The 72,089-nt window shown below is 31.9% G+C and overlaps 1 long non-coding RNA gene across 1 annotated transcript; it reads left to right on the forward strand.

The window, feature by feature from the left end:
- Window positions 1–2,138: 2,138 nt before the first annotated feature.
- Window positions 2,139–42,132, forward strand: LOC139521092 (uncharacterized). Its single transcript, XR_011663993.1, has 2 exons — window positions 2,139–2,209; window positions 40,673–42,132. It is a non-coding gene; the product is annotated as an uncharacterized lncRNA (long non-coding RNA).
- Window positions 42,133–72,089: the final 29,957 nt, after the last annotated feature.

Consider the following 72,089-nt stretch of genomic DNA (forward strand, 5'->3'; position numbering starts at 1 on the left):
TTTTGTTACAGATACAGCATCTAGTATATGTTGCCCTCCTCGACAGATGAAGAATGAAGACTCATCAGTATAGGACTGGCCAAATGTAAGTACATTACAGTTTGCTTAAGTTTATGTTTATATTTGATAGGCAATGGAATTAGTTTTTTTCCTCAACAATTTGACAAAAAGATGCTTCATGTTAAAATGGGACTTGTAAATTAAACTCATCATAGATACCTGAATTAAAATTTAATATTTACGCCAGACGCATGTTTCGTCTACAAAAGACTCATCAGTGACGCTCAAATCAAAAAATGTTAAAAGCAGTCCTCTGCAAAGAGCAAGCTTTAGGTTTTAATGTAACGTTGACACGCTAATTCAAAGATTCAATTCTGAAAACTTGAAACAGCAAATAGCCTCTATTTAAAGGTGATATTAATTGATAGTTTTTGTTACAGATACAGCATCTAGTATATGTTGCCCTCCTCGACAGATGAAGAATGAAGACTCATCAGTATAGGACTGGCCACATGTAAGTACATTACAGTTTGCTTAAGTTTATGTTTATATTTGATAGGCAATGGAATTAGTTTTTTTCCTCAACAATTTGACAAAAAGATGCTTCATGTTAAAATGGGACTTGTAAATTAAACTCATCATAGATACCTGAATTAAAATATATTATAAAATTTAATATTTACGCCAGACGCATGTTTCGTCTACAAAAGACTCATTAGTGACGCTCAAATCAAAAAATGTTAAAAGCAGTCCTCTGCAAAGAGCAAGCTTTAGGTTTTAATGTAACGTTGACACGCTAATTCAAAGATTAAATTCTGAAAACTTGAAACAGCAAATAGCCTCTATTTAAAGGTGATATTAATTGATAGTTTTTGTTACAGATACAGCATCTAGTATATGTTGCCCTCCTCGACAGATGAAGAATGAAGACTCATCAGTATAGGACTGGGCACATGTAAGTACATTACAGTTTGTTTATGTTTATATTTGATAGGCAATGGAATTAGTTTTTTTCCTCAACAATTTGACAAAAAGATGCTTCATGTTAAAATGGGACTTGTAAATTAAACTCATCATAGATACCTGAATTAAAATTTAATATTTACTCCAGACGCATGTTTCGTCTACAAAAGACTCATTAGTGACGCTCAAATCAAAAAATGTTAAAAGCAGTCCTCTGCAAAGAGCAAGCTTTAGGTTTTAATGTAACGTTGACACGCTAATTCAAAGATTAAATTCTGAAAACTTGAAACAGCAAATAGCCTCTATTTAAAGGTGATATTAATTGATAGTTTTTGTTACAGATACAGCATCTAGTATATGTTGCTCTACTCCACAGATGAAGAATGAAGACTCATCAGTATAGGACTGGCCACATGTAAGTACATTACAGTTTGCTTAAGTTTATGTTTATATTTGATAGGCAATGGAATTAGTTTTTTTCCTCAACAATTTGACAAAAAGATGCTTCATGTTAAAATGGGACTTGTAAATTAAACTCATCATAGATACCTGAATTAAAATATAATATAAAATTTAATATTTACGCCAGACGCATGTTTCGTCTACAAAAGACTCATTAGTGACGCTCAAATCAAAAAATGTTAAAAGCAGTCCTCTGCAAAGAGCAAGCTTTAGGTTTTAATGTAACGTTGACACGCTAATTCAAAGATTAAATTCTGAAAACTTGAAACAGCAAATAGCCTCTATTTAAAGGTGATATTAATTGATAGTTTTTGTTACAGATACAGCATCTAGTATATGTTGCCCTCCTCGACAGATGAAGAATGAAGACTCATCAGTATAGGACTGGCCACATGTAAGTACATTACAGTTTATTTATGTTTATATTTGATAGGCAATGGAATTAGTTTTTTTCCTCAACAATTTGACAAAAAGATGCTTCATGTTAAAATGGGACTTGTAAATTAAACTCATCATAGATACCTGAATTAAAATATAATATAAAATTTAATATTGACGCCAGACGCATGTTTCGTCTACAAAAGACTCATCAGTGACGCTCAAGCTTTATGTTTTAATGTAACATTGACACGCTAATTCAAAGATTCAATTCTGAAAACTTGAAACAGCAAATAGCCTCTATTTAAAGGTGATATTAATTGATAGTTTTTGTTACAGATACAGCATCTAGTATATGTTGCCCTCCTCGACAGATGAAGACTCATCAGTATAGGACTGGCCACATGTAAGTACATTACAGTTTGTTTATGTTTATATTTGATAGGCAATGGAATTAGTTTTTTTCCTCAACAATTTGACAAAAAGATGCTTCATGTTAAAATGGGACTTGTAAATTAAACTCATCATAGATACCTGAATTAAAATATAATATAAAATTTAATATTTACGCCAGACGCATGTTTCAACCTTTAGGTTTTAATGTAACGTTGACACGCTTATTCAAAGATTCAATTCTGAAAACTTGAAACAGCAAATAGCCTCTATTTAAAGGTGATATTAATTGATAGTTTTTGTTACAGATACAGCATCTAGTATATGTTGCCCTCCTCGACAGATGAAGAATGAAGACTCATCAGTATAGGACTGGCCACATGTAAGTACATTACAGTTTGCTTAAGTTTATGTTTATATTTGATAGGCAATGGAATTAGTTTTTTTCCTCAACAATTTGACAAAAAGATGCTTCATGTTAAAATGGGACTTGTAAATTAAACTCATCATAGATACCTGAATTAAAATATAATATAAAATTTAATATTTACGCCAGACGCATGTTTCTTCTACAAAAGACTCATAAGTGACGCTCAAATCAAAAAATGTTAAAAGTAGTCCTCTGCAAAGAGCAAGCTTTAGGTTTTAATGTAACGTTGACACGCTAATTCAAAGATTAAATTCTGAAAACTTGAAACAGCAAATAGCCTCTATTTAAAGGTGATATTAATTGATAGTTTTTGTTACAGATACAGCATCTAGTATATGTTGCCCTCCTCGACAGATGAAGAATGAAGACTCATCAGTATAGGACTGGCCACATGTAAGTACATTACAGTTTGTTTATGTTTATATTTGATAGGCAATGGAATTAGTTTTTTTCCTCAACAATTTGACAAAAAGATGCTTCATGTTAAAATGGGACTTGTAAATTAAACTCATCATAGATACCTGAATTAAAATATAATATAAAATTTAATATTGACGCCAGACGCATGTTTCGTCTACAAAAGACTCATCAGTGACGCTCAAGCTTTATGTTTTAATGTAACATTGACACGCTAATTCAAAGATTCAATTCTGAAAACTTGAAACAGCAAATAGCCTCTATTTAAAGGTGATATTAATTGATAGTTTTTGTTACAGATACAGCATCTAGTATATGTTGCCCTCCTCGACAGATGAAGAATGAAGACTCATCAGTATAGGACTGGCCACATGTAAGTACATTACAGTTTGCTTAAGTTTATGTTTATATTTGATAGGCAATGGAATTAGTTTTTTTCCTCAACAATTTGACAAAAAGATGCTTCATGTTAAAATGGGACTTGTAAATTAAACTCATCATAGATACCTGAATTAAAATTTAATATTTACGCCAGACGCATGTTTCGTCTACAAAAGACTCATCAGTGACGCTCAAATCAAAAAATGTTAAAAGCAGTCCTCTGCAAAGAGCAAGCTTTAGGTTTTAATGTAACGTTGACACGCTAATTCAAAGATTCAATTCTGAAAACTTGAAACAGCAAATAGCCTCTATTTAAAGGTGATATTAATTGATAGTTTTTGTTACAGATACAGCATCTAGTATATGTTGCCCTCCTCGACAGATGAAGAATGAAGACTCATCAGTATAGGACTGGCCACATGTAAGTACATTACAGTTTGCTTAAGTTTATGTTTATATTTGATAGGCAATGGAATTAGTTTTTTTCCTCAACAATTTGACAAAAAGATGCTTCATGTTAAAATGGGACTTGTAAATTAAACTCATCATAGATACCTGAATTAAAATATAATATAAAATTTAATATTTACGCCAGACGCATGTTTCGTCTACAAAAGACTCATTAGTGACGCTCAAATCAAAAAATGTTAAAAGCAGTCCTCTGCAAAGAGCAAGCTTTAGGTTTTAATGTAACGTTGACACGCTAATTCAAAGATTAAATTCTGAAAACTTGAAACAGCAAATAGCCTCTATTTAAAGGTGATATTAATTGATAGTTTTTGTTACAGATACAGCATCTAGTATATGTTGCCCTCCTCGACAGATGAAGAATGAAGACTCATCAGTATAGGACTGGCCACATGTAAGTACATTACAGTTTGCTTAAGTTTATGTTTATATTTGATGGGCAATGGAATTAGTTTTTTTCCTCAACAATTTGACAAAAAGATGCTTCATGTTAAAATGGGACTTGTAAATTAAACTCATCATAGATACCTGAATTAAAATTTAATATTTACGCCAGACGCATGTTTCGTCTACAAAAGACTCATCAGTGACGCTCAAATCAAAAAATGTTAAAAGCAGTCCTCTGCAAAGAGCAAGCTTTAGGTTTAAATGTAACGTTGACACGCTAATTCAAAGATTCAATTCTGAAAACTTGAAACAGCAAATAGCCTCTATTTAAAGGTGATATTAATTGATAGTTTTTGTTACAGATACAGCATCTAGTATATGTTGCCCTCCTCGACAGATGAAGAATGAAGACTCATCAGTATAGGACTGGCCACATGTAAGTACATTACAGTTTGCTTAAGTTTATGTTTATATTTGATAGGCAATGGAATTAGTTTTTTTCCTCAACAATTTGACAAAAAGATGCTTCATGTTAAAATGGGACTTGTAAATTAAACTCATCATAGATACCTGAATTAAAATTTAATATTTACTCCAGACGCATGTTTCGTCTTCAAAAGACTCGTCAGTGACGCTCAAATCAAAAAATGTTAAAAGCAGTCCTCTGCAAAGAGCAAGCTTTAGGTTTTAATGTAACGTTGACACGCTAATTCAAAGATTAAATTCTGAAAACTTGAAACAGAAAATAGCCTCTATTTAAAAGTGATATTAATTGATAGTTTTTGTTACAGATACAGCATCTAGTATATGTTGCCCTCCTCGACAGATGAAGAATGAAGACTCATCAGTATAGGACTGGCCACATGTAAGTACATTACAGTTTGCTTAAGTTTATGTTTATATTTGATAGGCAATGGAATTAGTTTTTTTCCTCAACAATTTGACAAAAAGATGCTTCATGTTAAAATGGGACTTGTAAATTAAACTGATCATAGATACCTGAATTAAAATTTAATATTTACTCCAGACGCATGTTTCGTCTACAAAAGACTCATCAGTGACGCTCAAGCTTTATGTTTTAATGTAACATTGACACGCTAATTCAAAGATTCAATTCTGAAAACTTGAAACAGCAAATAGCCTCTATTTAAAGGTGATATTAATTGATAGTTTTTGTTACAGATACAGCATCTAGTATATGTTGCCCTCCTCGACAGATGAAGAATGAAGACTCATCAGTATAGGACTGGCCACATGTAAGTACATTACAGTTTGTTTATGTTTATATTTGATAGGCAATGGAATTAGTTTTTTTCCTCAACAATTTGACAAAAAGATGCTTCATGTTAAAATGGGACTTGTAAATTAAACTCATCATAGATACCTGAATTAAAATATAATATAAAATTTAATATTTACGCCAGACGCATGTTTCAACCTTTAGGTTTTAATGTAACGTTGACACGCTTATTCAAAGATTCAATTCTGAAAACTTGAAACAGCAAATAGCCTCTATTTAAAGGTGATATTAATTGATAGTTTTTGTTACAGATACAGCATCTAGTATATGTTGCCCTCCTCGACAGATGAAGAATGAAGACTCATCAGTATAGGACTGGCCACATGTAAGTACATTACAGTTTGCTTAAGTTTATGTTTATATTTGATAGGCAATGGAATTAGTTTTTTTCCTCAACAATTTGACAAAAAGATGCTTCATGTTAAAATGGGACTTGTAAATTAAACTCATCATAGATACCTGAATTAAAATATAATATAAAATTTAATATTTACGCCAGACGCATGTTTCTTCTACAAAAGACTCATAAGTGACGCTCAAATCAAAAAATGTTAAAAGTAGTCCTCTGCAAAGAGCAAGCTTTAGGTTTTAATGTAACGTTGACACGCTAATTCAAAGATTAAATTCTGAAAACTTGAAACAGCAAATAGCCTCTATTTAAAGGTGATATTAATTGATAGTTTTTGTTACAGATACAGCATCTAGTATATGTTGCCCTCCTCGACAGATGAAGAATGAAGACTCATCAGTATAGGACTGGCCACATGTAAGTACATTACAGTTTGTTTATGTTTATATTTGATAGGCAATGGAATTAGTTTTTTTCCTCAACAATTTGACAAAAAGATGCTTCATGTTAAAATGGGACTTGTAAATTAAACTCCTCATAGATACCTGAATTAAAATATAATATAAAATTTAATATTGACGCCAGACGCATGTTTCGTCTACAAAAGACTCATCAGTGACGCTCAAGCTTTATGTTTTAATGTAACATTGACACGCTAATTCAAAGATTCAATTCTGAAAACTTGAAACAGCAAATAGCCTCTATTTAAAGGTGATATTAATTGATAGTTTTTGTTACAGATACAGCATCTAGTATATGTTGCCCTCCTCGACAGATGAAGAATGAAGACTCATCAGTATAGGACTGGCCACATGTAAGTACATTACAGTTTGCTTAAGTTTATGTTTATATTTGATAGGCAATGGAATTAGTTTTTTTCCTCAACAATTTGACAAAAAGATGCTTCATGTTAAAATGGGACTTGTAAATTAAACTCATCATAGATACCTGAATTAAAATTAAATATTTACTCCAGACGCATGTTTCGTCTACAAAAGACTCATCAGTGACGCTCAAGCTTTATGTTTTAATGTAACATTGACACGCTAATTCAAAGATTCAATTCTGAAAACTTGAAACAGCAAATAGCCTCTATTTAAAGGTGATATTAATTGATAGTTTTTGTTACAGATACAGCATCTAGTATATGTTGCCCTCCTCGACAGATGAAGAATGAAGACTCATCAGTATAGGACTGGCCACATGTAAGTACATTACAGTTTGCTTAAGTTTATGTTTATATTTGATAGGCAATGGAATTAGTTTTTTTCCTCAACAATTTGACAAAAAGATGCTTCATGTTAAAATGGGACTTGTAAATTAAACTCATCATAGATACCTGAGTTAAAATTTAATATTTACTCCAGACGCATGTTTCGTCTACAAAAGACTCATCAGTGACGCTCAAATCAAAAAATGTTAAAAGCAGTCCTCTGCAAAGAGCAAGCTTTAGGTTTTAATGTAACGTTGACACGCTAATTCAAAGATTAAATTCTGAAAACTTGAAACAGAAAATAGCCTCTATTTAAAGGTGATATTAATTGATAGTTTTTGTTACAGATACAGCATCTAGTATATGTTGCCCTCCTCGACAGATGAAGAATGAAGACTCATCAGTATAGGACTGGCCACATGTAAGTACATTACAGTTTGCTTAAGTTTATGTTTATATTTGATAGGCAATGGAATTAGTTTTTTTCCTCAACAATTTGACAAAAAGATGCTTCATGTTAAAATGGGACTTGTAAATTAAACTCATCATAGATACCTGAATTAAAATATAATATAAAATTTAATATTTACGCCAGACGCATGTTTCAACCTTTAGGTTTTAATGTAACGTTGACACGCTAATTCAAAGATTCAATTCTGAAAACTTGAAACAGCAAATAGCCTCTATTTAAAGGTGATATTAATTGATAGTTTTTGTTACAGATACAGCATCTAGTATATGTTGCCCTCCTCGACAGATGAAGAATGAAGACTCATCAGTATAGGACTGGCCACATGTAAGTACATTACAGTTTGCTCAAGTTTATGTTTATATTTGATAGGCAATGGAATTAGTTTTTTTCCTCAAAAATTTGACAAAAAGATGCTTCATGTTTAAATGGGACTTGTAAATTAAACTCATCATAGATACCTGAATTAAAATATAATATAAAATTTAATATTTACGCCAGACGCATGTTTCAACCTTTAGGTTTTAATGTAACGTTGACACGCTAATTCAAAGATTCAATTCTGAAAACTTGAAACAGCAAATAGCCTCTATTTAAAGGTGATATTAATTGATAGTTTTTGTTACAGATACAGCATCTAGTATATGTTGCCCTCCTCCACAGATGAAGAATGAAGACTCATCAGTATAGGACTGGCCACATGTAAGTACATTACAGTTTGCTTAAGTTTATGTTTATATTTGATAGGCAATGGAATTAGTTTTTTTCCTCAATAATTTGACAAAAAGATTTTCATGTTAAAATGGGACTTGTAAATTAAACTCATCATAGATACCTGAATTAAAATTTAATATTTACGCCAGACGCATGTTTCGTCTACAAAAGATTCATCAGTGACGCTCAAATCAAAAAATGTTAAAAGCAGTCCTCTGCAAAGAGCAAGCTTTAGGTTTTAATGTAACGTTGACACGCTAATTCAAAGATTCAATTCTGAAAACTTGAAACAGCAAATAGCCTCTATTTAAAGGTGATATTAATTGATAGTTTTTGTTACAGATACAGCATCTAGTATATGTTGCCCTCCTCGACAGATGAAGAATGAAGACTCATCAGTATAGGACTGGCCACATGTAAGTACATTACAGTTTGCTTAAGTTTATGTTTATATTTGATAGGCAATGGAATTAGTTTTTTTCCTCAACAATTTGACAAAAAGATGCTTCATGTTAAAATGGGACTTGTAAATTAAACTCATCATAGATACCTGAATTAAAATTTAATATTTACTCCAGACGCATGTTTCGTCTACAAAAGACTCATCAGTGACGCTCAAGCTTTATGTTTTAATGTAACATTGACACGCTAATTCAAAGATTCAATTCTGAAAACTTGAAACAGCAAATAGCCTCTATTTAAAGGTGATATTAATTGATAGTTTTTGTTACAGATACAGCATCTAGTATATGTTGCCCTCCTCGACAGATGAAGAATGAAGACTCATCAGTATAGGACTGGCCACATGTAAGTACATTACAGTTTGCTTAAGTTTATGTTTATATTTGATAGGCAATGGAATTAGTTTTTTTCCTCAACAATTTGACAAAAAGATGCTTCATGTTAAAATGGGACTTGTAAATTAAACTCATCATAGATACCTGAATTAAAATATAATATAAAATTTAATATTTACGCCAGACGCATGTTTCGTATACAAAAGACTCGTTAGTGACGCTCAAATCAAAAAATGTTAAAAGCAGTCCTCTGCAAAGAGCAAGCTTTATGTTTTAATGTAACGTTGACACGCTAATTCAAAGATTAAATTCTGAAAACTTGAAACAGCAAATAGCCTCTATTTAAAGGTGATATTAATTGATAGTTTTTGTTACAGATACAGCATCTAGTATATGTTGCCCTCCTCGACAGATGAAGAATGAAGACTCATCAGTATAGGACTGGCCACATGTAAGTACATTACAGTTTGCTTAAGTTTATGTTTATATTTGATAGGCAATGGAATTAGTTTTTTTCCTCAACAATTTGACAAAAAGATGCTTCATGTTAAAATGGGACTTGTAAATTAAACTCATCATAGATACCTGAATTAAAATATAATATAAAATTTAATATTGACGCCAGACGCATGTTTCGTCTACAAAAGACTCATCAGTGACGCTCAAGCTTTATGTTTTAATGTAACATTGACACGCTAATTCAAAGATTCAATTCTGAAAACTTGAAACAGCAAATAGCCTCTATTTAAATGTGATATTAATTGATAGTTTTTGTTACAGATACAGCATCTAGTATATGTTGCCCTCCTCGACAGATGAAGAATGAAGACTCATCAGTATAGGACTGGCCACATGTAAGTACATTACAGTTTGCTTAAGTTTATGTTTATATTTGATAGGCAATGGAATTAGTTTTTTTCCTCAACAATTTGACAAAAAGATGCTTCATGTTAAAATGGGACTTGTAAATTAAACTCATCATAGATACCTGAATTAAAATTTAATATTTACTCCAGACGCATGTTTCGTCTACAAAAGACTCATCAGTGACGCTCAAGCTTTATGTTTTAATGTAACATTGACACGCTAATTCAAAGATTCAATTCTGAAAACTTGAAACAGCAAATAGCCTCTATTTAAAGGTGATATTAATTGATAGTTTTTGTTACAGATACAGCATCTAGTATATGTTGCCCTCCTCGACAGATGAAGAATGAAGACTCATCAGTATAGGACTGGCCACATGTAAGTACATTACAGTTTGCTTAAGTTTATGTTTATATTTGATAGGCAATGGAATTAGTTTTTTTCCTCAACAATTTGACAAAAAGATGCTTCATGTTAAAATGGGACTTGTAAATTAAACTCATCATAGATACCTGAATTAAAATATAATATAAAATTTAATATTTACGCCAGACGCATGTTTCGTATACAAAAGACTCGTTAGTGACGCTCAAATCAAAAAATGTTAAAAGCAGTCCTCTGCAAAGAGCAAGCTTTATGTTTTAATGTAACGTTGACACGCTAATTCAAAGATTAAATTCTGAAAACTTGAAACAGCAAATAGCCTCTATTTAAAGGTGATATTAATTGATAGTTTTTGTTACAGATACAGCATCTAGTATATGTTGCCCTCCTCGACAGATGAAGAATGAAGACTCATCAGTATAGGACTGGCCACATGTAAGTACATTACAGTTTGCTTAAGTTTATGTTTATATTTGATAGGCAATGGAATTAGTTTTTTTCCTCAACAATTTGACAAAAAGATGCTTCATGTTAAAATGGGACTTGTAAATTAAACTCATCATAGATACCTGAATTAAAATATAATATAAAATTTAATATTGACGCCAGACGCATGTTTCGTCTACAAAAGACTCATCAGTGACGCTCAAGCTTTATGTTTTAATGTAACATTGACACGCTAATTCAAAGATTCAATTCTGAAAACTTGAAACAGCAAATAGCCTCTATTTAAAGGTGATATTAATTGATAGTTTTTGTTACAGATACAGCATCTAGTATATGTTGCCCTCCTCGACAGATGAAGAATGAAGACTCATCAGTATAGGACTGGCCACATGTAAGTACATTACAGTTTGCTTAAGTTTATGTTTATATTTGATAGGCAATGGAATTAGTTTTTTTCCTCAACAATTTGACAAAAAGATGCTTCATGTTAAAATGGGACTTGTAAATTAAACTCATCATAGATACCTGAATTAAAATATAATATAAAATTTAATATTTACGCCAGACGCATGTTTCGTATACAAAAGACTCGTTAGTGACGCTCAAATCAAAAAATGTTAAAAGCAGTCCTCTGCAAAGAGCAAGCTTTATGTTTTAATGTAACGTTGACACGCTAATTCAAAGATTAAATTCTGAAAACTTGAAACAGCAAATAGCCTCTATTTAAAGGTGATATTAATTGATAGTTTTTGTTACAGATACAGCATCTAGTATATGTTGCCCTCCTCGACAGATGAAGAATGAAGACTCATCAGTATAGGACTGGCCACATGTAAGTACATTACAGTTTGCTTAAGTTTATGTTTATATTTGATAGGCAATGGAATTAGTTTTTTTCCTCAACAATTTGACAAAAAGATGCTTCATGTTAAAATGGGACTTGTAAATTAAACTCATCATAGATACCTGAATTAAAATATAATATAAAATTTAATATTGACGCCAGACGCATGTTTCGTCTACAAAAGACTCATCAGTGACGCTCAAGCTTTATGTTTTAATGTAACATTGACACGCTAATTCAAAGATTCAATTCTGAAAACTTGAAACAGCAAATAGCCTCTATTTAAAGGTGATATTAATTGATAGTTTTTGTTACAGATACAGCATCTAGTATATGTTGCCCTCCTCGACAGATGAAGAATGAAGACTCATCAGTATAGGACTGGCCACATGTAAGTACATTACAGTTTGCTTAAGTTTATGTTTATATTTGATAGGCAATGGAATTAGTTTTTTTCCTCAACAATTTGACAAAAAGATGCTTCATGTTAAAATGGGACTTGTAAATTAAACTCATCATAGATACCTGAATTAAAATTTAATATTTACTCCAGACGCATGTTTCGTCTACAAAAGACTCATCAGTGACGCTCAAGCTTTATGTTTTAATGTAACATTGACACGCTAATTCAAAGATTCAATTCTGAAAACTTGAAACAGCAAATAGCCTCTATTTAAAGGTGATATTAATTGATAGTTTTTGTTACAGATACAGCATCTAGTATATGTTGCCCTCCTCGACAGATGAAGAATGAAGACTCATCAGTATAGGACTGGCCACATGTAAGTACATTACAGTTTGCTTAAGTTTATGTTTATATTTGATAGGCAATGGAATTAGTTTTTTTCCTCAACAATTTGACAAAAAGATGCTTCATGTTAAAATGGGACTTGTAAATTAAACTCATCATAGATACCTGAATTAAAATATAATATAAAATTTAATATTTACGCCAGACGCATGTTTCGTATACAAAAGACTCGTTAGTGACGCTCAAATCAAAAAATGTTAAAAGCAGTCCTCTGCAAAGAGCAAGCTTTATGTTTTAATGTAACGTTGACACGCTAATTCAAAGATTAAATTCTGAAAACTTGAAACAGCAAATAGCCTCTATTTAAAGGTGATATTAATTGATAGTTTTTGTTACAGATACAGCATCTAGTATATGTTGCCCTCCTCGACAGATGAAGAATGAAGACTCATCAGTATAGGACTGGCCACATGTAAGTACATTACAGTTTGCTTAAGTTTATGTTTATATTTGATAGGCAATGGAATTAGTTTTTTTCCTCAACAATTTGACAAAAAGATGCTTCATGTTAAAATGGGACTTGTAAATTAAACTCATCATAGATACCTGAATTAAAATATAATATAAAATTTAATATTTACGCCAGACGCATGTTTCAACCTTTAGGTTTTAATGTAACGTTGACACGCTAATTCAAAGATTAAATTCTGAAAACTTGAAACAGCAAATAGCCTCTATTTAAAGGTGATATTAATTGATAGTTTTTGTTACAGATACAGCATCTAGTATATGTTGCCCTCCTCGACAGATGAAGAATGAAGACTCATCAGTATAGGACTGGCCACATGTAAGTACATTACAGTTTGCTTAAGTTTATGTTTATATTTGATAGGCAATGGAATTAGTTTTTTTCCTCAAAAATTTGACAAAAAGATGCTTCATGTTAAAATGGGACTTGTAAATTAAACTCATCATAGATACCTGAATTAAAATATAATATAAAATTTAATATTTACGCCAGACGCATGTTTCAACCTTTAGGTTTTAATGTAACGTTGACACGCTAATTCAAAGATTCAATTCTGAAAACTTGAAACAGCAAATAGCCTCTATTTAAAGGTGATATTAATTGATAGTTTTTGTTACAGATACAGCATCTAGTATATGTTGCCCTCCTCCACAGATGAAGAATGAAGACTCATCAGTATAGGACTGGCCACATGTAAGTACATTACAGTTTGCTTAAGTTTATGTTTATATTTGATAGGCAATGGAATTAGTTTTTTTCCTCAATAATTTGACAAAAAGATTTTCATGTTAAAATGGGACTTGTAAATTAAACTCATCATAGATACCTGAATTAAAATTTAATGTTTACGCCAGACGCATGTTTCGTCTACAAAAGATTCATCAGTGACGCTCAAATCAAAAAATGTTAAAAGCAGTCCTCTGCAAAGAGCAAGCTTTAGGTTTTAATGTAACGTTGACACGCTAATTCAAAGATTCAATTCTGAAAACTTGAAACAGCAAATAGCCTCTATTTAAAGGTGATATTAATTGATAGTTTTTGTTACAGATACAGCATCTAGTATATGTTGCCCTCCTCGACAGATGAAGAATGAAGACTCATCAGTATAGGACTGGCCACATGTAAGTACATTACAGTTTGCTTAAGTTTATGTTTATATTTGATAGGCAATGGAATTAGTTTTTTTCCTCAACAATTTGACAAAAAGATGCTTCATGTTAAAATGGGACTTGTAAATTAAACTCATCATAGATACCTGAATTAAAATATAATATAAAATTTAATATTTACGCCAGACGCATGTTTCAACCTTTAGGTTTTAATGTAACGTTGACACGCTAATTCAAAGATTAAATTCTGAAAACTTGAAACAGCAAATAGCCTTTATTTAAAGGTGATATTAATTGATAGTTTTTGTTACAGATACAGCATCTAGTATATGTTGCCCTCCTCGACAGATGAAGAATGAAGACTCATCAGTATAGGACTGGCCACATGTAAGTACATTACAGTTTGCTCAAGTTTATGTTTATATTTGATAGGCAATGGAATTAGTTTTTTTCCTCAAAAATTTGACAAAAAGATGCTTCATGTTAAAATGGGACTTGTAAATTAAACTCATCATAGATACCTGAATTAAAATATAATATAAAATTTAATATTTACGCCAGACGCATGTTTCAACCTTTAGGTTTTAATGTAACGTTGACACGCTAATTCAAAGATTCAATTCTGAAAACTTGAAACAGCAAATAGCCTCTATTTAAAGGTGATATTAATTGATAGTTTTTGTTACAGATACAGCATCTAGTATATGTTGCCCTCCTCGACAGATGAAGAATGAAGACTCAACAGTATAGGACTGGCCACATGTAAGTACATTACAGTTTGCTTAAGTTTATGTTTATATTTGATAGGCAATGGAATTAGTTTTTTTCCTCAATAATTTGACAAAAAGATGCTTCATGTTAAAATGGGACTTGTAAATTAAACTCATCATAGATACCTGAGTTAAAATTTAATATTTACTCCAGACGCATGTTTCGTCTACAAAAGACTCATCAGTGACGCTCAAATCAAAAAATGTTAAAAGCAGTCCTCTGCAAAGAGCAAGCTTTAGGTTTTAATGTAACGTTGACACGCTAATTCAAAGATTAAATTCTGAAAACTTGAAACAGCAAATAGCCTCTATTTAAAGGTGATATTAATTGATAGTTTTTGTTACAGATACAGCATCTAGTATATGTTGCCCTCCTCGACAGATGAAGAATGAAGACTCATCAGTATAGGACTGGCCACATGTAAGTACATTACAGTTTGCTTAAGTTTATGTTTATATTTGATAGGCAATGGAATTAGTTTTTTTCCTCAACAATTTGACAAAAAGATGCTTCATGTTAAAATGGGACTTGTAAATTAAACTCATCATAGATACCTGAATTAAAATATAATATAAAATTTAATATTTACGCCAGACGCATGTTTCAACCTTTAGGTTTTAATGTAACGTTGACATGCTAATTCAAAGATTAAATTCTGAAAACTTGAAACAGCAAATAGCCTCTATTTAAAGGTGATATTAATTGATAGTTTTTGTTACAGATACAGCATCTAGTATATGTTGCCCTCCTCGACAGATGAAGAATGAAGACTCATCAGTATAGGACTGGCCACATGTAAGTACATTACAGTTTGCTTAAGTTTATGTTTATATTTGATAGGCAATGGAATTAGTTTTTTTCCTCAAAAATTTGACAAAAAGATGCTTCATGTTAAAATGGGACTTGTAAATTAAACTCATCATAGATACCTGAATTAAAATATAATATAAAATTTAATATTTACGCCAGACGCATGTTTCAACCTTTAGGTTTTAATGTAACGTTGACACGCTAATTCAAAGATTCAATTCTGAAAACTTGAAACAGCAAATAGCCTCTATTTAAAGGTGATATTAATTGATAGTTTTTGTTACAGATACAGCATCTAGTATATGTTGCCCTCCTCCACAGATGAAGAATGAAGACTCATCAGTATAGGACTGGCCACATGTAAGTACATTACAGTTTGCTTAAGTTTATGTTTATATTTGATAGGCAATGGAATTAGTTTTTTTCCTCAATAATTTGACAAAAAGATTTTCATGTTAAAATGGGACTTGTAAATTAAACTCATCATAGATACCTGAATTAAAATTTAATATTTACGCCAGACGCATGTTTCGTCTACAAAAGATTCATCAGTGACGCTCAAATCAAAAAATGTTAAAAGCAGTCCTCTGCAAAGAGCAAGCTTTAGGTTTTAATGTAACGTTGACACGCTAATTCAAAGATTCAATTCTGAAAACTTGAAACAGCAAATAGCCTCTATTTAAAGGTGATATTAATTGATAGTTTTTGTTACAGATACAGCATCTAGTATATGTTGCCCTCCTCGACAGATGAAGAATGAAGACTCATCAGTATAGGACTGGCCACATGTAAGTACATTACAGTTTGCTTAAGTTTATGTTTATATTTGATAGGCAATGGAATTAGTTTTTTTCCTCAACAATTTGACAAAAAGATGCTTCATGTTAAAATGGGACTTGTAAATTAAACTCATCATAGATACCTGAATTAAAATATAATATAAAATTTAATATTTACGCCAGACGCATGTTTCAACCTTTAGGTTTTAATGTAACGTTGACACGCTAATTCAAAGATTAAATTCTGAAAACTTGAAACAGCAAATAGCCTTTATTTAAAGGTGATATTAATTGATAGTTTTTGTTACAGATACAGCATCTAGTATATGTTGCCCTCCTCGACAGATGAAGAATGAAGACTCATCAGTATAGGACTGGCCACATGTAAGTACATTACAGTTTGCTCAAGTTTATGTTTATATTTGATAGGCAATGGAATTAGTTTTTTTCCTCAAAAATTTGACAAAAAGATGCTTCATGTTAAAATGGGACTTGTAAATTAAACTCATCATAGATACCTGAATTAAAATATAATATAAAATTTAATATTTACGCCAGACGCATGTTTCAACCTTTAGGTTTTAATGTAACGTTGACACGCTAATTCAAAGATTCAATTCTGAAAACTTGAAACAGCAAATAGCCTCTATTTAAAGGTGATATTAATTGATAGTTTTTGTTACAGATACAGCATCTAGTATATGTTGCCCTCCTCGACAGATGAAGAATGAAGACTCAACAGTATAGGACTGGCCACATGTAAGTACATTACAGTTTGCTTAAGTTTATGTTTATATTTGATAGGCAATGGAATTAGTTTTTTTCCTCAATAATTTGACAAAAAGATTTTCATGTTAAAATGGGACTTGTAAATTAAACTCATCATAGATACCTGAATTAAAATTTAATATTTACGCCAGACGCATGTTTCGTCTACAAAAGATTCATCAGTGACGCTCAAATCAAAAAATGTTAAAAGCAGTCCTCTGCAAAGAGCAAGCTTTAGGTTTTAATGTAACGTTGACACGCTAATTCAAAGATTCAATTCTGAAAACTTGAAACAGCAAATAGCCTCTATTTAAAGGTGATATTAATTGATAGTTTTTGTTACAGATACAGCATCTAGTATATGTTGCCCTCCTCCACAGATGAAGAATGAAGACTCATCAGTATAGGACTGGCCACATGTAAGTACATTACAGTTTGCTTAAGTTTATGTTTATATTTGATAGGCAATGGAATTAGTTTTTTTCCTCAACAATTTGACAAAAAGATGCTTCATGTTAAAATGGGACTTGTAAATTAAACTCATCATAGATACCTGAATTAAAATATAATATAAAATTTAATATTGACGCCAGACGCATGTTTCGTCTACAAAAGACTCATCAGTGACGCTCAAGCTTTATGTAACATTGACACGCTAATTCAAAGATTCAATTCTGAAAACTTGAAACAGCAAATAGCCTCTATTTAAAGGTGATATTAATTGATAGTTTTTGTTACAGATACAGCATCTAGTATATGTTGCCCTCCTCGACAGATGAAGAATGAAGACTCATCAGTATAGGACTGGCCACATGTAAGTACATTACAGTTTGCTTAAGTTTATGTTTATATTTGATAGGCAATGGAATTAGTTTTTTTCCTCAACAATTTGACAAAAAGATGCTTCATGTTAAAATGGGACTTGTAAATTAAACTCATCATAGATACCTGAATTAAAATTTAATATTTACGCCAGACGCATGTTTCGTCTACAAAAGACTCATCAGTGACGCTCAAATCAAAAAATGTTAAAAGCAGTCCTCTGCAAAGAGCAAGCTTTAGGTTTTAATGTAACGTTGACACGCTAATTCAAAGATTCAATTCTGAAAACTTGAAACAGCAAATAGCCTCTATTTAAAGGTGATATTAATTGATAGTTTTTGTTACAGATACAGCATCTAGTATATGTTGCCCTCCTCGACAGATGAAGAATGAAGACTCATCAGTATAGGACTGGCCACATGTAAGTACATTACAGTTTGCTTAAGTTTATGTTTATATTTGATAGGCAATGGAATTAGTTTTTTTCCTCAACAATTTGACAAAAAGATGCTTCATGTTAAAATGGGACTTGTAAATTAAACTCATCATAGATACCTGAATTAAAATTTAATATTTACTCCAGACGCATGTTTCGTCTACAAAAGACTCATCAGTGACGCTCAAATCAAAAAATGTTAAAAGCAGTCCTCTGCAAAGAGCAAGCTTTAGGTTTTAATGTAACGTTGACACGCTAATTCAAAGATTAAATTCTGAAAACTTGAAACAGCAAATAGCCTCTATTTAAAGGTGATATTAATTGATAGTTTTTGTTACAGATACAGCATCTAGTATATGTTGCCCTCCTCGACAGATGAAGAATGAAGACTCATCAGTATAGGACTGGCCACATGTAAGTACATTACAGTTTGCTTAAGTTTATGTTTATATTTGATAGGCAATGGAATTAGTTTTTTTCCTCAACAATTTGACAAAAAGATGCTTCATGTTAAAATGGGACTTGTAAATTAAACTCATCATAGATACCTGAATTAAAATATAATATAAAATTTAATATTTACGCCAGACGCATGTTTCAACCTTTAGGTTTTAATGTAGCGTTGACACGCTAATTCAAAGATTAAATTCTGAAAACTTGAAACAGCAAATAGCCTCTATTTAAAGGTGATATTAATTGATAGTTTTTGTTACAGATACAGCATCTAGTATATGTTGCCCTCCTCGACAGATGAAGAATGAAGACTCATCAGTATAGGACTGGCCACATGTAAGTACATTACAGTTTGCTCAAGTTTATGTTTATATTTGATAGGCAATGGAATTAGTTTTTTTCCTCAAAAATTTGACAAAAAGATGCTTCATGTTAAAATGGGACTTGTAAATTAAACTCATCATAGATACCTGAATTAAAATATAATATAAAATTTAATATTTACGCCAGACGCATGTTTCAACCTTTAGGTTTTAATGTAACGTTGACACGCTAATTCAAAGATTCAATTCTGAAAACTTGAAACAGCAAATAGCCTCTATTTAAAGGTGATATTAATTGATAGTTTTTGTTACAGATACAGCATCTAGTATATGTTGCCCTCCTCGACAGATGAAGAATGAAGACTCATCAGTATAGGACTGGCCACATGTAAGTACATTACAGTTTGCTTAAGTTTATGTTTATATTTGATAGGCAATGGAATTAGTTTTTTTCCTCAATAATTTGACAAAAAGATTTTCATGTTAAAATGGGACTTGTAAATTAAACTCATCATAGATACCTGAATTAAAATTTAATATTTACGCCAGACGCATGTTTCGTCTACAAAAGACTCATCAGTGACGCTCAAATCAAAAAAATGTTAAAAGCAGTCCTCTGCGAAGAGCAAGCTTTAGGTTTTAATGTAACGTTGACACGCTAATTCAAAGATTCAATTCTGAAAACTTGAAACAGCAAATAGCCTCTATTTAAAGGTGATATTAATTGATAGTTTTTGTTACAGATACAGCATCTAGTATATGTTGCCCTCCTCGACAGATGAAGAATGAAGACTCATCAGTATAGGACTGGCCACATGTAAGTACATTACAGTTTGCTTAAGTTTATGTTTATATTTGATAGGCAATGGAATTAGTTTTTTTCCTCAACAATTTGACAAAAAGATGCTTCATGTTAAAATGGGACTTGTAAATTAAACTCATCATAGATACCTGAATTAAAATTTAATATTTACTCCAGACGCATGTTTCGTCTACAAAAGACTCATCAGTGACGCTCAAATCAAAAAATGTTAAAAGCAGTCCTCTGCAAAGAGCAAGCTTTAGGTTTTAATGTAACGTTGACACGCTAATTCAAAGATTAAATTCTGAAAACTTGAAACAGCAAATAGCCTCTATTTAAAGGTGATATTAATTGATAGTTTTTGTTACAGATACAGTATCTAGTATATGTTGCCCTCCTCGACAGATGAAGAATGAAGACTCATCAGTATAGGACTGGCCACATGTAAGTACATTACAGTTTGCTTAAGTTTATGTTTATATTTGATAGGCAATGGAATTAGTTTTTTTCCTCAACAATTTGACAAAAAGATGCTTCATGTTAAAATGGGACTTGTAAATTAAACTCATCATAGATACCTGAATTAAAATTTAATATTTACTCCAGACGCATGTTTCGTCTACAAAAGACTCATCAGTGACGCTCAAATCAAAAAATGTTAAAAGCAGTCCTCTGCAAAGAGCAAGCTTTAGGTTTTAATGTAACGTTGACACGCTAATTCAAAGATTAAATTCTGAAAACTTGAAACAGCAAATAGCCTCTATTTAAAGGTGATATTAATTGATAGTTTTTGTTACAGATACAGCATCTAGTATATGTTGCCCTCCTCAACAGATGAAGAATAAAGACTCATCAGTATAGGACTGGCCACATGTAAGTACATTACAGTTTGCTTAAGTTTATGTTTATATTTGATAGGCAATGGAATTAGTTTTTTTCCTCAACAATTTGACAAAAAGATGCTTCATGTTAAAATGGGACTTGTAAATTAAACTCATCATAGATACCTGAATTAAAATTTAATATTTACGCCAGACGCATGTTTCGTCTACAAAAGACTCATCAGTGACGCTCAAATCAAAAAATGTTAAAAGCAGTCCTCTGCAAAGAGCAAGCTTTAGGTTTTAATGAAACGTTGACACGCTAATTCAAAGATTCAATTCTGAAAACTTGAAACAGCAAATAGCCTCTATTTAAAGGTGATATTAATTGATAGTTTTTGTTACAGATACAGCATCTAGTATATGTTGCCCTCCTCCACAGATGAAAAATGAAGACTCATCAGTATAGGACTGGCCACATGTAAGTACATTACAGTTTGCTTAAGTTTATGTTTATATTTGATAGGCAATGGAATTAGTTTTTTTCCTCAACAATTTGACAAAAAGATGCTTCATGTTAAAATGGGACTTGTAAATTAAACTCATCATAGATACCTGAATTAAAATATAATATAAAATTTAATATTTACGCCAGACGCATGTCTCAACCTTTAGGTTTTAATGTAACATTGACACGCTAATTCAAAGATTCAATTCTGAAAACTTGAAACAGCAAATAGCCTCTATTTAAAGGTGATATTAATTGATAGTTTTTGTTACAGATACAGCATCTAGTATATGTTGCCCTCCTCGACAGATGAAGAATGAAGACTCATCAGTATAGGACTGGCCACATGTAAGTACATTACAGTTTGCTTAAGTTTATGTTTATATTTGATAGGCAATGGAATTAGTTTTTTTCCTCAACAATTTGACAAAAAGATGCTTCATGTTAAAATGGGACTTGTAAATTAAACTCATCATAGATACCTGAATTAAAATATAATATTTACTCCAGACGCATGTTTCGTCTACAAAAGACTCATCAGTGACGCTCAAATCAAAAAATGTTAAAAGCAGTCCTATGCAAAGAGCAAGCTTTAGGTTTTAATGTAACGTTGACATGCTAATTCAAAGATCCAATTCTGAAAACTTGAAACAGCAAATAGCCTCTATTTAAAGGTGATATTAATTGATAGTTTTTGTTACAGATACAGCATCTAGTATATGTTGCCCTCCTCCACAGATGAAGAATGAAGACTCATCAGTATAGGACTGGCCACATGTAAGTACATTACAGTTTGCTTAAGTTTATGTTTATATTTGATAGGCAATGGAATTAGTTTTTTTCCTCAACAATTTGACAAAAAGATGCTTCATGTTAAAATGGGACTTGTAAATTAAACTCATCATAGATACCTGAATTAAAATTTAATATTTACTCCAGACGCATGTTTCGTCTACAAAAGACTCATCAGTGACGCTCAAATCAAAAAATGTTAAAAGCAGTCCTCTGCAAAGAGCAAGCTTTAGGTTTTAATGTAACGTTGACACGCTAATTCAAAGATTCAATTCTGAAAACTTGAAACAGCAAATAGCCTCTATTTAAAGGTGATATTAATTGATAGTTTTTGTTACAGATACAGCATCTAGTATATGTTGCCCTCCTCGATAGATGAAGAATGAAGACTCATCAGTATAGGACTGGCCACATGTAAGTACATTACAGTTTGCTTAAGTTTATGTTTATATTTGATAGGCAATGGAATTAGTTTTTTTCCTCAACAATTTGACAAAAAGATGCTTCATGTTAAAATGGGACTTGTAAATTAAACTCATCATAGATACCTGAATTAAAATATAATATAAAATTTAATATTTACGCCAGACGCATGTTTCAACCTTTAGGTTTTAATGTAACATTGACACGCTAATTCAAAGATTCAATTCTGAAAACTTGAAACAGCAAATAGCCTCTATTTAAAGGTGATATTAATTGATAGTTTTTGTTACAGATACAGCATCTAGTATATGTTGCCCTCCTCGACAGATGAAGAATGAAGACTCATCAGTATAGGACTGGCCACATGTAAGTACATTACAGTTTGCTTAAGTTTATGTTTATATTTGATAGGCAATGGAATTAGTTTTTTTCCTCAACAATTTGACAAAAAGATGCTTCATGTTAAAATGGGACTTGTAAATTAAACTCATCATAGATACCTGAATTAAAATTTAATATTTACGCCAGACGCATGTTTCGTCTACAAAAAACTCATCAGTGACGCTTAAATCAAAAAATGTTAAAAGCAGTCCTCTGCAAAGAGCAAGCTTTAGGTTTTAATGTAACGTTGACACGCTAATTCAAAGATTCAATTCTGAAAACTTGAAACAGCAAATAGCCTCTATTTAAAGGTGATATTAATTGATAGTTTTTGTTACAGATACAGCATCTAGTATATGTTGCCCTCCTCGACAGATGAAGAATGAAGACTCAACAGTATAGGACTGGCCACATGTAAGTACATTACAGTTTGCTTAAGTTTATGTTTATATTTGATAGGCAATGGAATTAGTTTTTTTCCTCAATAATTTGACAAAAAGATTTTCATGTTAAAATGGGACTTGTAAATTAAACTCATCATAGATACCTGAATTAAAATTTAATATTTACGCCAGACGCATGTTTCGTCTACAAAAGATTCATCAGTGACGCTCAAATCAAAAAATGTTAAAAGCAGTCCTCTGCAAAGAGCAAGCTTTAGGTTTTAATGTAACGTTGACACGCTAATTCAAAGATTCAATTCTGAAAACTTGAAACAGCAAATAGCCTCTATTTAAAGGTGATATTAATTGATAGTTTTTGTTACAGATACAGCATCTAGTATATGTTGCCCTCCTCGACAGATGAAGAATGAAGACTCATCAGTATAGGACTGGCCACATGTAAGTACATTACAGTTTGCTTAAGTTTATGTTTATATTTGATAGGCAATGGAATTAGTTTTTTTCCTCAACAATTTGACAAAAAGATGCTTCATGTTAAAATGGGACTTGTAAATTAAACTCATCATAGATACCTGAATTAAAATATAATATAAAATTTAATATTGACGCCAGACGCATGTTTCGTCTACAAAAGACTCATCAGTGACGCTCAAGCTTTATGTAACATTGACACGCTAATTCAAAGATTCAATTCTGAAAACTTGAAACAGCAAATAGCCTCTATTTAAAGGTGATATTAATTGATAGTTTTTGTTACAGATACAGCATCTAGTATATGTTGCCCTCCTCGACAGATGAAGAATGAAGACTCATCAGTATAGGACTGGCCACATGTAAGTACATTACAGTTTGCTTAAGTTTATGTTTATATTTGATAGGCAATGGAATTAGTTTTTTTCCTCAACAATTTGACAAAAAGATGCTTCATGTTAAAATGGGACTTGTAAATTAAACTCATCATAGATACCTGAATTAAAATTTAATATTTACGCCAGACGCATGTTTCGTCTACAAAAGACTCATCAGTGACGCTCAAATCAAAAAATGTTAAAAGCAGTCCTCTGCAAAGAGCAAGCTTTAGGTTTTAATGTAACGTTGACACGCTAATTCAAAGATTCAATTCTGAAAACTTGAAACAGCAAATAGCCTCTATTTAAAGGTGATATTAATTGATAGTTTTTGTTACAGATACAGCATCTAGTATATGTTGCCCTCCTCGACAGATGAAGAATGAAGACTCATCAGTATAGGACTGGCCACATGTAAGTACATTACAGTTTGCTTAAGTTTATGTTTATATTTGATAGGCAATGGAATTAGTTTTTTTCCTCAACAATTTGACAAAAAGATGCTTCATGTTAAAATGGGACTTGTAAATTAAACTCATCATAGATACCTGAATTAAAATTTAATATTTACTCCAGACGCATGTTTCGTCTACAAAAGACTCATCAGTGACGCTCAAATCAAAAAATGTTAAAAGCAGTCCTCTGCAAAGAGCAAGCTTTAGGTTTTAATGTAACGTTGACACGCTAATTCAAAGATTAAATTCTGAAAACTTGAAACAGCAAATAGCCTCTATTTAAAGGTGATATTAATTGATAGTTTTTGTTACAGATACAGCATCTAGTATATGTTGCCCTCCTCGACAGATGAAGAATGAAGACTCATCAGTATAGGACTGGCCACATGTAAGTACATTACAGTTTGCTTAAGTTTATGTTTATATTTGATAGGCAATGGAATTAGTTTTTTTCCTCAACAATTTGACAAAAAGATGCTTCATGTTAAAATGGGACTTGTAAATTAAACTCATCATAGATACCTGAATTAAAATATAATATAAAATTTAATATTTACGCCAGACGCATGTTTCAACCTTTAGGTTTTAATGTAGCGTTGACACGCTAATTCAAAGATTAAATTCTGAAAACTTGAAACAGCAAATAGCCTCTATTTAAAGGTGATATTAATTGATAGTTTTTGTTACAGATACAGCATCTAGTATATGTTGCCCTCCTCGACAGATGAAGAATGAAGACTCATCAGTATAGGACTGGCCACATGTAAGTACATTACAGTTTGCTCAAGTTTATGTTTATATTTGATAGGCAATGGAATTAGTTTTTTTCCTCAAAAATTTGACAAAAAGATGCTTCATGTTAAAATGGGACTTGTAAATTAAACTCATCATAGATACCTGAATTAAAATATAATATAAAATTTAATATTTACGCCAGACGCATGTTTCAACCTTTAGGTTTTAATGTAACGTTGACACGCTAATTCAAAGATTCAATTCTGAAAACTTGAAACAGCAAATAGCCTCTATTTAAAGGTGATATTAATTGATAGTTTTTGTTACAGATACAGCATCTAGTATATGTTGCCCTCCTCGACAGATGAAGAATGAAGACTCATCAGTATAGGACTGGCCACATGTAAGTACATTACAGTTTGCTTAAGTTTATGTTTATATTTGATAGGCAATGGAATTAGTTTTTTTCCTCAATAATTTGACAAAAAGATTTTCATGTTAAAATGGGACTTGTAAATTAAACTCATCATAGATACCTGAATTAAAATTTAATATTTACGCCAGACGCATGTTTCGTCTACAAAAGACTCATCAGTGACGCTCAAATCAAAAAAATGTTAAAAGCAGTCCTCTGCGAAGAGCAAGCTTTAGGTTTTAATGTAACGTTGACACGCTAATTCAAAGATTCAATTCTGAAAACTTGAAACAGCAAATAGCCTCTATTTAAAGGTGATATTAATTGATAGTTTTTGTTACAGATACAGCATCTAGTATATGTTGCCCTCCTCGACAGATGAAGAATGAAGACTCATCAGTATAGGACTGGCCACATGTAAGTACATTACAGTTTGCTTAAGTTTATGTTTATATTTGATAGGCAATGGAATTAGTTTTTTTCCTCAACAATTTGACAAAAAGATGCTTCATGTTAAAATGGGACTTGTAAATTAAACTCATCATAGATACCTGAATTAAAATATAATATAAAATTTAATATTTACGCCAGACGCATGTTTCGTCTACAAAAGACTCATCAGTGACGCTCAAATCAAAAAATGTTAAAAGCAGTCCTCTGCAAAGAGCAAGCTTTAGGTTTTAATGTAACGTTGACACGCTAATTCAAAGATTAAATTCTGAAAACTTGAAACAGCAAATAGCCTCTATTTAAAGGTGATATTAATTGATAGTTTTTGTTACAGATACAGCATCTAGTATATGTTGCCCTCCTCAACAGATGAAGAATAAAGACTCATCAGTATAGGACTGGCCACATGTAAGTACATTACAGTTTGCTTAAGTTTATGTTTATATTTGATAGGCAATGGAATTAGTTTTTTTCCTCAACAATTTGACAAAAAGATGCTTCATGTTAAAATGGGACTTGTAAATTAAACTCATCATAGATACCTGAATTAAAATTTAATATTTACGCCAGACGCATGTTTCGTCTACAAAAGACTCATCAGTGACGCTCAAATCAAAAAATGTTAAAAGCAGTCCTCTGCAAAGAGCAAGCTTTAGGTTTTAATGAAACGTTGACACGCTAATTCAAAGATTCAATTCTGAAAACTTGAAACAGCAAATAGCCTCTATTTAAAGGTGATATTAATTGATAGTTTTTGTTACAGATACAGCATCTAGTATATGTTGCCCTCCTCCACAGATGAAAAATGAAGACTCATCAGTATAGGACTGGCCACATGTAAGTACATTACAGTTTGCTTAAGTTTATGTTTATATTTGATAGGCAATGGAATTAGTTTTTTTCCTCAACAATTTGACAAAAAGATGCTTCATGTTAAAATGGGACTTGTAAATTAAACTCATCATAGATACCTGAATTAAAATATAATATAAAATTTAATATTTACGCCAGACGCATGTCTCAACCTTTAGGTTTTAATGTAACATTGACACGCTAATTCAAAGATTCAATTCTGAAAACTTGAAACAGCAAATAGCCTCTATTTAAAGGTGATATTAATTGATAGTTTTTGTTACAGATACAGCATCTAGTATATGTTGCCCTCCTCGACAGATGAAGAATGAAGACTCATCAGTATAGGACTGGCCACATGTAAGTACATTACAGTTTGCTTAAGTTTATGTTTATATTTGATAGGCAATGGAATTAGTTTTTTTCCTCAACAATTTGACAAAAAGATGCTTCATGTTAAAATGGGACTTGTAAATTAAACTCATCATAGATACCTGAATTAAAATATAATATTTACTCCAGACGCATGTTTCGTCTACAAAAGACTCATCAGTGACGCTCAAATCAAAAAATGTTAAAAGCAGTCCTATGCAAAGAGCAAGCTTTAGGTTTTAATGTAACGTTGACATGCTAATTCAAAGATCCAATTCTGAAAACTTGAAACAGCAAATAGCCTCTATTTAAAGGTGATATTAATTGATAGTTTTTGTTACAGATACAGCATCTAGTATATGTTGCCCTCCTCCACAGATGAAGAATGAAGACTCATCAGTATAGGACTGGCCACATGTAAGTACATTACAGTTTGCTTAAGTTTATGTTTATATTTGATAGGCAATGGAATTAGTTTTTTTCCTCAACAATTTGACAAAAAGATGCTTCATGTTAAAATGGGACTTGTAAATTAAACTCATCATAGATACCTGAATTAAAATTTAATATTTACTCCAGACGCATGTTTCGTCTACAAAAGACTCATCAGTGACGCTCAAATCAAAAAATGTTAAAAGCAGTCCTCTGCAAAGAGCAAGCTTTAGGTTTTAATGTAACGTTGACACGCTAATTCAAAGATTCAATTCTGAAAACTTGAAACAGCAAATAGCCTCTATTTAAAGGTGATATTAATTGATAGTTTTTGTTACAGATACAGCATCTAGTATATGTTGCCCTCCTCGATAGATGAAGAATGAAGACTCATCAGTATAGGACTGGCCACATGTAAGTACATTACAGTTTGCTTAAGTTTATGTTTATATTTGATAGGCAATGGAATTAGTTTTTTTCCTCAACAATTTGACAAAAAGATGCTTCATGTTAAAATGGGACTTGTAAATTAAACTCATCATAGATACCTGAATTAAAATATAATATAAAATTTAATATTTACGCCAGACGCATGTTTCAACCTTTAGGTTTTAATGTAACATTGACACGCTAATTCAAAGATTCAATTCTGAAAACTTGAAACAGCAAATAGCCTCTATTTAAAGGTGATATTAATTGATAGTTTTTGTTACAGATACAGCATCTAGTATATGTTGCCCTCCTCGACAGATGAAGAATGAAGACTCATCAGTATAGGACTGGCCACATGTAAGTACATTACAGTTTGCTTAAGTTTATGTTTATATTTGATAGGCAATGGAATTAGTTTTTTTCCTCAACAATTTGACAAAAAGATGCTTCATGTTAAAATGGGACTTGTAAATTAAACTCATCATAGATACCTGAATTAAAATTTAATATTTACGCCAGACGCATGTTTCGTCTACAAAAAACTCATCAGTGACGCTTAAATCAAAAAATGTTAAAAGCAGTCCTCTGCAAAGAGCAAGCTTTAGGTTTTAATGTAACGTTGACACGCTAATTCAAAGATTCAATTCTGAAAACTTGAAACAGCAAATAGCCTCTATTTAAAGGTGATATTAATTGATAGTTTTTGTTACAGATACAGCATCTAGTATATGTTGCCCTCCTCCACAGATGAAGAATGAAGACTCATCAGTATAGGACTGGCCACATGTAAGTACATTACAGTTTGTTTATGTTTATATTTGATAGGCAATGGAATTAGTTTTTTTCCTCAACAATTTGACAAAAAGATGCTTCATGTTAAAATGGGACTTGTAAATTAAACTCATCATAGATACCTGAATTAAAATTTAATATTTACTCCAGACGCATGTTTCGTCTACAAAAGACTCATCAGTGACGCTCAAATTAAAAAATGTTTAAAGCAGTCCTCTGCAAAGAGCAAGCTTTAGGTTTTAATGTAACGTTGACACGCTAATTCAAAGATTCAATTCTGAAAACTTGAAACAGCAAATAGCCTCTATTTAAAGGTGATATTAATTGATAGTTTTTGTTACAGATACAGCATCTAGTATATGTTGCCCTCCTCGACAGATGAAGAATGAAGACTCATCAGTATAGGACTGGCCACATGTAAGTACATTACAGTTTGCTTAAGTTTATGTTTATATTTGATAGGCAATGGAATTAGTTTTTTTCCTCAACAATTTGACAAAAAGATGCTTCATGTTAAAATGGGACTTGTAAATTAAACTCATCATAGATACCTGAATTAAAATTTAATATTTACTCCAGACGCATGTTTCGTCTACAAAAGACTCATTAGTGACGCTCAAATCAAAAAATGTTAAAAGCAGTCCTCTGCAAAGAGCAAGCTTTAGGTTTTAATGTAACGTTGACACGCTAATTCAAAGATTAAATTCTGAAAACTTGAAACAGCAAATAGCCTCTATTTAAAGGTGATATTAATTGATAGTTTTTGTTACAGATACAGCATCTAGTATATGTTGCCCTCCTCGACAGATGAAGAATGAAGACTCATCAGTATAGGACTGGCCACATGTAAGTACATTACAGTTTGCTTAAGTTTATGTTTATATTTGATAGGCAATGGAATTAGTTTTTTTCCTCAACAATTTGACAAAAAGATGCTTCATGTTAAAATGGGACTTGTAAATTAAACTCATCATAGATACCTGAATTAAAATTTAATATTTACGCCAGACGCATGTTTCGTCTACAAAAGACTCATCAGTGACGCTCAAATCAAAAAATGTTAAAAGCAGTCCTCTGCAAAGAGCAAGCTTTAGGTTTTAATGTAACGTTTGCACGCTAATTCAAAGATTCAATTCTGAAAACTTGAAACAGCAAATAGCCTCTATTTAAAGGTGATATTAATTGATAGTTTTTGTTACAGATACAGCATCTAGTATATGTTGCCCTCCTCGACAGATGAAGAATGAAGACTCATCAGTATAGGACTGGCCACATGTAAGTACATTACAGTTTGCTTAAGTTTATGTTTATATTTGATAGGCAATGGAATTAGTTTTTTTCCTGAACAATTTGACAAAAAGATGCTTCATGTTAAAATGGGACTTGTAAATTAAACTCATCATAGATACCTGAATTAAAATTTAATATTTACGCCAGACGCATGTTTCGTCTACAAAAGACTCATCAGTGACGCTCTAATCAAAAAATGTTAAAAGCAGTCCTCTGCAAAGAGCAAGCTTTAGGTTTTAATGTAACGTTGACACGCTAATTCAAAGATTCAATTCTGAAAACTTGAAACAGCAAATAGCCTCTATTTAAAGGTGATATTAATTGATAGTTTTTGTTACAGATACAGCATCTAGTATATGTTGCCCTCCTCCACAGATGAAGAATGAAGACTCATCAGTATAGGACTGGCCACATGTAAGTACATTACAGTTTGCTTAAGTTTATGTTAATATTTGATAGGCAATGGAATTAGTTTTTTTCCTCAACAATTTGACAAAAAGATGCTTCATGTTAAAATGGGACTTGTAAATTAAACTCATCATAGATACCTGAATTAAAATGTTCCTTCATCCAAGCATATCTTGGATGTGCAGGATGAAGGTCATTCTTAGAATATGAGCCTGAGGCTCGAAAGTAATGAATTAGCTTTACTTCTCTATGAGGGGTGAAGCTTACATATAATATCTCTGTTTAAAGAAACAAACTATATATATAACCACCTATAGCTGGCCAGTGACCTTGACCCTAGTATATAAGCACCTGTTCCATAATAACTTGTCATAATTTAAAGCAAGTTTGTGTCGACCAAATATAAAACCCAGTGGAAAAGGGTGGGTCTGACTGATAATCCCTAGGGTGGGAATTAATTACTTTCGAGCCTCAGGCTCATATTCTAAGAATGACCTTCATCCTGCACATCCAAGATATGCTTGGATGAAGGAACATTCTTATTCATATTTCGCCTTCGGTCTCAAGTAATGAATTAGCTTGTTTAAAGTGTAGACACAAACTAAAAACAATTTTTATATAAATGCCAACATTTAATAAAGGATAAAAATAACAAGATCATCCAGTAACTACAACTGAAGAAAAGTGTTTTAGTACTGATATTATTTACTTTCCTGTTATAGAACTTGTAAAAAGTTTAACCATATGTCCAGACAAAACTGTTGCCATAATGTCCTTAATAGAACATCCTGAAGCTAAATGCACTTATGAAGAGGTTCCTCTAAATGAGTTAACCTTAAAACCTCGGATAAAATTAGAACTCTCTCTAACTATCTAAACTTTACGAAAAGACTTAGATGAATTCTCTCACCTATTTTGTACACAAAACATGATAAATCATTGTCTTAATCAACACAAAGTTTTGGTTTATCAAAACCTTTGATCACCTCATTAGGTAAACTAACTAACAGATCTAGTATTTTTCAAAAACTCATGTATATGAAAAAATAAAGTGCCATGTCTCTGAATGAAAGACATAGAATGTAAATCTACAGCTGATAAAGATAGTACTTCAAGGCAGATGTAGTCAAGGCAAATAAAGACACAAGTATAAAAGACAGTCTTCAATGTTAAATACTCCAATGAATATTAAGAACTTAAAAAAGATAGCGCTAAATTCATCTCCCAAGTGAAAGAGTATCTAACTCTTCAATTGCAGATTCAGGTTTAAGCAACCTTCCACAAAAACATGTAGTAAACAAACAAATTCAGTAAAATCTATTTCTTAAAGGATAAAGTCTGTTTCAACATAGACCAAGAAAAATTCACATTAAACATGCTGAATATGAAAAGCTTGTGTTTTACAAAAAATTCAATAATCAATAACATCCTTTTTAGATGGTGATAAGGAATTGGTTCTCTAATTGAACACACCAAATAATGAAATTTCTCAAAAAAATATTGATAATGCTTGATTATAGATGCATGGTCTCCAAGATGAAGTGTAAATATAATTTACAAATGATTCTGAAATCTCCTGTTTATATTAAAGTGATTTCTGAGTATAATACACACGTTTTTACCCTACTGCACAATCAACCCTTCAGGTGTTGGTTCACTTTAATTTTTTACAATATACAGTTAAATTAAGTCTCTTCCTGACGGAAAGACATTATCTTCAGTATGTAACATTGTTACTAATTTTTATGCTTAACAGTTTAACTGGCAAATAAATTAAAATTGGTCTTAGCAAAGAAAACCAACTCTGAGCAAGCCAAAAAGGATAATCAAAAGAGCCTTCTGAACTTTATCACTAATAATTTTCTTTATAAATATCCCCAACAATGAAAAAGATGGGAAAATATAAGGTCTTAATTCTGATCATGAAAATAAAAACATCTCTGAAAGGAGCTTGTTGGTCAAAAGACAACGAAGTAATTATCTACAGATTGAAAATGAAAACGTAATAACAACAAAACAAATATATCTTCTTTCAATTGACATCCTTTTGAATCTGTAAAATTTTTAGATATGTGATAAGCATCAAAAATTTTCTTACCAGGAATATAAAGAGCTGTGATAAAAATGTTCTTTCTTGAACACCAAGCCCAAATAATGAAATATTTGTAGTAAGCAAGTTAAGTGACAAAGAGGTTACACCTCCTATTGCATAATAAAAGCTACTGAAATTGTATCTTCTGATTGTATAACTCTCTGTGACTAAAACTTTTTCTCCAGAAGAATATTATAGCCAACAATACTATGAAATCTATATGAAATGAGTGCATACTCTTAAAGAAGCTCCGTCTACCAACAGAAACATTTTCTTCAAATTTGGATCCCAAATCCTTATGTCAGAGGAATCTGGTACAACCCAAAAACTTATTTGGATGGGTCTATAAATCAAATTTTTAATATCTGATTTTAAATTATTAAAAAATTTCACCTATTGATGATAATAAACACTGTAACAACTATACAGTGTTTCAACATTATTTCTCGCCATGTTTCTGCAATGTAACATTCCCACAGATACTGCATTAAAAGCATTCATCACAAGACCAATATATGATGAAAATCATCTATAATACCGTTACACAATTCTATTTAAGAAGAATTTCCCAAGGGAGATAATTTTACCATTTCTCATCTGTCAGAAAAAACTTAAATAGCTCAGTATCAATAATGAGACAAAGGAAAACAATGTGCTTCCAAGGAATGAGTACCAACTTCTCAAAATTTTTCTGAAGCACAGCTTATCAAGCATTTGCACCACTTCTTCTGTATTCACAATACAATCATCTAAACTCTGATCCATAATAAAAGAATCATCAATGTATAAACTATAGCATGTATATACTTCAAGTGACATTATTTCATAAATACATAGACAGGTTTTAAAACCTTAGTAAAAACTCTTGATGCAGAAGCCAATCCAAAACAAAAAACATAAATATCATATCAATGTCTTTTCCACATAAATCAGGAAATTGTGATATAAACATAAATGATACTTAAATATGCATCTGTGAGATCTATAGATGTTAGCTCTATCTATATATATATATATATATAGATAATTATCCTAAAGAATTACATCTAAACAAAAGATAAATGGTCCTGCTCCAAATGCTGATAAGCCACAAACTAAGTTTGTTTTAATTTTTTAAATAGATACAGGCCTTGAAGACCAATCTTTCTTAGGAACCAAGAAAATATAGGAAATAAACTGATTTTCCATTGATCGATCAACCTTTTAAATAGCTCTCTTAGCTATCAATTTTTGGACTTCTGAAATTAATTCATCCTTATGAAAGGTGAAATGTATTTAATTCAAAAAGGATAAACCTTGTGGTACATCATTAAAAATAATTTTATAACCATTTCTTAATAAATCTTATATCAATAGATCATTAGTAACATTTTCCAAATCATAATATTTAAGTTATCTACTGTATATATAGCAACTGGTTGAGAAATGTGACCTCTTCGAGATTCTCTGTTCCCTTTTTGGAAACCTCTCCCTCTCAATGAAGGGAATTGCCTACTAGTATAGTCGCCCTGTTGACCAACAGAGCCTCTGCAGTTAAAAAACTGATAATGCCTTACCCATAACAGCTGGGAGTAAATTAATTGCTAGACCTGGAACCTCTTCCAAGGAATCTATAATTTGCTTTAGAATCTTTGTATAAACACTAAGTTTGCTTTTTGCAATCATAACTAGAAATGTGATAAAGCAACTATCACAACAGAATTACAAATAAGTTTTATCATCTAAATATTTCTGAGCATCTCCTATGGGTTTAACCAGAAAACCATGGTAAAACAAACAAATATAATTTTACAATAAAATCCTTGTAATATCAAGATCCAATGGCTCATTCTTACAACAAGAAATAGCCAACTCAACAATAGGGGTGATGATCAACCCCTTAATAAAGTATCTCTGGGTTTCCTGCATCTTTGAAACCACAGAGTGGGCCTGACTAGGCATTGCCATTTCGATTTTTTAATTATCCTAGACACACTAGGATTGTCACAGTTCTCAGTGTGATAGTATTTCCTCTATGAACTTTATATATTCCTGATTTTATCAAAATCATGATTAAACTGTTCAACAAACAGGATGAGATAATGGACCATTAATCTCACTAAAAGAAGCCTTAAAGGCTTCTGAAAACCTTAATGCAGGATCAAAAGACCTTAATGCAGGATCAAAAGACGTATCAAATTCAACTCCAGCTGGACTATCATCAGCCATGGCACATACTCCAAAAGGAGGTACATACACCGTATCATTTCAGTAGATAAGATCAAAATTTAGAACTAAATCTTCATTAAAGTAAGCCTCTAATGGCAAAAATTCAAATATAGCAGCAGGTTTCTCTACAAACTCTGCTAGAGTTGAAGGCAGTGAAACTGTCTCAAACCTCATGATTCATACAGGTTCTTTAATACATTAATAATAAATAGTAAATGTATCAATATACATGCCTATCTAAATCTCAACAGCACTTTCGTTAGAAACAATCACAAATCAAGTAGATTTTGAAGTTATACAAGTAACACTAGATTTTAAAACTTACTTTTTACAGGTTCTGTTGCTTTGTCAATTATTTCCAATTGCCATGCCATTATGATCTATTATAAAACTACTAGGTTTTATAACTGTTTAAGAAGAGGATTTATTCAAAATACCTCTTGTATTCCTATTAAATTTATCATCTTTAATTTCTAAAACATTCCAGAGGTGATGAAAATCATAACCATCACCCTTGTAAGTGTAAACATCATTCTAAACATCTTGCAAAAACAATACATTTGCATAAACAAATTCAGCCATTGTAATACAAAAATGTGTACCTGTGCAGGTAAAACACGTGTAAATTGTGAAAAGTACTCACGACCTTCAGGTGAATAGAAATACTTTTAAATATCTACCTGTTTAACAAACAGGAGTATGAATTAAGTAACACATGTGCCGTACATCGTACTAATGCAAAAACTTAATGAAAATATAAAATTGTCATACATCGTAGACAATAAAATATTTAATTAATTTCCATGAATACTTGTCATACATCGTAGACAAGAAATTTTTTAATTCATTTCCATCAACAATTGTCATACATCGTAGACAATTGAGGAATTATTATCTGTAAATAACAAAATAACATTAGAACTTGTCGTACATCGTAGACAAGTTAATGTAACTTTAATAACTTTCTGCCAAATTTAAGATAAAAATAAAATAACTAAAAAGAACTTATGTGAAGTGTTCACTTCAACCCTCTAGAAAAATAATGACAAGTTATTATGGAACAGGTGCTTATATACTAGGGTCAAGGTCACTGGCCAGCTATAGGTGGTTATATATATAGTTTGTTTCTTTAAACAGAGATATTATATGTAAGCTTCACCCCTCATAGAGAAGTAAAGCTAATTCATTACTTGAGACCGAAGGCGAAATATGAATAAGAATTTAATATTTACTCCAGACGCATGTTTCGTCTACAAAAGACTCATCAGTGACGCTCAAATCAAAAAATGTTAAAAGCAGTCCTCTGCAAAGAGCAAGCTTTAGGTTTTAATGTAACGTTGACACGCTAATTCAAAGATTCAATTCTGAAAACTTGAAACAGCAAATAGCCTCTATTTAAAGGTGATATTAATTGATAGTTTTTGTTACAGATACAGCATCTAGTATATGTTGCCCTCCTCGACAGATGAAGAATGAAGACTCATCAGTATAGGACTGGCCACATGTAAGTACATTACAGTTTGCTTAAGTTTATGTTTATATTTGATAGGCAATGGAATTAGTTTTTTTCCTCAACAATTTGACAAAAAGATGCTTCATGTTAAAATGGGACTTGTAAATTAAACTCATCATAGATACCTGAATTAAAATATAATATAAAATTTAATATTTAAGCCAGACGCATGCTTCGTCTACAAAAAACTCATCAGTGACGCTCAAATCAAAAAATGTTAAAAGCAGTCCTCTGCAAAGAGCAAGCTTTAGGTTTTAATGTTACGTTGACACGCTAATTCAAAGATTCAATTCTGAAAACTTGAAACAGCAAATAGCCTCTATTTAAAGGTGATATTAATTGATAGTTTTTGTTACAGATACAGCATCTAGTATATGTTGCCCTCCTTGACAGATGAAGAATGAAGACTCATCAGTATAGGACTGGCCACATGTAAGTACATTACAGTTTGCTTAAGTTTATGTTTATATTTGATAGGCAATGGAATTAGTTTTTTTCCTCAACAATTTGACAAAAAGATGCTTCATGTTAAAATGGGACTTGTAAATTAAACTCATCATAGATACCTGAATTAAAATATAATATAAAATTTAATATTTACGCCAGACGCATGTTTCAACCTTTAGGTTTTAATGTAACGTTGACATGCTAATTCAAAGATCCAATTCTGAAAACTTGAAACAGCAAATAGCCTCTATTTAAAGGTGATATTAATTGATAGTTTTTGTTACAGATACAGCATTTAGTTTATGTTGCCCTCCTCGACAGATGAAGAATGAAGACTCATCAGTATAGGACTGGCCACATGTAAGTACATTACAGTTTGCTTAAGTTTATGTTTATATTTGATAGGCATTGGAATTAGTTTTTTTCCTCAACAATTTGACAAAAAGATGCTTCATGTTAAAATGGGACTTGTAAATTAAACTCATCATAGATACCTGAATTAAAATATAATATAAAATTTAATATTTACGCCAGACGCATGTTTCGTCTACAAAAGACTCATCAGTGACGCTCAAATCAAAAAATGTTAAAAGCAGTCCTCTGCAAAGAGCAAGCTTTAGGTTTTAATGTAACGTTGACACGCTAATTCAAAGATTAAATTCTGAAAACTTGAAACAGCAAATAGCCTCTATTTAAAGGTGATATTAATTGATAGTTTTTGTTACAGATACAGCATCTAATATATGTTGCCCTCCTCGACAGATGAAGAATGAAGACTCATCAGTATAGGACTGGCCACATGTAAGTACATTACAGTTTGCTTAAGTTTATGTTTATATTTGATAGGCAATGGAATTAGTTTTTTTCCTCAACAATTTGACAAAAAGATGCTTCATGTTAAACTGGGACTTGTAAATTAAACTCATCATATACACCTGAATTAAAATATAATATAAAATTTAATATTTACGCCAGATGCATGTTTCGTCTTCAAAAGACTCATCAGTGACTCTCAAATAAAAAAATGTTAAAAGCAGTCCTCTGTAAAGAGCAAGCTTTAGGTTTTAATGTAACGTTGACACGCTAGTTTTAAGATTAATTCTAGAAACTTGAAACAGCAAATAGCCTCTATTTAAAGGTGATATTAATTGATAGTTTTTGTTACAGATACAGCATCTAATATATGTTGCCCTCCTCGACAGATGAAGAATGAAGACTCATCAGTATAGGACTGGCCACATGTAAGTACATTACAGTTTGCTTAAGTTTATGTTTATATTTGATAGGCAATGGAATTAGTTTTTTTCCTCAACAATTTGACAAAAAGATGCTTCATGTTAAACTGGGACTTGTAAATTAAACTCATCATATACACCTGAATTAAAATATAATATAAAATTTAATATTTACGCCAGATGCATGTTTCGTCTTCAAAAGACTCATCAGTGACTCTCAAATAAAAAAATGTTAAAAGCAGTCCTCTGTAAAGAGCAAGCTTTAGGTTTTAATGTAACGTTGACACGCTAGTTTTAAGATTAATTCTAGAAACTTGAAACAGCAAATAGCCTCTATTTAAAGGTGATATTAATTGATAGTTTTTGTTACAGATACAGCATCTAGTATATGTTGCCCTCCTCCACAGATGAAGAATGAAGACTCATCAGTATAGTACTGGCCACATGTAAGTACATTACAGTTTGCTGAAGTTTATGTTTATATTTGATAGGCAATGGAATTAGTTTTTTTCCTCAACAATTTGACAAAAAGATGCTTCATGTTAAAATGGGACTTGTAAATTAAACTCATCATAGATACCTGAATTAAAATTTAATATTTACGCTAGACGCATGTTTCGTTTACAAAAGACTCATCAGTGATGCTCAAATCAAAAAATGTTAAAAGCAGTCCTCTGCAAAGAGCAAGCTTTAGGTTTTAATGTAACGTTGACACGCTAATTCAAAGATTCAATTCTGAAAACTTGAAACAGCAAATAGCCTCTATTTAAAGGTGATATTAATTGATAGTTTTTGCTACAGATACAGCATCTAGTATATGTTGCCCTCCTCGACAGATGAAGAATGAAGACTCATCAGTATGGGACTGGCCACATGTAAGTACATTACAGTTTGCTTAAGTTTATGTTTATATTTGATAGGCAATGGAATTAGTTTTTTTCCTCAACAATTTGACAAAAAGATGCTTCATGTTAAACTGGGACTTGTAAATTAAACTCATCATAGATACCTGAATTAAAATTTAATATTTACTCCAGACGCATGTTTCGTCTACAAAAGACTCATCAGTGACGCTCAAATCAAAAAATGTTAAAAGCAGTCCTATGCAAAGAGCAAGCTTTAGGTTTTAATGTAACGTTGACATGCTAATTCAAAGATCCAATTCTGAAAACTTGAAACAGCAAATAGCCTCTATTTAAAGGTGATATTAATTGATAGTTTTTGTTACAGATACAGCATCTAGTATATGTTGCCCTCCTCCACAGATGAAGAATGAAGACTCATCAGTATAGGACTGGCCACATGTAAGTACATTACAGTTTGCTTAAGTTTATGTTTATATTTGATAGGCAATGGAATTAGTTTTTTTCCTCAACAATTTGACAAAAAGATGCTTCATGTTAAAATGGGACTTGTAAATTAAACTCATCATAGATACCTGAATTAAAATATAATATAAAATTTAATATTGACGCCAGACGCATGTTTCGTCTACAAAAGACTCATCAGTGACGCTCAAGCTTTATGTTTTAATGTAACATTGACACGCTAATTCAAAGATTCAATTCTGAAAACTTGAAACAGCAAATAGCCTCTATTTAAAGGTGTTATTAATTGATAGTTTTTGTTATAGATACAGCATCTAGTATATGTTGCCCTCCTCGACAGATGAAGAATGAAGACTCATCAGTATAGGACTGGCCACATGTAAGTACATTACAGTTTGCTTAAGTTTATGTTTATATTTGATAGGCAATGGAATTAGTTTTTTTCCTCAACAATTTGACAAAAAGATGCTTCATGTTAAAATGGGACTTGTAAATTAAACTCATCATAGATACTTGAATTAAAATTTAATATTTACGCCATATGTGCTTTTCGTCTACAAAAGAGATCTGCAAAGAGCAAACTTTAGGTTTAAATTCTGTAGTTACTTTTTTAGATTGCAATTCTGAAAACAAAGATAATGCAATTTACGATAGGAACATGGCTAAAATTTTAATGTGAAGTTTCATGAGAAAAATCAAGAACAGAAAGTTCATATACACTATTTTATTCAAAGGTAATAAGAATAGGAGTTTGCAGCATATTTTCAACATTTACATGTATATTCCCTGAACTCTAAGAGTTTAAAATTATATAAATATTCTATACTAGACCTACCTACAGTTTTCCCCTTGAACAACAGTTTGAAATTTTATAACAAATTTGTCTAATATTTCTTTGATTTAATTAATAGCTGTAATAAGAATGTAAAGTCATTTTAAATATTATAACTTGTCTCTCATTTGGAAATTGACATATTAAAACAAACATCACATTAATTTCTGAATTGATTGTTTTTGTTACAGATGCAACTTATGAGATGTTTGAGTCATAAAAGGTGCAGCATAGCAGCAGCAGATGTATAATTGAGTTGTGATGAGACAGTTTAATTCTTTAGATAATAAAATTGATTAATGTTTAATATATCAGATGAGAATTTGCCCAGTGCCCTAGATATGTTTGCAATGATATAACATGCATAACTAAGAATTTACTGGTATTGTAAACCTCTTTTCCAATATTCACAAGTAGTTTCTGATTGTCAATTTAGATATTTACTTATTAACCTGATTTTTTTATTGTGTCCATTTGATAACTATTATTAAGTAATTGGAACAATAAGATTTTATTTAGATATTCATATTGAAATTTTTATCTTTTCTGTTCCAAATATATACATCAGACAATTTCAATTTTTGAAATTTGAAATGAAAATATTTAATGATATATAGCCAAAAGATCATTTGAACAATAGCGTTTGTTGCAATGAATGCAGCTCTTCATACTATCTTAAAATTCCGGAATTAAGAAAAAAATATTCAAATTTGACATGTTACCATATCTACAAATTTTTAATTCTTGTATAAATGATGAGTTTATATAGAATACTCTGTAAATATTCTGTATCATCTTTTGAGTAAGGAATCAGAACTCCCAAATAAATTCAAGTTTGGTGAAATATTTTTCTTGTTGTATCTATCATTGCTTTTGTAAGATAATAACTAAAATGTATATGTAGTTTAAACAATTTTCTTAAATATATTTCAAATTAAAAATTCAAAAGAAATCAATTTTAAATTTATAATTGACTAACTTATGGTTTAGTTCATGCACCCTAGATTTACATCTGAAAAGGTTTGTTGTGGACTAAGGAAATATCATTTCAGAAGTACATTTCGCTTGCATGGTATAATCTTCACTAACATTTAACATTGTGGGTTTCGGAGTTACTGAGGTTGTTGTTATTGGTGTGTTTCTTGGGTTTTTTTTCTATGGAGGAATCTGTAGTTTCTTTGTCTTCATGATATGGTTTTTTTCATTTAAAGGGAATGTCAATGTAATTCTGAAATGATATACATTTGGTAATTTATTGTCATTGAAAAATAAACAATACAAGTGCATGAACATTTGAACTGTGAATATAAAATATTTAAACTTTATAATTTATAATTTTTTTAATCAATTTTGGAAATTGATTGTATTAAAATTAAATTGTATTTAACACCGTTTGATGGATGGAAATTGAAAATTTGAAAAACTTGATTTAATTTTTGTTTGGTTCTAAATTTTAGCACAAGTGAAAACAAATTTCTAAATATAAATTTCTGCTTTATAAAAATGTTTGGTTAAATGGATCTGCAAAATCACTGATGATTAACAGGGTTATATAATCCATTTATTAATTAGATAGTGTTGTATAGTTTAGTATAGTATAGTTAAGTATATAATGGATCCTGTTGATGTTCTATTAAAAATATTGATGTATTTTATGAATTTTGTTCCTAAATTTAACATGTAAGATGCAAGAGATCCCCTTAGTTATAAAGGGTTGCCCTTGCATCGGTGTCTTACTTATAATACTGTAATATACTGACTGATAGATTAGCTCGTTGGGTAGATGATAACAATGTTGTATCTTAGGAACTGTTTGTAGTACAATAGAACAATCATCTACTCTTACTAATTTGATAGAAAAACACTTCCTTAGTCAACATTTTGTGGCTTTATTAATTTTTTTAAAGGCTTACAACACTTTGGAAAGAGATGTTATGGTATTAACTAAATATAACTGGTGTTGTCCAGACTCTTTATTTTGCTATTAAGTCCATTTTTACAAATGTGTTATATTCTGTAGGAATAAATAATCATTTCACAGAGTGGTTTGATGTAAACTGTGGCTTGAAACAAGAATGTCTTGTATATAAATAATTTAGTTTCATTTCTTGAGTTCTTAGACTGCTGAATAGAAATTGGTGAGAAAAAAAAACTGAAATTAATTATATGCTGATGTTATTATGACGAACTATGAAAAGTGCAACAACTATTTTTAAATGCTTTATCTTCATGATATGAAGACAATTATTACAAAGTGTTATGGTAAAAATTTTGACCACCATCTATATATGAAAGTTTGGTTTTTCCTCTAATAGAATATGAAAAGGCTATGGGTGTAAAACATATTCTTGTATCAATTCCATACATAATGGGGCCTATAGATTCTTTCTAGAAGTAGAAAAATATGCATTAAATCACATGCAAATGCTGTTGTTTCTGACCGATGTCATATGGTATTTTGAACCCCCTAAAAAATGACCCCAGGGTCATTTTTCCCATATTTTATTTTGAACCCCCTGTTTTGGATAAATAGTATTGCAGATAATCTAATTTACAATTTCTTGGCTATCATTTTTTTAAATTGAAGGCTTTTAGTAGGGGGTTCAATGTACAACAGGGGGGGGGGGGGTCAAAATACCATGGCAAAGTAAAATTTTCAAAACATTGGAGTAATATTACTATGTTAAGGAGTTAGTATAGCTAGAATTTTTAAAATGAGAGGTCTATAGTGGGGGGTTCAATATACTGCAAAGGTGGGGGGGGGGACTTATTGGAATACAATTACTATGTTAAGGTAACACGATACCGAATGGCATATCTCCCGATTTCCAAACGTTTTCGCATACGCATTCTTTGCACCGAGTTACATCGAAATATGTGATAAAAAATGGGGGTCACCATTTTTGTTTTCTTGGTATTTTCATTTGAAAACGTCGATTTTGGCGACAAATTTACTTAGGTATATAGGGGAAATGCCTGTTTTTTGGCTAACCTTTATAGATTTTCCAATGGATGGCTATGTTCTTATATACGGAGAACAACAAAAAACTAACATAATATTCAAAATTACAAACTGAATTCATACATGTATAGAAAATCATATGTCACCATCCTTGTGTTTGAGATAAATGGCTTCAAAATTGATTGATACCCTTAGAATTTGACCGAAAACGTGTGACGTTATTGAATACAGAATGTAACGTTATTCTCCGTAAAATGTGTCGGGATCTGAAGGGTGTTTATTTTATTTTCGTTTCCCCTGTCAGGTTTCCGTAGATTTCCTAGTTATATGAGATTCTACTGATGAAATTTATTTCGTCCTGCACATAGAAATTTCACTAACATGAATTTAACATTAATCTCGTCTGATTTTAACACTTAACGAGCATAATACAGTCATATTTTTGTTAAATGCGAGTGAAAATAACATGAAATTTTTTACGTGTGATTCATTTGAATTACTGAGTTTTTAACTCCATCCTTTATGACAATGGTGGTGTCATTGCTACATCCATGCAGAAAAATAGTACTTTAGAAATTTGATTCAGTTAACAGTGATATAATTGCTCTGTTTTTGATGGTTGTTTAACGTTCAGTGGCAAATAGTTCATGCATGATAAATAAAATAACAAAACTCAAAGAAAAATTCAAAACTTATATTCTTGACCTACTACGTACATTTGTACATTAATATAGTGTGCTTTGCGTGGTATAAATGTGTTGTTCAGCAAGTCGGACACACATTGCAAACTGTATACAAAATTTCACTATTAGTTCAACAGTCTGTCATTTGTGGAAAATTATTTTATAAAACAAATCTTGAGATCATATATACATTCTTTATAAGTAAAACAAACTGCGAAACATAAAAGCTCAAACTTGAAATTCCACATGTAGGAGATGATACCCAGAGTCTGTACTCTGCGGGCCTTTAGAATTTTTCAAAATGCCTAATCAAGTAACTTGTCATGAACAACAACAAAAAAAGAAAATCCGGACGATATGCGCACCTTTAAAAACAGGTACATAATTTAAACCTGAAGCAAAAAGACTATCAAGTGTGAGATTGACGGTCGAATTTACACGGGTGAAACAATATGATGTGGCGTGCTCTATTAGTTTCAAGTGACGATTTTGAATTGTAGGATTGATTGCTGGTAACTTTACGTCCAGTGGCAAATATTTTATGCATGTTCAAGACGCAGTTTATAATAAATAATACATCCCGCATAGCCAAATGGACGTCTCACTTTGGAAGCATTTAATTGCCGGTCGGAAGAAGACCAAATGACCATATTTTTATCCCTATTAACCCTAGGCCTTAGGGTGTAAATTGTAGGCTATAAACAAAATATAAAATTATGTGCAATATACATTGTCAGATTTATAAAAGGTTTTTACACTCGCTACGAAACAAGTGGAAAGCTCAGCGAGTCTCGATTTCCATCCTGTTTCTAAAGCTCATGCTAATACATTTTATACTAGTATTACAATAAAATCAAATGGTTTCTGCCTAAGTATGTGAGCAATATGTCCCTCAGGGCCTAAAAATTCTCTTTCAGTCGTGTTGTCTCCGAACCTGTACATGTACATTATTTCTACCTCAAATCACACAAAAACACCACACTGCCACCAAATACACGTGCAAGACGGTAATTAACACGAAAATAAAATCTAAAGGATTTCAAGATCTAGCTATTTCAGTCTCTATTTTCCGTTTGAATAATAATTAGTCAGTCGTTTGATTGTAAATTTGGAGAGAAAAAATTTGTAACGAAACCAGTCTGACTATAGCCGGTCCCGACTATCAACTTGCGTTTATAGGCGCAAGTGACATATTGGGGATGGCTTTAATCAGACTGTAACAGGACCTGCTTTTTTCATTTTATTTTTGCCGAATCAAGTTCCCATGTATTTCCCAGCCTACGTTAACTTTTTCAGGCTTCATTCCGATGTTGCTGTTTATCCCGTGTAGACTTGGTCTATAGGATTACAAATCTAGCACTTTATTTTCAAAAATTTCCGAAACTATATCGGATTTACTCTGTACAGAACAATGAGTTTCAGAGACTTTTTATACTGGAACATAGAGAAAGATATTCGGCAAAATAACCAAGTAAACCACTTTCTTAACATTCCATACAAACAAACTATTTTTGTATGAGTTGCAAAGACTGCTTGTATTATGCATTATCGCCTAAATTCTATCCGTATTCTCATCCAGATAAATTTCTTTTTTTCCATTTTGACCGAGCGGTGTTTTTGACGACCATTTTAACACGAATTAAAAGATGTACCAACCATTCCCCGTGTTTTTTTACACATCATCCTAAGTTTCTATAGATTAGATTTCTACTTTCAAAACAAAATTTCATGGGAATACGGCGTTCATCATGAAAAAGTATCTATTGCAGACATATACCAAGAATAAAGACCTGTGATAAAACTCTGTCTATTATATGTAGATAAATCGTTCAGATGCTTTAATTTTAAAGAAACAGAATATTTAAAAGTAAAGTAATACATTTTTAAAAATTAACAATGAGAAGTATAAAAAAAATTATTAACATTTTCTTCATCGGTGAGGCCATAAGTCAGGGCAGAGTCGATGTTGGTAAGGTCAAGTTTTCTAACTCTTTAATTATTATTTTTCAAATGATCCCTTTCTTATATCTCTATATTTTATGTCAGAATCTTCCTTGACATCAGATTTGAAGTCGATCCTTCAAAGAAAAGAAAGTTATAAACAATTTACATCGGTCAGGACATTAGTCACGGGAAAGATGTAGATGGTCAGATCAAGTTTTCTTTTTTTTTCTTGTATTATTGCATTTTAATCTGCCATGGTATTGAATTTTAAGTCTATCTAGTCAATAATAAAAAAAAAAAAACGCTGGTTCATAGCTGTCAGGACATAAGAAGTTTCAAAATCAATTTGGTCAGAGCAAGTTTTCTAACTCTTATATTATGTTTTTTCATTATTCCCTTTTATTTATTAAATATAAGTTCTCATCTTGCTTGGTTCCAAATTTCAAGTTAATCCTTCAATAATAAAAAAAATATTTAACATTTTCATTTCTGTCAGGACATTGTCAGGTTGTCAGGACATTAGTCAAACTCCGTACAGTAATCGTTTCCGTTCCGGAACTATTTTCCTTTACTCCATCAAGTATCCAGAAAAAGTTACCATAAAAAATGTCACATAAATACCCAATATTTGTTTTATAATTTGATCAGTTTGTGATTGCAAAACCTGATGCATCGGCTTGAATGACATTATGTGTGAACGTTATTCGATAACGTCAGGAACGATAACTCGTGGCGTAACGTCATTCGGTATCGTGTTACCTTAAATAGTTATAACAGCAAGATTTTTTGAAATCCAAGGTATATATTAGGGGTTCAATATACCATGGTAGGGGGTTAAAATACAATGGCAAAGTAAAATTTTCAAAACATCTTTTCCATCTTGTTAAATACTTACAAACTACTTATTGGAGTATTAATATTGTGTTAAGGAGTTAGTAAAGCTAGAATTTTTTTAATGAGAGGTCTATTGTGGGGGTCAAAATACAATGGCTTAGTAAAATTTTCTGAACATCTTTTCAAGCAAGTTAAATACATACAATCTACTTATTGGAATATAATTACTATGTTAAACAGTTAAAACAGCTAAATTGTTTGAAATGCAAGGTCTGTTGGAGGGGGTTTAATAAACCATGGTAGGGGGGTCAAAATATGGCAAAGTTAAATTTCAAAATATCTTTTCCATCATGTAAAATACATATAAACTACTTATTGGAGTATTTTTACTATGTTAAGGAGTTGGTGTAGCTAGAATTTTTGAAATGAGAGGTCAATAGTTGTGGAGGGGTCTAATATACTGCAGGGGGGTCAAAATACAATGGCAAAGTAAAATTTTCAAAACATCTTTTCCATCATGTTAAATACATACAAACTACTTATTGGAGTATTATTACTATGTTAAGGAGTTAGTATAGCTATAATTTTTTTAATGAGAGGTCTATAGCAGGGGATTCAGTGTACCGCAGGGGGGTCAAAATACCATGGCTAAGTAAACTTTTGAAAACATCTTTTCAAGCAAAACAAAATACATACCAACTACTTATTGTAAAATAATTCCTATGTTAACCAACTACTTATTGTAAAATAATTGCTATGTTAAAGAGTTATAACAGCTATATTTTTTGAAATTCAAGGTTTATAGTAGGGGGTGCTATATACCGCAGGGGTGTCAAAATACCATGGGTAAGTAAAATTTTCAAAACATCTTTTCAAGCAAGTAAAATACATACAAACTATTTATTGGAATATAGTTACTATCATGACTATGTTGAAGATTTAGAACAGTTTGATTTTTTGAAATCCAAGGTCTGTAGTAGGGGATTCAATATACCATGGTAGGAGGTCAAAGAGCAATGGCAAAGTTCAAAATATCTTTTCCATCATGTTAGATACATACAAACTACTTATTTGAGTATTATTACTATGTTAAGGAGTAAGTATAGCTAGATTTTTTTTAAATGAGAGGTCTACAGTAGGGGGTCTAATATAACAAAGGGGTCAAAATACCATGGCAAAGTAAAATTTTCAAAATATCTTTTCCATCACGTTAAATACATACAAATACTTGTTGGAGTATTTTTACCATGTTAAGGAGTTAGTATAGCTAGATTTTTTGAAATGAGAGGTCTATAGTAGGGGATTCAATGTAATGCAGGGGGTCAAAATACCATGGCTAAGTAACCTTTTGAAACATCGTTTCAAGCAAAAAAAATACATACAAACTACTTATTGTAACATAATTAATATATCAAAGAGTTATAACAGCTAGATTTTTTGAAATCCAAGGTCTATGGGAGGGGGTTTTATATACCACAGGGGGTCAAAATACCATGGCTAAGTAAAATTTTCAAAACATCTTTTCAAGCAAGTAAAATACATACAAACTACTTTTTGGAATATAATTACTATGTTTTTTAAATCCAAGGTCTGTGGGAGGGGGTTTAATATACCATGGTAGAGGGGTCAAAATACCATGGCAAAGTAAAATGTTCAAAACATCTTTTCCATCATGTTAAATACATACAAACCACTTATTTGAATATTATTACTATAATAAAAAGTTAGTATAGCTAGAAATTTTGAAATGAGAGGTCTGTAGTAAGGGATTCAATGTAACGCAGAGGGGTCAAAATACAATGGCTAAGTAAAACTTTTGAAAACATCTTTTCAAGCAAGTACATACTAACTACTTACTGGGAAATAATTACTATCATGACTTGTTAAAGAGATTTTCCATGGTAAAAAAGGGGGAGGGGGTCAAAATACAATGGCAAAGTAAAATTTTCAAAACATCTTTTCCATCATGTTAAATACAAAATACATACAAACTACTTATTTATAAGTAAAGTATTATTAATATAATAAAGAGGTTTTTTTTCTACTATAATAAGGAGTTGGTTTACAGGTAGCTAGAAATTTTGAAATGAGAGGTCTATATAGTAAGGGATTCAATGTTACACAGAGCAGTCAGGAGTCTACTTCGTCAAAATTATCTCCCCATTACGCCAGTTCATTTTCACAATCGTAGAAATGGAAGCCATTGTAGGGATGACGCGCTACCAATATTGCTCTCGGAAACCGATAAATTTATCCACATTGCACCATTACGATCCTTATATGTAAGGTGCATTTTAAAAGACAAATGTATCAACTAGCTAATGAGCATCAGTTAATAATCTTGTCTGCATTTATTCAACTTAAAACTATTGTCTGATCGGTTGTCAGGTGGAATTTTCGAAAATTCATCAACATTTAAAAAAATTCCAATTAAATATTTCGTGGAAGGGCAGACTAGATTTTTTTAGTGTATGAAGACTATAAACCCTAGTAATCACACACAAAAAAATAGAATTTTTCGAAGATATGCATTTTCATCATCCAACTTGAATGCATTTTCATCATCCAACTTGAAAGACTGTCGTCAAGTACTTTCAGTAAATAAATAGCTATTCGAACACACCTTCTCTGTTTTTGTGACTCATTAGATATGTATTTCACTTGACCCAAATATTTCATCTTTTAGTACTGTGATTTTTTTGTGTTATAAAGTCAACCTGTAGCTTTAATATATAAAAATAATAGAATCTGAATCGAGACGATGTATGAAATATTCTAACTTTGTACGATATCAAGACAAAAACTCAACTCAAACACGCCCTAACATAAAATGGTGCACTCGATTTTCTCTTTTCGATACAATTGTTACCCATTTTTTGGAATTTTTTCTTCAGTCACATAATGAAAGGGCAGACACGAAAATTACTGATCTAATAGATTGATATGTTTTCTGTCCGTGGTAATTTTTTCATAAAAATCGGAGGTTATGCATTTTCTTCATCCAACTTGAAAGATACCCATGTCGTCGACTTGATATCTAATTGTTCTGCTTAACTATTTACTAGATAAATTGAAAACGTATGCAAATGGTGTTTTCAAAATAAAACACCTCGTAATTGAGAAGAAAATTGCAATTTTGTTTGTTTCTATTAACTTTTAAAAATTTTGTCACTATAGTAAACAATACAGTAAACATTTATCGCCTTCTCTAACAAAGAGCTTCGATTCTTTTGTTCTATTTCAACCTGGTTTCCGACTGAGAGGGGTCAAAATACCATGGCTTATTAAACTTTTGAAAACATCTTTTCAAGCAATTAAAATACATACAAACTACTTATTGGAATATAATCACTATGTTAAAGAGTTGTAACAGATAGATTTTTTGAAATCCAAGGTCTATAGTAGGGGGTTCAACATACCATGGGAGGGGGGTCAAAATACCATGGCAGAGTAAAATTTTTAAAATACCTTTTTTAAAGGCTGTAGATTTTCTATAAAAATTTTGGTTTATTTGCAAAAAGTACTTTTCTATTAAACACTCTTTTTTTTATAAAATGCAATAAAACAGTAAATAATAATGCTTTGCATCAAGTTTCCCCCTGGTATATGTACAAAACCGCACATCTCTATTATTCAATATATCTGTAGTTTTATTCTATAAAAAAAAAGGGGGGGGGTAAAGATACCATGGATAAGTAAAATTTTCAAAACATCTTTTCAAGCAAGTAAAATGCATACAAACTACTTATTGGAATATAATTACTATGTTGAGGAGTTATAACAGCTAGATTTTTTGAAATCCAAGGTCTATAGTATGTGGTTCAATATACCATGGTAAATGTCAAAATACAATGGTAAAGTATAATTTTCAAAACAACTTTTCCTTCATGTTAAATACATACAAACTACTTATTGGAGTATTATTTCTATGTTAAGGGTTTAGTATAGCTAGAATTTTTGAAATGAGAGGTCTATAGTAGGGATTCAATATACCCCAGGGGTCAAAATACCATGGCTAAGTTTAATTTTCAAAACATCTTTTCAAGCAAGTAAAATATATACAAACTGCTTATTGGAATATAATTACTATGTTCAAGAGTTATAAGGGCTAGATTTTTTGATATAAGAGGTCTATAGTGGGGGTTCAATATACCGAAGGGGCGGGGATCCAAATACCATGGCTAAGTAAAAATTTTAAAATATCTTTTCCATCATGTTAAATACATACAATCTGCTTATTGGAGTATTGTTACTATGTAAAGGAGTTAGAGAAGCTAGAATTTTTTTAATGAGAGATATATTATAGGGGTTCAATATACTGCAGAGGTGCATTTAGGTGGTTTTGATGTATTCAGGATAATGCATACATAGGAATTGTATGATGTTGAATTATATATGCATTGTAATAATAATGATTTATTGAATTTGTTATTATTTATAATATAACCTAGGCAAACTAAGATTATGCGAGTTGTTCATATTTGGCTCGAGTATGTAATTTAAACCACCTTTTTGATTTTTTGATAGGCAGTGGAAAAGTATATTTTGTTTGTGGTGTAGATTAAATAACTTGAGCTTAAATGGAAAAAATGCAAATAAGTGGGCTGATAGAATGCGTATTAATCATTACTGTTAAAAGCTGGAACTTTTTAGTAAAGAACTCCTTTTCTGGACTGAATTTAGGTCAAATACATGGGGAAAAAAATTATTATGTTGCTGACATTTTTAATGTACATTTTAATACTTTAGATGATATTCAGACAACCAAAAGATAGCGTTTTTATTCTCATATGTAAATATGATACATGTGTGTTCCGAAATCTGTTGTTTGATTTTAAAAAGGTTTAGACATTTTATATATTGTAGTAAATTGTATCATTCACATTGTTTATTTAGAATATATAATAAAGAATGCTAATAAAGAGTTTAAATTGATTGCCTGCAAACTTTGTTTTGTTTTCTCAGACATTGTTATTAAAGACCAAACAGCCTATTCATTTCTACCAGTGATTTTTCCTTAAAATTTTGTGTGAAGGTATTTCATGATTTGAGGAACAAAATATGATGAAAAAAATTGGGGGTCACCGACTTACTTTTGTCGCTATAGCAACCTCAGTTTCGTGTTTTATTTGCTTGTTATATAAACTCTCAAAAAAATATTTTATATCAAACCTACAAGCATACTTCTTGTTTAATGTTAAACAGTAGATTTGTATTTATAAAATACAGGTTCAAGAGTTTAAGACTCATATTGTTTTGATCTTTAAAAATATGATTTATTTCATTCCCGCCAAAAATAAAACGTAAAAATGAAAAACGTTTCCAGTATTAAAAAATATCTACCAGTGATTTCTTCATAATAATTTCAAGAAGGAAAGTGCCATGTGCACTCTTCAAAATAAAGGAAAAAAAATTGTATGTCACCGACCTTTCAAAAAAGTTATGAGTAATTTTCATGTTTTTTTCTCGTTCGTTTTGAAGAAAAGAGTTGTCTTTCTTCAGAACATTGCTTCTGACGTCATAGTACAAAACTTTGCTTGCTGGCGCACTGTTTGAAAATAACCTTTCACGCCGCTTTTGTTATGCCCGCGTCACACTGTCCCGATTTTTATATACGATGGACACCCGAATGCGAAAATTGTAAGTTCGTACGAAGTTGGTCCCGATCTCGTTAAAATACCAAAAAGTGACCGAAGCAAGTACGATGAATAACGAAGTCTATACGATGGTGCCGAAATTATATACGATAGCAAAAGATGGACATACGACGGTTAACCGAAGACGGGTATTTAAGCTTCATATCTCAGCCGAAGCCTACACGATGGATCACGAAGGCTAAACGATGGATTACGAAGGCTAAACGATGGATTACGATGATGGTGCGATGGCCATACGATGTCTTAAAGATACGAACAGAATTTCGACAACATATCGTTTCTGTACAAGTCTGCCATGCATGGCGGGAAATCGATCTTTTTGTCTAATTCTTATAAAACTTAGTTTATTATCCCCTCGGCTTCTACGTGTAAGTTGCGTGTAGATGAAATTGTTATGGACACTCTAGAACCAAAATGATCAAAACTTTGTATGGTGTTACTCGTTAAGAATATCTTAAGCGCTATTGACTTTAAAGTTCAAAGGTCAAGGTCACAATGGCAGTTGTAATACAAGGCAATATCACCCTTGTGGACACTCTAAAACCAATATGCTTCAAAAGATTTTAACCACATTTGGTATATTGTTCCTCCTTGTAATGATCTGACATTTTTTACGTTCAAGACCAAAGACTAAAGGTCAAGGTCATGCAGATGGACTTGTTTTTTCTCCTTGAAATAACATAATACACAGAATATTGGTTGCTCATTTTTTTACCTGCTGGTTCTAAAGACAATATTAAAGGTATTTCCAGTTACTGAATGTTTTGGTTGATTTCTAAAAAAAATAGTTTATGTATATGCATATTCAATTTACCATTTTCTGCATGTGTCATATACAAATATAGTGTCCATATTTGTCCCCAATATGTTACATACGAGGGGATGCCACGCTCGGCATTGCCTTGTTTGAACTGTAAAATGTGTGCACTAGTCTGAATAATCACCCATAATTATGCCCATGTTTACTGATCTATCTTAAAGGTAAGGTAATGGGTTCGTTGATCCCTTTTATTCAAAAAGAGCTCTTTCCAGGAGAATATCATAATAATATAGACAAAAGGAAGGATGTGGGGAAAGCAACAAATGCGGCAAAATATGACATATAGAAAACAAAATGGTTATGGAGTAAACATTCGTGTGACAACAACTCAGACGAAACCTAAAAAATTAGAATAATGAAGAAAAAGTTGGTTTCCCTATATACGTGTACCTGCAGTGTTGGTGTACGAGGCGCGTTTATGATTTTCATTATGCTACTTGATATGAAAAATTGACAAAAAATAATATTTTTCTTGTAAAAGTAAATCCTGAGCCTGTAATAGCTGCTCTTCTTGTTCCATTTGAATTAATAGAAACAACGCTGTCGCCTTTCTTGTTCTCATAGAATCATATGATATGAGCTCCATGTTTTGTGAACGTCTTTCTTAACTGTCGTATTAGACTGACCAGTGCATATCGCGCATGGCACTTCAAATAAATGTATTTTAGCGCGAAAATTAACTTACATTTAGCTGGATTTATTGCCGTCGTAGTTCCATCTTGTCGCCTTCGTACTTTTATTCGATGGCAACACGACTGGATTACGAGGTTTTCACGAAGTCGTGTTGCCATCGTAAGACCTTCGGGTATCTTCGTGATTCATTCGTGTAGACATCGTAATGTCAAAACTACCCGATGGAAACGATGAAAACACGAATGCAATACGATGTGCAAAGATGCATTCCTGGTGACATTGCGATGGTGAGGATGGTGAACCGAACTCAATACGAACCAGCAACATCGGACGCACCTTCGGGGATTTTTTAACATGTTAAAAAATTTAGAACCCTTCCCGAAGTTGTCCCCGAAGGCTAGAAAAAGTGGCCGATGGTTAAAGATGGTTAAAGATGGCACTACGAATAGCCCGATCTGGATACGATCAGTCCCGATTTTGAAAATTTCCATTATCGTGTTGCAATCGGCGTAAAAATCGGGACAGTGTGACGCGGGCATTAGGAAAGTCTGTTTTTGTCCTCTGCTCCTCATTAACAATAATAATTGAAAATAAAAAAAAAAAGAAATGAAAGATTGCACTGGCTAACTACAGAGTATTTGACTATATCAGACCAGATGTGTGTGGGTTTTTTTCGCTTCAATTTCAGAAGTTTGCCGTAACGAACTCATTTGCTACTGTTGACAGACGGACATACAAAAGCATGGACGGACATCTCTATAGCATTATATTTTCCTGACTAAGATGAACATAAAGAAATTATTCCATCTATGTTGTGAATTCATTATTTCTGAACATTTATCTTTCGTCCCTCTTATTAGATATAAGGAAATTGAAATTATAGGTGTAATATATGAATTAAACAGTTTTTGATTCTAAAACGTTATACATCTATCATAAAATACAATCCCTGTTATTACTACCTCACGTGTTTTGAATAAAATTTCGAAATGTTTTCAATCTTTCCGGTCATAGTCGTAGCTAAATGAAAGGGAGAGATTTTATGTTGGATATTATTCTTGGAACAATTGTTTTTGTCATAAGTTAAATTTACAACAATTAAGTTTTAAACACCGAACGTTTTAATTTTAATTCATATTCGCTGAGTATTAATTTGATTTATATGTTTTGCCTTGCATCTAATTTCCTAATGCATGTAGGGTAAAACTTTGGTTGACGTCCTTGCTTTGTTTGTATAAATGTTTATTCAAGCTTTGTAATTAAAATTGACATCTTCATATATAGGTATGTAAATCTGTTATATGATATTTAAATTCAATTGGACATTATCAAAATATAATTATACAAAATATACATACAAAGCAAACAAGCTAACCAAAGTGTTGATCTTCATAAATTAGGAAATTAGCTGTAAGTTTCAGTCAGATCAGCCGACATGTTTATCATTTCTTCTTAAGACAATTTGAAATGAAACAAATGACAAACGGCAATGACCCTTTGTCATAATTTTATTTTTATTATACTGAGATTTTGTCAAACAAGCAGTATAAATAAATTTTAACTTCATTGCAAGATCGGACATTATTTTACGAGAATCATTCAGATATCAGTTACATGCATACGTTGCAAGTATGTCAAAACTTCCAAGAATAATTTTTTATCGGCCTGACCTTCTGAATACTCAATTTTTGAAAGTTTTGAAAAAAAGACATTAAAAAAAGAAGGATCAAATCATACGGAACATGTGTACTAAGTTTTTTTTAAGTTGACAGGACTTCAACTTCATCAAAAACTACCTTGACCAAAAACTTTAACCTGAACCTGGACGGACGGACGAACTAACGAACTAACGGACAAACGGTCGCACAGACCAGAAAACATAAATTGGACATAAAAATAACTCTCACCATTCTAATAACCCCGGTAACCTGTACACAATCGGCGCAAATGAAAGACAAAATCTACCCAAGTGAAAGAATGAAAACAAATGAAATGCAGATCGGCGCAAATATAAGACAAAATCTATACGCATGTGAAAGAATAAATAAATGAGATGCAAAAAGTCGTGATCAAAATTCATATTTTATTATTTTTATTAGAACGAAGGTTAAATATAGTGTAGTATCTTTTGTGTCCATTTGTATTAAATTTCCACAAGACAGTTGGAAAGCAAGTCCTTCGATATGGCCGTTGTCGTCAAGCTCTATCAGCAACAATAGCAGGGGGAATTAATTAGGTGGCGCTACAGTCGTCCGTAACGTCAAAAAGTCTGCCAAATCAATCGGCTAAAAGATTGATGTTTAAAGTATTTTTTGCAACTTGTCATGCTTTTATTACAATTAAAGTTTAAAATTTGTAGGTTTTGTGACCAATATAATTTCTTTACGAAATACAAACATTACAAAAAATAGCTTGTTATTGCTATTCCTTTATCCTGTCCGTTCTAAAAAAATAGCCATCTTTTTTGTTCGCCAAAAAAAATCGATTTTTCCTAATTTGACGTTTGCGTATCCAAATACAAAAAAGAACGGTTATAATCTTAAATGAAACCGAGACACCTATTTTAAATTTATACACTGTTTTGAAGCCATCATTTTTTACTTTTATACATCAATTTTAGTGACCACCAGCCATGTCAATTTTTATCTGGTTTTAGCTACGTTTCTACTTCAAAACAGTAAAGTTTAGCTTTTTTTCATTGTACCTGTTTCAAAGTGCTCTAAAATACTGATTTTTATTAAAGACATGAATGAAATTTTGATTAAAAGTTGTGGATTTTCACAATTCCATACGATACTTGTATTTTAAAGTAACTAAAACCCCTTTTGATCCCCTACACAAATTGACGGTGACATTGTTTTCTTTTTTCAACATACGTCATGTAACATTTATAACAAAATATGTGTCAGGGTCATGTGCATAGTAAAAATTTACACATTGGAAAAGTGAAACAACAAACAAAGATCTTCTTTATTGCGTTTAAAGCTATTTAAACGTCTTGGAAAATTCTGACAGATCTGACAAATTATTGATAGCCTACTGTATGGATGGACAAAAGCACAAAAATAGCAATAGAAAATGCATTGCAAAGAAAATCCTGTAGGAAAAAAACATATGAAAAATGAAAATGAAGGTCAGTTAATAAAATCTTGCTTATATTATTATCTCTTTACTTAGTAAGCTATATTTCCATTCTCAATTTTATAGTAATAAGAGCAAAAACTAGCTTATCAAGCCAAGTCAGCCAAACAAGTTTATTCATAGAGATGTGTTCTTACAAAATTGAATTTATTCAAATGGCAAATTCTTGTCAAATTTAAGCATCTTTGATCATTATTGAAGTAAAATGCACAAAATTTGTCCCACCAGTTTCATTTCATTTCCTATTACTAGTATTCAGATAAAGTATATATACAATACTTTGTTTATAAATATGTAATTATTTAAAGAAGCTGATACAGCAACCTGTTCAAGAGAAGAAGCCCCATTTTTTTCAAAAAGTTTACTTTCATAATCTATAAAATATCCTGAGAAATAAGACAAAAGGCTACTGTGCAAGCTAATCTAATAATTTAATTTTACAATAATAATGATTCTGAAATTCAAAATTGTGTCACTTTCACTTATAATTTAAAGCATATTTTTTTACAGAATTTCTGTCAATATTTTTGGTATTAAACTTATAAATCCCTTTTTTGTATTTTACTGTTCAACTAAGAAACATAGGCTTCAGTTAAAAGGCTCTCTTAATTTGAAGAAATTTGTTGTGACTCTTGGTCACACTTTATAGAATATAAAATATATATATGATCAGTACTATTTATTTAATAATTATATCAATTTTCAGAAAGATTATTGAAATTGTATAAACTATGTTTTATTGCATTAAATATAATCAGAAGTGTTTAAAAAAATTCTGCTAGGAATGATCCCACATATAAAAATTACATGTAGTATATTTCATCCGCCAGATCTAATTTCTTTCAATATAGCTAGGTTTTTAATTTTACATGTAGGTAGGTGTCATTATCCACATTACTGCAGTAATATTTTGTCTTTTAATATTTACATTTAGTCCTTCTCTGAAAAATAGGGGGAAAATCTCTTCTTTATATTATAATAACATAGTTATAAATCGAGTTTCGTTTATTTTCTTTCTATTTTTTGTAAAGTAAACTCCTTTTTTAATTTTTTTGCATTTTGCTGGGTTTTTACTTTTGACTGGTGATATTAAGGGGAGATAACCACTTGCACAAATCGGCATAAAAACCACCGCTTCGGTTTGAAATCAATTTGACGTTTGCGTATCCAACATTATTTTGCCGAGATATTCATATCGAGTGTTTGTCTTAATGAGATGATTTATTAAATTTAAATTCAGCCCATCATTTTTAGTTTCCTCGTAAATATTTAGATTTTTCGTTCAGGAGACTTGACAATTTTCACCCAAACTCCAAGTTTGCAGATAAAATAAAGAATAAAGGACTTTGATTTGATGTGTGAGCTTTGACGAGAATAAACTATGGATACTCAAGATTAGTTAGGTCAATCAGTTTTATTTACGACAATAGTATTTAGTGAGTAAAAATGAGGTTTGTCTCATTCGTTTTTTTACTGAATTTTCACGGTCACGTGACTCTATTGTTGCTGATAAACTTGGGGTCAAATCGTGACCTGCTTTCCAACTGAAGATATCAGCGCAACGTTTAATTCCTCTTTTCTTGGGAGACGTATTTTTACGCGTTTACCATGTTGGAATTCGTGAAAAACGCGAAATAGGACGTTATAATTTGACGTTTTGTCATTGCTAGAAACAACGTCATAGAGCTTTTATGTCACTACCAAGTTGCGTTAGTTGATGCGCATAAACAATAGGCTGTTTGGTCTTTAAGATTGACACCTAATTTCAATGAATAGGTACAGTATTTAAAAATGGTATACATGGATAATATATATACATTTTATCCATCGACAAACATGGTAACTTTTGCTTAGAATAGCACACAGGGCTAAAATCAAGCTTTCGTCATCCATCTATAAAACTAGATAAAATTGAAAATAGAGATGGGGTATGTGTCAAAGATACAACCAAACCAGAGAACTAAAAAGCAACCAAAGGTCGACAAATTCACAATGGGGCTTCAAAGCATCTGATTGACAAAAATGATCTCTCATATTTAATTTTCAGAAGAAAAAAGTGGATTATCTCGTTTAGAGTTTTTGAGCCTTAAAATCAATTATTCCCACATTTTAAATCTTTAGTTGAATATATTTTTGAATTACTAATACAAATAAGCTTGTAAAAATGATCTGCAAATAGGTAAAAACACGAACAAAATCATCAATTGCCCACTCATAGGAATTGCCCTTGAAGATGTTTTGTGCAATTTTTGCATACGATTACAGAGATAAACTAAGCAGCAAAATTTCATCTACATGTAAACAAACCTGGCCGAAATTATCAATTGATCCCAAATAGGGGGCATTGTTCTTTGAACCACTTTACAATGTTTGTTCGGTTTTAGGGATTAAAACAGAACCTTTTTAATCATATATATATATATACAATATTTAAGGTAAATGTCCGAAATATATCATCTTTTTTGTATGGGGCTGAGAAACTGGGGAAGGGCGAGGTTCTACTATGCCCTTCCCCAGTTTTGCGACGAGTACAAAAAAAGTTGATATTTTTCTGACATTGACCTAATACTGTTTTTATACTGCAACTTGAATAAGTAAAAGAGAGACGAAAGATACCAAAGGGACAGTCAAACTCATAAATCTAAAACAAACCGACAACGCCATGGCTAAAAATGAAAAAGACAAACAGACAACAGCACACACGACACAACATAGAAAACTAAAGAATAAACAACACGAACCCCAAATTGATAGCTTTCTAAATTGTAACGCAGATTTCAGACTTATTTTCATCCCTTAATAAACCCATAACTGTGGAAAAAAGTGTGCCATGATGAAATTGACATCGTACAAAATATAGCTGAGGTACTATATTTAAAAATATACACAGCTAGTTGTAGTATGTGGCACCGTTAAAGTCCACAATTCCTCTAAACTCCACAAAACCGCTAAAGTCCTCAACAACTGTCCGCTAAAGTCCACAACGCCGCTAAAGTTCACAACGCCGCTAAAGTCCACAACGCCGCTAAAGTCCACAAACTTTCCGCTAAAGTCCACAAAATGACCTACTCTAGAGTCCACAAGAAAACGCCGTTAAAGTTCACAATAAAAAGTTCCCTTAAAGTCCACAATAAAAAGGTCCGTTAAAGTCCACAATAAAAAGTTCCGCTAAAGTCCACAAAAAAGCACCGTTTAAGTCCACATTTTTTATTATTATCAAAAGATCAATTCGCTGTTTTAGCTCCCAATAGTATAGATCTAATAAAAAGCAAGCACTTTTGTTCTTTCAAAGTATTTCTTACAAAAGCGTATTAGGGACTTAGTAACCATTTTGGCTTATAACTCTGAAACCAAAGCCAATCTAACAGGGTTAATTTGTTTATCAAGTCACTATCTATCTGTCCTGAAATTTTCAGATTAATTGGACAACTGGTTGTTGGGTTGCTTAATTTGGTTAATTTTTGTAATTTTTTATAAAATAATTTCCTCTGTATATAAAGCATCAAATCCATATAGATTTCAGTAAAAGTAAGATCTACAAACACGTCACATCACCAAAACACAATGTTGTCATGAATCCATCTGTGTCCTTCGTTTAATATGCACATAGACCAAGGTGAGCGACACAGGCTCTCTAGAGCCTCTTGTTACGTTCTTCGAATATTACATAAAAAGGGGTATGATTGCCAATGAGACAACTCTCCACAAGGTACTAAAATGACACAGAAATAAATTATAGGTCATAGTACGGCCTTCAACAACGTACACAACCGATACCGCATAGTCAGCTTTAAATGACTACGAAAGGAAAATGAGAAAACTAAAGGCCTGATTTATGTACAAAATAATGAACGAAAAACAAATGTAACGCAACAAAAAACGACAACCACTTAATTACAGACTCCTGACTTGTGACAGACACATACAGAATATGGCGCAGCCAGGGTTATGCATGTTAACGGGATTAAATCCAAATGATTTCTACAGCATCAGGCTGAAGCAACGAGTATCATTTTGAGTGATGGGAATATGTAAAATTGTTCAAAAATTATTTAAGTAAACAATAATTAATGATTTCAACCATTAAATATTCGATTCTCTACAAAATATGAAAAGAACTTTCAGATTTGACCAAGCGAAATAAATACAAATGTAGAGGGGAATTTGTCATATCTTTTAATTGACAACAGAGTCGGATTTTACTATTTTCAAAAAGAGGGGATCCTATCATATGTCCCCATTTGAAAACATTTATCGTAGAAAAAGAGGGGTTCCAACCACTCGATTCCCCTTTAGAATTCGCCACTGCGGTTATTCTAATTATTTGGATATGGAGGTCACATGAACCAGTCCATTAAGTTTTCTTGATGTCCAAAATATTTTACAATTTCAATTTTAGTTAAGTCATTCTAATACGACACCGTTGTCTGAATAGGCGCACTACGTTTGTGCGCATTTGGAGATTAAAAGGTTTTACGTTTGCGCGCATTCATTTACAGGTAAACTTAATGATAATTAAAAAAAAGTTAAGGCACACATGTAACTTTATTAATATAGTTACAATGGATTTATTTTCCGTATTGATAGAAAACTGAAGTCTGGGGATATGTTTTGGGGATGAACTGTTAAGAATTGCAAAGGCAGAATAAAAACTGACAAACATTCAACAGCCATTCTTAATGGTAACTGTGAACATAAACAGATTATCACCATAGTGGTAAAGAAAAATCAACAGAAGACTAACTGCTACACCTATGAAATAAGTATGTTGTGGATTGATGAATTGAAGAAGCAATACTTCTTGAAAAAGACATGAAAGTTAAGAGGTGACGTTCACAACACAATGGATGTTCAACAAAAAGGAATCATTTGTCTTATTGACAGCAAAGCGCATGTTTTAACATTATAACATTTTAATATGTATACATTTCTAAGATTTAGTGCTTGTGTATGATTAAACGGACTTATCCTGCTCGAAATCCCACTTTTACCTCCTCGTTGGTGAGGAAATATACTTGTAAATAATAGTTGAACAAATTAATAAATAGATTAGTTATATTACCTGTATTTTACCTAAGTTTATATGTAAAAAAAAATGCGCGCAAATGTAATCAAAAGCCGCGCGCAAACGTAATGATTTTTGCGCGCAAATTAATGGTAATGCGAACAAATGTAATGGTAATGCGCACAAACATAATGCACCGTGTCTGAATGAGTGAAAAACGTAATGGTTGAGTTATGAACTTTGTATGAATATTCGGATATTGTCAATGAATCAACAGGATTTAGCAAGAAGTATGTTTCAATCTTGAAGTGAATATTTTCAAAAAGCTAAATTACAAGCAAATGGACAAAAGTTTACTTAAATAAGTAAAATAGGATTCGATTAAAATTAACAAAAAAGAATAGACAACCAAACTGTGACCATCACCAAATTTCATTCTGAATAGACAACACGAAAACGACGTTTATTATTTCAAATAATAACGTAAACAAGATATCAAATTAAGTCATATGAAACGAGTGACTGGTGAAAAATAGTGTTTATTCAATTCTTGAACCAATGCATGTTTATATCATAAACTTCGTATTCTGTGAACGATTTTGTCATTATTTATCGAATAGTCGTCATTTGTTTTCTATTGGTCTGTTATGATGTAAAAATATGGGAGTCGTTGTTTACCGATTGTTGTCTTATAGAAAACAACAACAAGAAGGCATGGATATTGAACACATGTATAACCAGAGGCGGGTTTATGGGGGAAGGGGCTGGCGCCCGAGCCCCTCTTTTCAGAAAAAAAATGTTAGCGTGACTGGTCCCCTCTTAGGCAGTCAGTGGGCCCCCACTTATGACAATTTCTGGATCCGCCACTATCATATACAATAAGATCTTAATAGTTTGTTTAAATGACAGATACATGCACGTTTCGATCACAGGATTTTTTACGAGAAAGGTCACTCTGAGTTTACTGCATACGGAAAAAAATTAGGCGAATTGCAAGCAATTGAAAAAAAAAGTAAATTTCTTCTAAATCTGGACAAATTATAGAAATTTCTTGAAGACATGAAATTATATAAAACACGTATAACAACAACACAACATAACACCTGCAAATTTTAGCACATAAATATATAAACTTGGCAATTAATGCGATGATTTTATAATATAACAACGTTTTAACAGCCTTTCTGACTCAAGTAGTTTGTGAGTATTTATAATAGAACCTTCAATTATATGTATAACAAAGTGATAATCTTATATAAATTGAAAACAAACTAAGAATGTCATGGCAAAAAAACCCCAACCCGAATCGCACAAAAAATCTCAAGTGATTTCAGGGGGTTTCAGAAAGGTAAGCAGATCCTGTCTACATGTGCCTTTCGTCGTTGTATGAGAGAACATATTTATCATGAAGGACAACAGACGGAATAGTGTAACATACAAAGTTTGACACTTTGTGGCATTATAAAAGCATTAAGACACAACTGAGTTCGAGTTTGCCTCCAATCTGCTTCTTTGTACATGTACAGGTGTGGTTGAAGCCAATCTGAGGAGAAAACATGATCAGTCTTCTTCCTTTGACTTTTTTTTTAAAATCTGAGGTAGCAATCAAGAATAGCATTTATTCTTATAAGTTCGAAGCCGTGTTTCCGTAATCATAATGTTAAAAGGTGGTGCCCTGTAGCTGGTAAATCTCATTAACACAATAATTTTACCTAAATAAATAAACAAGCGACCAGTATATCCAATTTTACTCTTCTCGGAAGGACATGATATGAAAATAAAGAGTATATCAATAAACTTTTTACAAAGACTGCCTGGTCACAATCGTTATAATAAGACGTACTATATTTTTTGATATTCATGTAATAGTTTTTTTTACAAGTACTTGATATATATGTTGATTAAAAGTTGCCAAGGAATACAATACCCCACCTTTTAATCATCAAATATGTATTACGTAACAAGAACAAAAATAAAATCAATATACGTTTGATGTATCTGATACTTATTTTGCAACAATACAACCCACGTGCTCTGTCGCATGAATTTTTTTGTTTATTTGATTTGGCAAAGTCAAATCTGTTATGTAAATTTAAACTATAATGTCCTATTTGTTTATGTATAATATAGTCTCTAACAAGGTAAGAAACAGGGCTGGTATCCATAAAACGACTAAAATTAAGATATCAAATCGTAGTATTAATTTATGTCGAGCCTGCGACTTCTGTCGCAAAACATTTCGACATATCGATAGTGATCCAGCGGCGGCAGCGGAATTAACTATTTATTTCCTTAAAATCATAGAAGGATGAAGACCTTTAATGCTTTATGCTTTGTATATCCATGCCTTATGTTATGAAGTTACCTCATGTACATAGTGCATCTTAAGTTTTAATGTTTCGGTCTGTTTATTTTAAACCATAAGCAATAGGTCAACTTTTTTTGGTGTATGGATAGATTATAAGTATGTCTGTCTGTCTAACAGGTATCATCAGACCTTGACCTCATTTTCATGATTCATTGGTCAATTGGTTAAGTTTTCCTGTTTAAGTTTGTTTCTAAGAAACTATAGGCAATAGGTCAACTATATTTGGCGTATGAATTGATTGTTAGGTGTACATGTATTTCCGTTTACGTTTATCTGTAAGTTTTTGTGATACTTGAAGTTAAGGGCATACGATACACTTTTGATCCCGTATTTACAGTTTTATGAAAATAAACTCATCATAGATACCAGGACTAAATTTAGTATATACGCCAGACGCGCGTTTCGTCTATAAAAGACTCATCAGTGACGCTCGAATTCTACAAAAGACTCATCATTGACGCTCGAATCCAAAAAAGTTAAAAAGGCAAAAAAAAGTACGAAGTTGGAGAGCATTGAAGACCAAAATTCCTTAAAGTTTGACAAAAATAGCTAAAGTAATCTTTGCCTGAGGTAGAAAAGCCTTAGTATTTCAAAAATTCAAAATTGTAAACAGTAAATTTATAAATATAACTATATCAATGACAATTCATGTCAGAAGAAAAAGTGCTGACTACTGGGCTTGTGATACCCTCGGGGGGAAAAAATCTCAACCAGCAGTGGCATCGACCCAGTGGTTGTAAATAAACTTCCATATAGGCTATTTTTTGCCTGTTTAAATCAAATATTCAATAAAAAATATACCTCCATGTGCTACTTTTTAAGATAAATGAGGTCGAAATTTTTTATATTTGCTCAAAATTCGAATTTGTGGCCGTATTTTTCCTTTCGAAAGAAAAACATAACCTTTTTGTTTTAAAAGATAAACACAAATTGGTTTTTGTTCAATAATTTAATTGCATTGAAATACTTTAGAAGATGTGCTTCTTCATAATATTTTCATCAAAGTTAAAGAAACATTAGAAAATGCATTCAGTGACTTCCGGGAGATCAACTGTCCCGCATTGACTTAAAGTTTGCATCTTGAAAGTTGATGCATGCACACGCAGGCAATATAATTACATAATAATTTGAAGATCGCTGTGATAATATTGAAAATTCTGGTTCAATTAATCATGATTTCGAATTAGTTGCATGTCAACGTACCAAATTTGCCCTATTTTTGTAGATTTGTTTTCTTTGTTCACATAAGTTCTCTGTATTTGACTTTATCGCAACTTTTCGTGAGATTTAAAGGGTAATTCCGCCCGTGTTGATTAAATACTATATACCGATTTCATTTGAATGATTTATTTAATCAACACCTCCGAGGAAAGTTCTCTTGAAGGAAAAGAAAGGGGGAAATAGTAAAAGGGTGGTAACTTGATATAGGAAGATATGGTATGAGACTCAGGGTGCCAATGAGACAACCCTCCATCCAAGTAACAATTTAAAAAGTAAACCGTTATAGGTCAAGGTACGGTCTTCAACACGGAGCCTTTGCTCACACCAAACAGAAATTATGAAATTGTTTTGTAGTCGGGATTTCTTCTAGCTTGTTACATGTATTATTTGGAGAATTGTGTTGTAATGGAAGATCTTTAATTATTTCTGTTAAATTTATTCACAATTTCTATGAATCGTTACTTTTAGACATATTGTGCAGACACCAGTCTACTGTTGAATGCTATATATTGCCCTAGATGTCCTTACGTTGACATTGTCGTTTGATTGCTGTCTCGTTGACGTATAACTAACATCTAATATAGTTTGATTCGTGTGTTGTACTTCCAAATGGTTTATGATAAACCATACCGGTTAGGTAATTGAGAATACATTTATTGTCGTGCTTTCTTTCCATCAAGAATAGACTCCGAGGAAAATAAATCGAAGAAAAATTTACCTAAATCTATAGAGAGGAGTAAACAGAAAACAGCATTATCAACCATTTACCTCAAAATATCATAAAATGTTCACAGTGTAAGGAATAAGAAACAATTTCTTTTTTAATATTTTGAAACGACCAAGTTTGTCGTGATAAAAAGGTCTGCGACGGATTCAGTTTTAGAGAAAAAAGCTAATGTCTTGTTTTGATTGAAAATTATGTCAAACTTCGGAAGTATTCTTCAGTTTTATGGAATTACGCACACATTAATGATTTTGAAAGTCATATATCCGCCTCAGAATGAAATAAGGTACAGTAGTATTTAGCTTATTTATCTTTTCGAAATTTATACTATACCACTTGTTATATGAAACCTCAAATTGAAAAAAATGATGCATATGATTTTTATATTTAAATGGATAGTTTTCATTATAAAACTGATGTACATATACTTTTTTCTGAAGAAAACTTTTTAATTTGTCAATATTCAGAAGAAATTTACTTTATTTTAATTACTTGCTTCCAGAAAGCAATTCGCCAACATTTTTTACGTATATTCAAGTGACCTTAGCGTGACCCGTCTCGTAAAAATCCGGTGATTCCAATACGCATGAATCTGTCAATAAAATAAACAGTTATCTGATTGTATATGTTAAACACGTGCTCAATATCCATGGTTTTTGATTATTTACTATGAGGTGACAATCGTTAAACTTCGGCTTCAAAACACGGCGATATTTCAACGTAAAAAATGAAGAAAAAAAAACTCGTGCAAAGAAGTTTATGATATATACATGCATTGGTACAAGAATTGGATAAACATTATTTTTCTGGACTGTGAAAATGGGGGAAAATCTTTTATTTGGCATTTAAACTAGAAAGCATATCATAGGGAACATTGGACTTCAACTTCATCACAAACTACATGACTACCTCGACCAAAAACTTTCACCTGCAACGAGACGAACGGACGGACGAATGAAATAACGAACGATTAGACGGACAGATGAACGGACGCACAGACCAGAAAACATAATGCCCATAAATATAAATCATAGGGAACATATGTTCTAAAGTTTCAACTTGATTGGACTTCAACTTCATCAAAAACTACCTCGACAAAAAACTTTAAGCTGAAGCTGGACGAACTGACGAACGAACGAACGAACGGACGCACAGATCAGAAAACATAATACTCATACATGGGGCTTAACAAGGGTGTGTCCCTAGTACACGGATGCCCCATCCGCATTATCATTTGCTATGTTCAGTCGACCGTGAAAATGGGGGAAATCTCTTATTTGGCATTAAAATTTGAAAGATAATACCATAGGGAACACGTGTTTTAAGTATCAAGATTAGACTTCAACTTCATCAAAAACTACCTCGACCAAAAACTTTAACCTCAAAGCAGCCGGACGAAATGACGAACGAACAAACGGGCGGACGGACGGACCATAAAACATAATGCCCATATATATATCATAGGGAACATGTGTATTTAGTTTCAAGTTGATTGGACTTCAACTTCATCAAAAAATACCTCGACCAAAAAATTTAACCTGAAGCGGGACGAACGGACGAACGGACGCAGAGACCAAAAAACATCACGCCCATGAATGGGACCTAAAAATAATTATCCTATATATCAAAATCCTTTGCCAATCCCTGCAGATCAATCTTTTAAATACCGAAGTAAGCTTGGATCACACTGCCGATCAGATCAATCGATGATCCCGATTGTCCAAATTTCTACGACCAAACTCAAAAATTTGATCGGTCCTGTTTACGACTTCTACCCGACTGGTATCCGACTGTACACGACCTTAGCCCAACCATTCAAGACTCCTCGACGACTCCATCACGACTCAAACCTAGCCACTAATTGAATGCATATTCGATAATTCCGACCAATTCACGATATCTACACGATCTTTACTCGACTAGCTAGACCAAATCAACTATACTCGATCTCAGTCTGATCTCAGCCAGACTAGATCGACTTGATCGTATAGGGGTCGTAGGGATAGTCGGGCATTGGCCTGGTATGTACAATTTCAGTATAAAAATATCTGATTTTGTTTATATCACCCGCTGCAGTGGGGGAGGCATTAAGTGTTACACTTGTCCGTCCGTGAGTACGTATTCGTACGTCCCAAAAATTAGTTTTCCGTTCTCAAACGTTTTGCGTATTGTTATGCGTTTACTTTTCTGCATTGGCTAGAGGTATAGGGGATGGTTGAGATCTCACAAACATGTTTAACCCTGCCGCATATTTGCGCCTGTCCCAAGTCAGGAGCCTCTGGCCTTTGTTAGTCTTGTATTATTTTAACTTTTAGTTTCTTGTGTACAATTTGGAGTTAAGTATGGCGTTCATTATCACTGAACTAGTACATGTATATACATGTATTTGTTTAGGGGCTAGCTGAAGGACGCCTCCGGGTGCGGGAATTTCTCGTTGCATTGAACCTGTTGGTGACCTTCTGCTGTTGTCTGCTCTATGGTCGGGTTGTTGTCTCTTTGGCACATTCCCCATTTCAATTCTCAATTTTATTTATTTTGTCTCAACCAAATTTTATGAAACGCAATACCATAAAACACAGATCAAGTGCGAAATTGTGTGATGTCACTTTTACCATTCTTGAGTAATGACTCTTTATAACGTTATATGCAACCTGGGGCATTATCTGTGTCCAATGAACACGTTCCCCGTTTATTTGGTTAGATTCAGTGGTTCACAGAAGGTCTGAGTGAAATTTTACATTTAAAACATCTACATGAAAATAAAGCAGTTGGATTATTTGGCTAGGTTGTTTGGGCTCAGATAGACAGGTTAATAGCTGTGCCAGAGCTTGAATAGAGTAGAAAACAAACAAAAAGGGATAGACAGCATAGAAAAATTTATATAGTGCTGTGGCTGACAAGGCGACCACTGTGTGAGCAGTATAAATAGTAATCATAAAAATACTGAAATCCGAGGAAAATTTAAAACGGAAAGTCCCTAATCAAATGGCAAAATAAAAAGTATGAGAGACTTGCAGGAGCTGAACAAAGAGGACCCCAATGTTTATAAAAACTTCCTGAAAGTAGAGTAGGACGCTAATTTGTTATAGGAGTTTTACTGGTCTTTTCTGCAAAATGAGATTTGTCACTGGCTAAGTACTGATGTTAGATAGCAATATACATAAATATTACCATCCCGCTTTCCTTGCTTTCTTACAAATTAAGCCTACTGTTTGTGTTAAACATATGTATTTAATGAGTATTTTCCATCCATCTGATACCAATCAGTTGTATGGTTCACAATATTTCTTTTTGGTGTATCCATGGCAACAACCTGCCCTTTTTATTAATAATATTGTATAAAGGGGGCAAAGATGTCACATATTTTCCCAAAATTTGGCTAAAAATAGAATTTCAATCACCCTGAGGATACCTTTTCTGAAACTGTTTACATGTATCTGTCACAAATTCAAATTGAACCAGGTGCTCCGCAGGGCGCAGCTTTATACGACCGCAGAGGTCGAACCCTGAACAGTTGGGGCAAGTATGGACAAAACATTCTAGTGTGATACAGCTCTGAATTTGGATTGTGATCAAATTTTTGACATTACATGGGTTTTTTTTACACAAAACAAATGTCAAGATTTTACAAATTTTACAATTAAAGATTTCTTCTTCAAACTTTTTAAATCTAAAATTAAATAGTTGGCACAGCATAGGTTTCTGACACAGAATGAATGTGGTCTAATGAACTTAAAAGTTTGTTTTTGCATTTTAGCAATTCACTATGCTGTTGAATATTAATCCTCTCAAAAAAATGTTTGAAGAAATTTTCTTTTTATTTATGAAATCTGAAATGAGAAAAATTTACCCCCCCCCCCCCTTTTTTCACATCCCCGTTTCCTTTTTTCCAAAACTGATATCAATTCAAATTTCTAATGGAGTTTGCAACAATAACTACTCTTTTAAATACATCATAAAATATTAAAATGTAAAATAAAGTGCTTGTTATCACTGAATGGTAAAGATTGGTTGGTAGTAAAAGTGAATATACATTGTTAATTGTATAAAACAATAAAAAAAACTTCATCAGCAACATTTTATATTGGCAAATTTCCAATGAAGTTATTTACATAAAGTAATGGGCAAATAAAAATAGAAAATGACATCATAGTCATGTCTGGCAAATGTCCAACATACATTATCTAAAAACATTTTAGATAAGCTAAGGAAATAAGATGTAAAAAAACTGCTTGTTATCACTGAATGGTAAAGATTATTTTAATTTATCAGTTGGTAGTAAAAAGTGAATATACATTGTATATTGTATATAACAAAGATTTAAGTTGATTCTGGACAAAGAAAGATAACTCCAATTAAAAAAAATCTTGCTATTGCACAATATTTTGCAATTAGATATTTCTTGCTTACTATTCTGGACAAAGAAAGATAACTCTAATTAAAAAAAATTTTGCTATTTCACAATATTGTGCAATTAGATATTTCTTGCCATTGCGCAATACTGTGCAATTGAAAAGACTTGCTATTGCACAATACTTAATATAATAATTTTAGATCCTGATTTGGACCAACTTGAAAACTGGGCCCATAATAAAAAATCTAAGTACATTTTTGGATTCAGCATATCAAAGAACCCCAAGATTTCAATTTTTGTTAAAATCAGACTAAGTTTAATTTTGGACCCTTTGGACTTTAGTGTAGACCAATTTGAAAACAGTACCAAAAATGAAGAATCTACATACACAGTTAGATTTGGTATATCAAAGAACCCCATTTATTCAATTTTTGATGAAATCAAACAAAGTTTAATTTTGGACCCCGATTTGGACCAACTTGAAAACTGGGCCAATAATCAAGAATCTAAGTACATTTTTAGATTCAGCATATCAAAGAACCTAACTGATTGATTTTTTGTCAAAATCAAACTAAGTTTAATTTTGGACCCTTTGGACCTTAATGTAGACCAATTTGAAAACAGACCAAAAGTTAAGAATCTACATACACAGTCATGACAGTTAGATTCGGCATATCAAAGAACCCCAATTATTCAATTTTGATGAAATCAAACAAAGTTTAATTTTGGACCCTTTGGGCCCCTTATTCTGTTGGGACCAAAACTCCCAAAATCAAACCCAACCTTCCTTTTATGGTCATAAACCTTGTGTTTAAATTTCATAGATTTCTATTTACTTATACTAACGTTATGGTGCGAAAACCAAGAAAAATGCTTATTTGGGTCCCTTTTTGGCCCCTAATTCCTAAACTGTTGGGACCTAAACTCCCAAAATCAATACCAACCTTCCTTTTGTAGTCATTAACATTGTGTTTAAATTTCATTGATTTCTATTTACTTAAACTAATGTTATTGTGCGAAAACCAAGAATAATGCTTATTTGGGCCCTTTTTTGGCCCCTAATTCCTAAACTGTTGAGACCAAAACTCCCAAAATCAATCCCAACCGTTCTTTTGTGGTCATAAACCTTGTGTCAAAATTTCATAGATTTCTATTAACTTAAACTAAAGTTATAGTGCGAAAACCAAGAAAATGCTTATTTGGGCCCTTTTTGGCCCCTAATTCCTAAAATGTTGGGACCAAAACTCCCAAAATCAATACCA

This window comes from Mytilus edulis, chromosome 4 (assembly GCF_963676685.1).
Source record: "Mytilus edulis chromosome 4, xbMytEdul2.2, whole genome shotgun sequence".
NCBI classification, from domain to species: Eukaryota; Metazoa; Mollusca; class Bivalvia; order Mytilida; family Mytilidae; genus Mytilus; species Mytilus edulis.